Genomic DNA, 72,089 nt, shown 5'->3' with positions numbered 1-72,089 from the left:
TTTTTTTTATTTCTATCATCTATCTTTCTAATACTCCATCATAAATCTAAATTTTACGATACACTTATTTTTAAAACTTTTATTTATACGACACTTTTTTTTATAATTTTGCTTTCGTTTAATTAGGCCGATTCTTTCCCAATTTCATCTCAATCATGTTCTATATATTTTCAAATACATCATCGTATCAAATAGTGTTCTGAGGGGACGATTATATTTCTGCGTGCCGTATGAAAATCTTCTTGCAATATATTTCTTATTCAACATTCTCGTATGATTCCTATTATATAACCAAACGTCGTAAATAAGTGCAATCATAAAATATTCAATAATACTGTCACTACGAAGAATGAAGATATCCCTTGCCAAAAGTTACACCAATAAGGAAATAAAAAGTAAACTTATATTAAATAACGAACGGAGTTTTAAACAAACGTGGAGAAATTGGGGAAGAAAATAATTTCGCAGATGAAAAGGGTTCATATAATTAAATAAATATATCAAGTAATACTATACTTAATAAGTATTATAGTATATGACTTAACATATAGAGTTTGTTTAATTGAATGTATATCTACAGAACGAAAGCTACTTCGATAAGTTTCTACTAATTCAATATAAAACAAATAAACCTAACAAGTCCTCTTGCAAGCGGAGGTCTGGCTAGTGCTTTATTTCCTGTGTCTTTCCATCCTTCTTGAACTTCTTCAACTCTTTGGTATTGTGATGTTGAGACTAATCCCCTTCTCTTTGTCTTTTATGCAGATGGTGGGATATGGGTTAACTTATAATTATAGTTTCAGTTTCCTTGCTTCCATGTAGTGTTTCTTTGTGTTTTAACTGTAGAAGTCTCTATATGTCCGGTTTACGCCTGCGGCTTATGTGTTTTAGGCTTCCTATTCAGGTATTTTCTTAATATATCAGCGGTTTTCATTATTGCTATTAGTGGAATTTTTCAGCCATCCCTCTAGTCCAATATCTTTAATATTTTTTCAAAGTTTATTGGTAATGTTTCTAGTGTTCCTATTATTACGTGTGTAATCTTGACTTTTTTTCACCTTCTATATAAGATTCACCTCTGTGGCGAGTTTCGTTTATTTGCTCTGTTTTTTTCTGTCTTCTTGATCTTTTTTTTTTTGTGGTATGCTGCAACGGAAAAATCTTGATCTGGCATGAGTTTTCTTCTTGTTAACTCTCATGATATCTGGTGCAATTGCTTCGATGGGCTTATCCGTTTCTATATTCACGCCCCATAGGATTTTGTGACATTCATTTATATAAAAGTGTAAATGGCAAGATCGGGTGAGAATGTTCTTCTGAATATTACATCATGATCTTCACATGTAAGCTTAAATGAGGGACTTTTTTAAACTTAAGTGATCAAAGAAAAAAAAATCAAGTTCTTTAAGAAGCTGGCGTAATTATTAATAGATTTATCCTAATAGCTAGAGATTCGAATATTTCATTTTTTCGGAAATCATTATTGCATGGAGTTACGATTAAAACTGCTCGAGAGATTTGAATCCGACCTCGATGCCTTCTCTGAATCCATTAGCAGAGAAACAAACCGTACGGCCAAATTTAACCGCGATGAATAGAGTTGTAATTAACATTTATAATAATAAATCTCACCTGTCTGTTTAAATGTATGTATGTATGTTTGTATATCTGCCTAAACCTTTCGACGAAGGTGACGGATTTTCACGACATCGGTATCATTTTGAAGCTCGACCCTCTGAATGACAAATATAAAAAATGGCCAAAAACATTAATTCACTTGGCACTTTTCTACAAGGAGGGTCGGTTTTTCGTTCACATTTTTTGCAAGTCATTCAAACCTCGCGAAAACGACGTCGCACAAAAGGCTTTATTTCGACAGTCCGTGACATGACAACGGCGGTAGGCGGATCGATAACAGCGTTTTTTTTGGGGGGGGGTCAACTTTTTTTTCTCTCACATGTTACGGGTTCGAGGCTGCTTATTATGCGCTGTCAATATTTCTTCTTTTTTTACTCAACACGCCTTACATACACCTTTACTTTATTTTCCGCCTTCGAGTCACGGGTTCGGGCCTGTCTGCTTACTACAACATACTGTTTTGGCTAAGCACACACCCCTCCAAATGCTCGAGCAACCCCGGCCACCCAGGCTAATTTATTATAAAGCGTAGATGAGAAAGTCAGGCGAGAGTGATTTTATGATCATTACACCAAAGTCTGAACACGTAAGCTTAAGTGACCGACTTATTTAAATTTATATATACATGACCAACTACGATTAATCGTAGCCGAAAATAAGCATGCATATCTGCACATCCAAAGACACACACACACACACAAACATATATATATATATATATATATATATATATATATATATATATATATATATATAGTGTATCAAAAAAGTGAGAACACCCTTCGTATTTCCTCAAATATTTAAGCATGGGACAACACTGAAAACATAATTTTTTGACACAATAAAAAGTAGTCTGTCTGCGTATATAACTAAGTTAATTCATTTTCCCCTCAAAATAACACAAAATATAGCCATTAAAAGCTAAATCTTTGGCAACAAAAGTGAGCACACCCCTTACGAAAAATTGTCAATATTAACATACAACATGTAAACTATCAATATTTTGTTACAATTTGAAAGTTGTCTACTTCCATGTCAATGGCACTTTTTAATTAGGTAATCAAACAACTAGCCGATGAATTACAAAAATATAACTCAATAATTAGAAAATAACAACTTTATTATCAGCGAAAAAATACTAAAACATTACATAAAAGAAAAAATGATAAGTCGATTTAGCGTTTCAAAATTTGAACAACTAAATCGATCATGCTTGACGGGAATTCGCGAGAATCCGGGTCAAATTATGCAAGAGTTCCTTAAAATGTTTTACTGAGTGGCAGGATATCATATGTGCACTCTAGTCTTTTGAAAGCGATAGTGAATGTAACAGTGACACCGGGAAGGCTATTATTATATTGAAGGTTTCGCTACACATGATACGCCGAGGTTTGCAGAAGTATGTTTTTAGAAGACTGGCATGTTTACGTTAACTAACATCTGAGTTTATAATTATCAAAGGGTACCGTAGTCGGGAGAACAATTTAGAGCAGTAAAACTAATGAAACGATGAAATGAAACGGATAAATGTGTGAAAGAATAGTGCCACAAATAGTAATAGTAAGAGTAAGAGATTTAGTTGGTTCAACCGCGACTCCGATTCGAAGCACATTGGGTTTTGCCTTGGTTTCGGATCCAGTTCTCATTAGAATCTGCTTAAATGAATCAAACCGAATAATTTAGTTGACACATCGATCAGGCCGATATTTTCGGTAGGTGTTGCCGTATCAATTGCCATCTTTCTATTATAATGCTAACAATTTTCTTTTTGTATTACAAACTTAATGATACATTTGATAATTCGATGGATCGCTGGTCTATTATATTTGATCAGTGTTTAAGATTTCAGCGGAGTAACTGTTGTTCTCCTACAATTTATTGTTTTATACTTTTTATTTCATCAGCTACATCTTCAAGCGGTGGCAGGATTGTTTGACTGTCATAGGCAATTTGATCAGCGATATTTATAGGGGCAATTCTTGGACAATTTTGATTGTGGTTTTTCAGATTTGCTGCTGAAATTTCTCATGAGGATGGGGCGTTCAGTTAGGATTAGTAATTAGTCCGCTATTCACAAACAAAAAGTGAAAAAAATCTCTTCTCTAAAAACACTTCAACGAAACAAACAAATCCCAACACCCATGTTTTTCTCAGCTGTAAAATAATTTAAGTTTATCCTTTTATCACCTTCAACTGCCCACATATGATACTTCGTTGCGACTACAAAAGTGCACATCTGCAAAGAGAAGTCTTCTCTCAGTATAGTAGATAGACAGTTTTATTATGCAAAGCATCGCATTTTTTTCTCTCAACGTGTATGTTGAATGCTGGATGTTTTGTGTGACATCGAGGTGTGTACAGCGAGTGTATATAAAACAGGTATGTATAAATGAGGAAACAAAACCGTGTATAGGTTATATAATCGTATATGTTATTCCCTTTGTGTGTGTGTGTGTGAGAGAGTGTGTACATTTTTCACACCAAAAATATACAGGTATATATACCATCAAAATTAGCTCAACATAGCCGAATAAATAGTACCATTATCTTCTTGCCCAAACAGGAGGACGACGTACCTTTGCGGTCGGAATTATCGCTGGATTGTTCCAGGCGCACCTCTAAAATATAAATCATTTTCTACTCCGACAACTCAGAAAACCAAATTGTTTATGAACGTTCTTTTCCAACTTTAATATAATGATGAACACATTAATTATTTAAACGATTCCCTTGTGTGTTTTAAATATAGTTTAAAACTTGAAAAAAAAAGCTTCAACAATATATTTTTAAATCTAAAATATTTATACTTACAGTAAAAGTTAAACATAAATAGATACAGTAATCATTCAAAAAGTAAGGCTTCTTATTTTTCAAGTCGAAAACTTAAACATTTAAAAGCTACGAAGACGTTACAATTCGCACCGTTACATGAAACCTCGTGATTGTGCTTTTCCCTATTACTCTTTTTTTATCTTTATTGACGAGATCATGCTGTTTATAATAACTAAGCTAGAACAATAATTTTTGTTCATACTATTTGCCTAATATTTTATTTCTGCTACAACTTGTCTGGTGAATTACGCAGGCGACGATATTTACGACTTGACAGATTTTTCTTCTTAATTATGCATGTAGATAGTCACATTGGTTAGGTATGTTTGTGCCCTTACATATTCACATCACAGTGGCCTGCCAATGTTCCTTATGTACTAATGTCTCCTGAATGTGTCTGTACATTTTTCTGTATGTTCGTAGTGCAAACGTAACCCCCATACTATATAATTATTTTTTGCTTGCCTAATGTAAATGTTGTCTTTAACTATATTTGTATGTGGTTATTTTGTTTTGTGCAGCTATAATGATGATTCTGTTTTCTTTAACAGCGTCATACGAATTCCATTATGTATATTTTTTACTCGCCAAGTTTTGTCAAAGAATCCATCAGTAAGGGCGAATTGGCAATGACCAGTTGTGTTCTGAGTCTGAGTAACACCAACTCTTCTATGAATTCAGACCGCTAGCCTTCTTTCTATAATCCTTGAGCGCCCTTTATTTGATATTGCAGTAACCGATGTTTAAACCCGCTCTTCTTAGAATAATAGGTAAAGTTCCCCTATAAAACCGTAGCATTGATTTAGTGTTTGTAGTATTCTTTCTAATATAATCTTTTTTTATTATCTCTCTCTTCATATATATATATATATATATATATATATATATATATATATATATATATATATATTTATTATTATTATTATTATTATTATTATTATTATTTGTCTACGGGTTTCGTCTTTAGAATGTAAAACAATGAGACGAAAAACTTTTAGATTTACCACTTTTTATTAGTATATATATATATATATATATATATATATATATATATATGCATATATATATATTCTATCTAATTTAGGAATATTATTGGTTATATATTGCATACATGTTTCAGTAGAATCTCAATTTTAAGAGACCCCCTATCGGAAAAAAAATGTGAACGTTAGTAAGAGGTTTCATTAACGTCCTCTTTTTGATCTGATGAAGGGCACTCTTTGAATAAAAATTCCACTGAAACTTGTTCGCACATGTGTAGCCAATAGTGTGTTTTATAATAAACAGAATATATACGAGCTCTTCCCATCCATTGAGCACTCTTGAATTATCACTCTGATTTTATTGGATTTCCATCTAGGAAACCATTTTATACAACTATTATACAAAAAAAACACACGCACACACGCACACACATGTATGTATATATATATATATATATATATATATATATATATATATATATATATATATATAAAGATATATTGAAATCACAACTTTCTAAATAGGAATTGACTCGATAATAATATATACGACATCTGCATAAATTAAAATATCATATTTAAGGGTATTTTACGACCGGGCTTCGTCGGCTTCCCTGCTTACTTAGAAAAATACTTTTGCAGTTTTAATAAAATAACTACGATAATATCAGGGTGTTTCCATTTACGTGTTACTATACATAATTGGCATTTCGTGGCTAATATCCATGAAATGCCAACATCAATATATTACATATGAAACACGTTTCTGTGGAACTTCCATAGGTTCTGCTAGTATATTATTATTGCAATTCATTTTATAAATAATAATTTCCATACAAGTATTTATAAGTAATCGTTCATGTGATATGTCATTTTATTATAATTAAGACGTATTTTTTTATTGACAATAATATATTATTGTACAGCGGAAGAATTTTTTAGTTGTAGCTCCTCGATCGATTCAAAACACTACTTAAAATACTAAAATATTTTTTTTTAAATATGTACGCAACAAGAACGAAAGGAATCAAAAAAATAATCAAAATATAAAACGCAGAACTATGTAAGAGACTTAAAAAATAGAACGAACGAAAATTCGATACAAATAAAAAGGGGGGCATTAACGAGAGAAAAAGGAAGTACCAACACAGAAAATGGAATAAACGTAACCAGAAAGAATGCGAGGGAGTAAGAACATGATAACAAGTAGCACAAAAAGAGAGAACATAGAAGTAAAGTTAAAAATTCATGAACACGGGAGATACTATAACAAGGAAAAGCCAAAACATAAATGAAAAAGTTTAAAAGAAGAAAAAATACCATAAATGGAAAGGAAAACAGTACAAATAGAAAAGAAAAGGCAAAAAGGACAAAAAAATAAAAAAAACAAACAAAATGAACGTAAGGGGGGATGGAACTAATCTATATGACAAAAACAAACCAAGAGAAATAGAAAACTAATATAAGAAATAGAATAATGCTGCATGACAATACAAATAAATAAAAAGAATCATAAAAGAGAATAAATATAGAATAGACTTCAAATCGAAATCTGTGTATTTTTATTCCACTTTGTGTCGTAAAGCCGGTAATGGCAGTGCTTGTTGCAGTTTTATGCGTCAAGTACATTGAATTGAACGATGAGCGTTGAAGAGGACTCCTAACGGATTGATAATGCATCAACAAAGCGAATCAAATGAAAGTGGACATCTAAGGACAACGCGTCGGCTATAATCTGCGCCATTATAGCGAGAGAAAGCTGTTAAAGATATGGGCTCCCAGGTGAAATAACACGTACGCGTCTTGGTAAAGTTCTCGGACATAGCATGTTGTGCAGTGTTAGTGAGTACACATTGCTGTTAACATTTATTTTCTCATGGATTTATTTTTTACTGACAAAGTATTATTATCATTATAATTATTAGTATGCTTAATACATTTTTAACTAAAAGCTCTCTCAAAATTGAACAATGTCGAGAAGATAAGGACATTCAATTAACAGTAGGAGAATCAGACTAATTATATGCACGAAGAAATACATTTTAAAATTTATCCTATATATATATATATATATATATATATATATATATATACTTTTTAATTTTAGTGCGCTTTATTAGGAAGAGACACTCAATTTATGCATCTCCAAAAGAGTCAGTTCATTTACTATAAAAGTGTTCAATTATATCGTTGCTTACTGATATTTTCATATACATAGCACTTTATATATATTAATATACTCCTGGAGGCATCCTAGGATCGAGTCGGCAAGCAGGGAGAAGGAGACACCTGGGACCATCAAACTCGGTGATGAAGTATGGGTGAAGTCCCCAGGGGTGCGATGTACCACACAGTAGAGCAGTCGACGCATAAACAAGAATAGTACTAGCAACTACATTGCGGTGGACGGAGTACCGAGATATTCTTGATATCAGGCCAGTGGAAAATGAAACGGTGGAAAGCGATGTGCATCGGGAGGATAGCGACACACCTTAGAGACCAAGTTGGGAAAGTCGACCGCCACAGTGGATGCGGGATTACTAAATGTTTTCTAGAGATCAAAGAGGCATGTTGTATAAATTAGCTGGAGAAAAGGAGAAAAGGGGGGGGTCAAATGAACGGAAGTCCTACCACGTGTGTGTCGGGCGAGGTTGGGCGAAAGAGAGAGAGAGAAAAATCAAGATGGCGCCCATAGTTTTAAAAGGTGTTTTCCGGTGGAAGTCACGCGAAATCACACGGGAGACATGTATGAAAGGAGTTGACAGGTTAGATCGGAGTAAGGCAGACAGACGAAGATTGATGACAGTCGTGATCTCGAACCAGGCGGTTGTTGGCTTGCAAAGACGAACTCCTTTGTTTTATTTCTTTAATTGTGTTGTCCTAAACCAGGAACACTTCATTCCTGTTGCGTACTCTTAGTCTCCTTTGACAGCCGTTTTATGATTTAATAAAAATATATGTTATGAAAAGACTGAGAGTCCCAGTTTATGTATCCCATCATTGGCATATCATCCATTATAATGACATGCTCCTAGAATGATCCGTTGATATAAACACCTTAAAACAACGTTTTTTCCTCATTAGATGCAATGTTTTCTTGGTAATGTAAATATTTAGTCAGGTGTTCTTTGTTTGTGAATCCATTTGTCCAATACGGATCTTATTATTCAAGCAAATATTAGTTCTGTTTGAGAGAATAAGCATAGGGTTATCTTGTTTTATTTTATAGTAATGGTGCTATTTTAGGGTGTCGATAAAACGCCTTGTCTGGCTACTTTTAATGATACGAGGGGTGCTATCTTTTTTATTAAAAAGTCTCACTTGACTCTTTAATATCAGCGGACGTAGATAAAGTTGTGTATTTACTGGCCAAACAATCGACCACTCAAAAACCAGCAAAATAATCATCAATTAAGTTTATCGTTACATTAGATTTACGCGTCAGATAAACTCGAACTATTTTGTAAAACTATATAATAATAGTAGATATTAGAACATGTATACCAAGCCTGCAAAAGCCGTATGTATCCATCTGAAATATCTGTTTTATGGGTTTTTAGTAAGCCATACAGCCTGGGGCTGCTAAAGCCTGAGGGTCTGATCTCATTAGCTATGTCGGAAGGGAGTATACAACTTTTCACCCACTTTACTCATTTCTTCTGAAATTCAGATTCTAAGGAAGCAGTGGAATCATGAGTATTAACAGAGCCTAATTTTATAAATTTTTCATCAAGAATCTCTGTCATTTTATCAACATAATCTTGATGATTTAGTACTACCACCCCCGAGACGTTACCCGATCTAGTTCTTTATTAAACTCGGATTGTATCGGGTTTTCAGATATTTCATTATTTTTTTGGGGGGAAGGGGTACAAAACTTTATTATAGCTATGAAAAAATGAAGACTGAGGTGTTTGTATTCAGAATAAAAAAATAGATGATGGGGTAGAGTAGGCGGACCAGGTTTTGCACTTTCTTTTCAAAAACCAAATCGGGGGGTTTCTTTTTTATTATTTTATTACTAATAGCGAATTTGAACGTTGAGAGCGACTTAAATAAAATAAAATTATCGGGGGGAAGAGAAAAAAAATTAGAGGAATAACTAAAATAATCTATCGTAATGATATGGGGAGAAAAATCCTTAGAGGCAAATAACGTCCAAACCTAAAAGACAATCATTCTACTTACAGAGAGAAGGTCTCCTTAACCGGACGTGAATAGTCTCCAAGACCTTCAAATAAAATCTAAGATGGAGACTAAATTTCCAATTTACATTCGTTTTCCTTGGTTAGGGATAGCAAGTTAACAATTCGCCAAATAGATTAGCTCAGCTGTAGAACATTGCTAATTTGCTTTCAATGTACATGTGGTGTTCCCGACAAAACCATTATCGCCATCCTCTCGAAAGGATGTTCTGCACCTCCATCATATAATAATGTTATTTATCAATACAAATGTAGTTGTTGTGCCAACTATGTGGACAGAATAACCCTCAGATTAGATAGTTGCGTCCAACAACATGTACCTTGTAAAATCCGGAAGGAACCTACCAACCAACGGATATTTTGAAGAATACTTATGGTTCCGCTATAACGGACAAAAAAAAAACGCGACGTGCAGTAAATTACGGCAGTGACTCATTTTCTATCATAAGTCACGCTCACTCGTTATTCCATTTGAAGGTCTTTGAGACTATTCACGTCCGGTTAAGGAGACCTTCTCTCAGCAAGCAGAACGATTGTCTTTTAGGTTTGAACGTGATTTGTCCCTAAGGGGGTTTCTCCTCATATCATAATGATATATTTATTTTAGTCGTTCCTCTCATTTGTTTTCTCTTCCTTCCCAATAACTTGATTTTATTTTAGTCGCTTCCCACGTTTAAATTCGCTTTCCTATAGTAATAAAAAAAGTAGACTCTCGATTTGACCTTTGAACAGAGAGGGCGAAACGTGGTCAGCCGACTCTACCTTCTTGCTGTTTTTAACTTTTAAATTAAGATGATCATATTCTGGCTCAAGCTTAAACGTAGCGGCCGAAATAAGCAGTATTAGACTCAACACACACGCAACTCAACGCAAAGCAAGTGTATTTAGGTCAGTAACATAAGAATTTTGTGATCTGGTAGCGATGAAATAGTTGAAGGTGTTTGTGATATCACTTAGGATTTTTAACCATTTCTCACATAGAAAGTTGTCGAGATGTTTTTAAAAGGGATAGTCAGTAAATGGGTGTTTGGAGAGTATTCCGAGTTAGGCACAGTTTCGTAGCCTTATTCATTTAACTTCTGCAGTTTCCGTTTAGTAAAGTGCGGTTGGGCATTATTGTGGAGAAGAAGTTGCCTTTTCTGTTCACTAATGCTGGCTATTGAAGTTTCTTATACATTTCATCTATTTGTTGACAGTACTTCGCCGCAGCAATCGTTTTGCCTGCAGCCAAAAAGGTGTAATATAGGAGACTTCTAGTAGATCACCAAATTGTCAGCATGAAGTTATTTTGATGTAACTGTTGCCTCGGAAAATATTGTGGGGCTTAGGCAGTTCTCATAAATAACCCACTTTTTTCACATGACACCACCCGGTCTAGAAATGGGCCCTTCTTGTTCCATAAAAGAAGGGAAGATAACACTTTATAACGGCATTTCTTTTGCTTTTCGTTCAATTCCTGATGCACCCATTTATCAGTGTTTTTATCATTCAAATCTCTCAAGTTGTTGGAAGTCACCGTACAGGTAACTGCCAAGTTATACGCAAGTTTCCAAACAGTTGTGTGTAGATTGGAGTCGATTAAATGGCTAATGGGTCGTGGTAAACATCGATGGTCGACAACTACGCTCATCATTTTCAAGATACTTACCTTTACCACGAAATTTCTTAAACGACCAATTTGTGGTGTGTTCAGAAGTGACGCATGGGCTTAGGGCTTTGGTGATATGGCTAGCTGTTTCGGCAGCTTTTCGGCCTAGGCCAAATGTAAATAAGAAAATTGTGCTAATTTATTTTCAATCTTGTATTCAACGTTCTGAAAAATGGACATGATTTTTGTTAAGACGATTGGAATTGAAACGGTTACATTGAGAGAAAAATTATATTAAAAATTATATATAAAGTAAAAGAATTATAACAAAAACTTATACATTTTTAAAATGAAACTTAAAAAATTTCGCAAGAACATTCATGTCAAAGTAATCAGTATATATGCCGTCTAGAAGATTTTTAGTACTAGCAGAAAAGTCACAAGGTATATGATCTCGATCGCAATTTAGATGTGTAATGCAATGGGTTACAGAAAAAAAAATGTTTTTCAAATACTGATGAACTAAGTATCAGATGTTTTGGTGATGGTTTCGAGAGTCAAAAATAGTGGGGGCAATGCTTTTCAACTACTTTAAGGATTAGGCCTATAGCTCTGACGAGTTTTATATAATCATTTAGCAGAAATTACTCACAGTTGTAAAGGCGGATATATTATTATAGCATCTATTTTGTTGGAAGCAATTAAAATATTTGATTATTTGTGCAATGGCAATAAAATATTATGTGATGTCCCACGGCTGGCTTTTTGGGTTCAGTTTTTAAAAGTTTTTTTTTAGAGTATGAACAATTCTATAGTAATCAATAACTTAAGTCTAATATGATAACGGTATATTATTTTAAAACCTTGAATGCTATTTTATTTATTATATAAAGAAGCTGAGCTCTAAGTATTTGTATGTGTGTGTTTGGAATTCTGAACTTTCATCTTGACCATGATATATTACTTAACTACACTGATTCGCATTTAAACTTGGAAACACACCAATAGTTTTTATCTAATATACTGTTGTCACGGTCCAAAGGCCATGGGAAGAAAACTGAGACTACGGTCCGGAGGCCGGGGTCAAGTCATTTTTGGGAATAAATGTGAGCTCATACAGAGACCATAGGGAACACAAGCAGCAGCAGCCGAGACGTGGGAGGAAGATGAAAAAGAAAAAAAAAGAATGAGTCAGGATTTGTGCATCGGCGGGCGAAGACGAGGTTTCTGTTTTCCGTGGAGTGAGAAATGAAAAAGCGTATGATACATTAATAAGGGGGAAAAACGTTATATGGTTGAATCTGAGTTAGCCATGAAAAGCGATGACTGTTTCTCGCTGTTTTTTTTTTTTTTACTGGGCCCTGAAAAGAAAAAGAACGGAGAAGGTAATGAAGCTTTCAGAAAAAAATGTATGCGGTAACATATTACCCCGAAATTAAAAGAAGCTTTGATTTGGGCTCGCTTGAGAAACAGGTTTGTGAATGTCTCGTTCTCTGTTCCCCTACCAAAAAGACTTTTGTGTGATTGCAATCCGGCAGACACTAGGCCAGAGTTTACCGGGAGGATGAGCCGTTAAACAAACTACTGAGGTGATTTTCGGATTAACCCGTCCTCCCTTTTTTCTTCCTCTGGAATTAATGGCGACCGCTCTTTCTTTCCCGTCATCAATGAACATTTTTCTTTTACCATTTTTAATCTTAGGTTATTTTGTTTTTTGTTTGTTTGTGTGTTTTTATAAAGAACAAAGATAAATAAAACCCATACGAAAAAAGGGGTACATACAATATATTTTTGCTTCCACCCTCCTAATTCATGGCATATTGAATTAAAAAAAATATATTTTATTGAATTGTTTTATTTTTTATTTTTTGCTTGCTTCCTTCTCACTCGATAGACGATTTAATTTGCTTACACTCGACTGGGTTGGGAACAAGCCGTGTAGTCATCCCTGGTTACAAATTCCCTTACGCTTAATAAAGCCGAGTGCACACATTAACCCTATGTTGCTGTGCATTCAAATCCGAATCAAGGATGTAACACCGTACATATATTTTGTTTAAAATATTTCGAGATTGCAAATTAAAGTAATTCTTAAATTTTTATTGTTGAAATATATGTTATTTTTTACATGGAGGTCGCCATTTATCAAGCCTAGAAGCCACTCGGGGATAAGGGTCATTGCGTGGACAGTAATCTATGGGATAGTGTTGTAGCATTCGTTAGTATTGGAGATTTGATAAAGTGGCATTACTTAAGGAGGCGGTTTATTAGGAATTTGTTTATGTTTGACTTAGAGACATCCAAGTTGAAGTCAGGGGGGAAACAGGCAAGCGGAAGAGAGTTCCACAGGCGTGCATTTCTAGGAAATAAGCTTTGTTCATTGAATCTACGTTTTGATTTAGGCACAGATAAAGAGTGGGGAAAATTATTGACAGTGGTTTCAGCTCGACGGATTTCTATAATGAAGGATGGGCAGGGGAACTTTGAGCTCAGACGAGCACTTGCCATGGAAATAACAATAAAACAAAGATATGCTCGCAACGTCTCTTCTGTGGGAGAGAGGTTGTAGGGAAAAGAAAAGGCATCCCCCACTAAGCCACGAAGTCTACTTTGTAGTCTGTCAAAGCAGGGTAAGCTGTTTTTAGCAGCTCCCGCCCAGATGTGGCAGCAGTATTCCATCCTTGGACGTATTTGGCTTTTATATAGATAGATAATTGCATGAGTAGTGAGATATCTTCTGGAGTGGTAGAAAGATCCCACCGTTATCCCAGCGATCTTGGAAACAGACTTGATGTATGTGGTCCATTTCAGATCAGGAGTAAAGGTCAATCCCAGAAGCTTATCAAAACATGGGGTCTCCCCTAGACGGGAGTCATCCATTTCAATTGAGGTCAGATGGGGGTCAGACCGCTGATGATGTAAAGATAGGAGCTTGGTTTTAGATGCATTAAAGGTAATCAGCCACATCTTCCCCCAGTGTACCACGCGCTCAAGATCAGAGGAGAGAGAATCAGGGAGAACGTTGTCATTTACGGCCTTTGATGTGTTGCCATAGATGATCGTGTTATCAGCATAGGTGTCAACGAATGATTTAAGTATGTGTTTTGAGAGATCATTGATGTAGATCGGGAAGATAGTTGGGCCTAGAATGGACCCCTGAGGGACTCAGGCATTAATACTGCGGGCCTCTGGTTTTTGCCCATCAACCACTTCACCTATGAGCCTAAAATTACGTATATTTCAACAATATATATATATATATATATATATATATATATATATATATATATATATATATATCTCATTGCGTGCATTTGAGTACTGGTAATTCAGCATTTTATCTATGCAGAATAGAAAATATATTAATTATATCTTTTTTTTTGATTTTATGATGATATTTTATGTATCCAAGTGATAGTCAATAGAATTTAAAGTAATCAAATAAACTTTCAGAAATACATATTCCAACCCCTTATCCCTGTGTATGCACGTTCACCGGAAATCCACCCTTGTTTCGTATATCAATGAATATGTTTGAATTTGAATAATTATTCGGTTAATCTAAATATTATGCTAATAATCTGAAATATAAATTACTCACTTATTTTTATAAAGCACCAAAGATTCGCGGAAGTATTAAAAAGAATCATTAACGAATATGTTTTATTCTTTCTGTCAATAAATAAAAGCGTTTGGATTTGACAACATATCGATAATGGTATTACGAGCCTTACAAACAATATAATCAGATCTTTCATAGCTAAAAGGAAAACTCCTTGTCGTGGTAAACAGCAGCACATCAATACGGAGGGTTCCTCAGTGTTCGGGTTTAGACTTTTATTATTAATGAGTTTTATAAATTATTTCATTTATACAATCACATCTGGGGTTTGGTATATAATTGTCTATTCTTGATATGTGGATAAATAGTACGCAAAAATAATCAAGATAATGGGTTAACATTTAGAACATAACGTCTAGTCTGTTTTGAAAGTGGGTTGTGAATGGATGCTTACATTACCTGTTACAATATAAAAAAATCACCGTTATTTTAAAAAGTATAACAAATCCTAGCAGTCGCCGATTGCTATGACTGATAACTCTATTCCTGAGAGTCCAACATTAAATTGCAATGCTTAACATCGACATATAATATCAATTGAAAAAATAAATAGAAGAAACAGAAAAACAGAAGTGCTTCACCAAATGCTTACACCTGCCATATATGTTAGCAAAACAACTCTTGACCAATGCAAGTTGCAAGCACATCTGAGTTGGTGCATCCAAACTAGACTTTCCATCTTATATAAGGTAAAAAAAAACCTTACTACATAATAGGTTCAACATCACCTACTTTGCTTCATCTTCCTTACCGCAGTGTTGCATGCATGGCTCATTACATGCATGTGGATCATCAACGGAAACATTCCGATCAATAGCAAAGTGATATCTATTCTTTCTAGATTTCGCAAGGTGCTAGAAAGCTTTCTACTTTAATGATTTCTTCAAGTGGCTTGCAGTAAGAATTCTTGTACTCTTTTGCCGACTGTATCAACATGCAGATACATATATTTATATATATATATATATATATATATATATATATATATGTAATGTAAATAAACATTTGTCAGCAGAAATCACAATTTTGACTTTCCCTATATTTTTTTTTACAATATCCACTTAACTCTCATTGGCAGTCTGCCTTGTTTTACGGGGATAAAATTAAAAACGAAAATAAATTTTCCCGATATGTGACACAGTGATGGAATCGAATGCGCCAGGTACCTTATACTTTAACTGACAGTGTCACCTAGTTCTGGAAGCAAGGCATGTAAAAAATGTAACCTTGTATTTCGGAAGACATCGAACGTGTAGAAATGGAGAAACGTGAATTCGGGCACCAGTCGTCATTCATCTATATTAAAAGATGAAGTGATATGAGAGCATTTGAATGAAAAAATGGTAAAAAGAGGAGAACAATAATATTTCCAATTCTCACTTATTCGATGCCAGGGGCATCCATATAAGTTAGTTTCAAAGGAAATCATACAGATCGATAACGTTTTAAAAGTGTGTGTGAATAGGGATGGTAGAATAAGTTTTATTTAATTATTATATATATTTTTAGGTAGAGATAGTAAATTCAGGCTCCTCAATCTGAAAGCATTTCCGTATCAATTTAAGTTTCAATCAATCTATGTATAAATGGCGTTTTCCCTTTGCGAAAAATAAAAAGGCCTTTTTTTTCAAATTTGTTATCTAATATTTTTCCTGCTCGTGTAAAATCGATATCTCACCTCTCTCTTCATTTCTTACAATCTCTTTAAAATTCTATTCGTTTTTGTTGCCTCTGTTTACTCTCTCTCTCTCTCTCTTTCACTCATTACTCAACTCTCTTCTTTTTCTCAGTTTCTTTCTATTTCCGTCTTTTTATGTCTCTCTTCATATCTATACTTCGAAGTCGCTGGCATTTAATAATTACCAATTATCTGCGTCCACAATTATTTTTCAGGTGCCCCTCTGTGTTTATATACATTTTTATGTATCTATATCGATTATTTATATAATAGAGCTTTTCAGAACCCTTAACAGCTCAGTTTGTGTCTTGCGTCGTCTCTTTTCTCAAGTTTTTGTCGCATATTCTGTTATTTCCAATATAGACACTCGTTTTCTTTATATTTGGCTTTGTACTATATTTCTCTCTGGGTATCGTTCTCAGGGTGTCTTATTTCAATCATCGTTTGTTTTCTTTCATTTCTCTTTCAATCTCACAAAATCTCTATTTCTTTGGCTGGGTTTCCTCTCTTCATCGCTTCATTTCTATCTCGCTGCATTTCAATATGTAGCACCTCACGTTACTTCTCGTTTTTCTTTTAGATTCTATTATCTGATTCATGTCTCTCTTACTCTGCTTATATTATTTCCATATGTGTACTTTTTCTCATCTCCACTTTTATATATTTACATATTTTCCTATTCTATCTAACATCTGTATCTCGATACCCTCGCTGTATATCTTCCTCTTACTATCACCAAAATAGTTTAAATTCCTATTTTACATTTTAATTTTCAATCAGGACCTCTCGCATTGTTTTCCTTTTTCGTTCTATCGTATGATGAATGTTTTTAACTAAAAATGTAAGAGCATGTTCCGACTGTGACATACGAGGAGCGTGCAATAAGTAATGCCCCTGACCCACTTCCAGTTGTCTAATATAGTTGAAAATTTTGCATGTGCAGGGATTTATATCTCTACGCGTTATGTGGCAAATTACAGCTCTGAACTAATTGAGGTTTCTGTTTTACAGATGTTTGAACTGAGTCAGGTGTGAAATGGAGCCTGTTGATCCGGTGAAATGGGTCAGTGATCCGGTTTTTGTATTTGAAAGGACGCACACCATAGGAGACTTCTGATGAAATGAAAGAAACTTATGGTGATAATGCCCTATCATATGACCTTGTAAAACGCTAGCATCGTGAATTCAAACATGGCCGGATGTCTGTGGAAACAGCTCCCAGACATGGTCGGCACCCTTCTGCCATTGATAAAGCATCTGCCCGTCAAGTTGAGACTGCCATTTTGGAATATCGGTGCATTACTATTCGCCAAATAACCCAAGATGTCAAGATTAGTACAGGGTCTGTGGAAACTATGATTCATGACCATTTGCATATGCATAAGGTGTCTGCCAGATGGATTCCCAGGTTGATCACACCATACCAGAAGCAAGAACGCGTCGAGTGCTCGACGATGAATTTGGAGATGTGCCAAGAAGATGAGTCAATGTTTTTCAATGAAACCTGGGTCCATCACTATGATCTAGAGACCAAAGCCCAGTCAATGCAGTGGAAGCACTTGGACTCACCACCTCCAAAGAAGGCAAGGGTGCAGATTTCCTAGCAAACGGTAGCACAATTACAGGAGCCTATTATGCTTCACTTTTGAGGAAATGAATGGGAGCTATCAAACTCAAGAGGCGGGGCAAGATAAGCAAAGATACCCTTCTGCTGCAGGACAAAGTCCACAACTCGTATATTGCCAGATCAGAAGCACGGGCGTGTGGTTATAAAATTTACCCCATCCTCCCTACTCTCCTGACCTTGAATCCTCTGACTTTCCCCTCTTCCCAGCCATGAAGTTGTTTTTGAAAGGAAAGCGTTTCCTAGATGAGGCAGCCTTGATTTCTGAAGTCACGTCGTGGTTGGAGGACCAACCTGAGGTTTTCTACAAAAACAATCTCCAGAGCTGCATCAAACGATGGGAGAAATGCATAACTCTGGGTGGTTCCTATGTAGAGAAAGACTAATAACTGTGCAACGTTTCGTTGTTCTACTGCTATCGGAAGTGAGTCAGGGGCATTACTTATTGCACGCCCCTCGTTGTTGGCTCCATATTCTAGCCAAGCAATCTACTTTGATATGTGATATTCTAACCTAGCCTTAGTTTGTTCTGTTTATTCCTCTATTAAGTGTAATTTGTGGAGCTATAGAAACTCATTCTATGTAGTTTGCCTATAGATTATTCAATATACGTACAAAAATCTAAGTATATATATACATAATAAATTGTTTCATTATATACCGTGCCGGCAAAAAGAAAGTCCGCACTTGTAATTTTTTCAATAACTGAAAATTTAAGCTAAATTTAATGTAACTGCTTAAACAAACTATATTTCATTTGATTCGCCTTTTATTTTTCTATAATTTTTCTTGTTCATATTTGACTTTTAACTGAAATATTCTAGTGTTCAAGTAAATTTACAAAAATAACTTCAAATTAAGCTAAAAGATCGTCCGCAGATAAAAAAAATCGCTTGAAACCAGCTTAAATTTATCGCCCCTATATCAGTTTAAAATATCCACCAACAGGCACAAAGCATCTCCAATTGTAATTGTTGTTATTCAAGATTATACAACGTAATATTTAGACAATATGCCACGACTCGTCAGGAGCTCATTAATCTCCACCTTTCTAGTTTATCCAATCAAAAAATTGGTCGCAGATTGACATGTGTGAGAAAACGGTACGAAAGACTGTTCGAAATCACCAAAATACATGCAGTGTTCGTGATGCCCCTAAATCTGGTCGTACTAGAGTTACTTCTAACAGGGAAGACAATGCTATCAAGATCCGCAGCCTAAGAAACAGCTTTGAAACGACTCCTCAAATCCAACAACAGTGCAATCTTGTTAAAGTGTTCTCTTTCTACTTTCAAGAACAGATGAAAGGAATTTAATTTGCGAGGATATTTTGCAAGACACAAGCAATGATATCTGTAAAGAACACAAGGCGCCGTCTAAACTTTGTCAGATGCAATGAAGATCATGACTCTTCATATCGGTCAAAAGTGTTTTTTAGCATGGAAGAAAGTTCAATAGGCTAGGCAGTTATGGTAGGCAGTACGTCCGTCGGAGGAAAGACGAAGAATTTAATCCTAGATGTTCAGTTTCAACGCTGCAAGATGGTAAAGATTCAGGTTTGGTGTGCGGCATTGTTAGTACCAATATTAAAGGGGTTATAGTTCGCTTGCAAGGTCCAATTAATTCAACCAAGTACATCAATAGGTTGACTGAGCATTTTCTACCCTACTTTAGTAGGAATTTTGATGATAATCCAATCTTCATGCAGGATAATGCTTCCTTTAACACAGATGGACATGCCAAGAGGTTCCTGGAAGAACTTGGTATTCTGTGTTTGGATTGGTCTGCACAATCACTGGAACTCAATCTTATAGAAAACGCATAGCATTACATCAAGTAACAGCTACGCAATGATAAAATTAAAATTTGGAAGAACCTTGGACAAAAATCTAGGAAAAGTGGGATGAATTATCCCCGGAGTATTACTGCATTCTAATTCAAGGAATTCTCAGAAGATTGCAAGCTGTCAAATTACAGAAGGGTTATGCTACTAAATATTCACTAGTTAATTGTGTGTGTGTTGTATTTGTGTTGCATTAATGTTCTAAAGTTACATTTAAATAACAATTTCCCATCGTGCGGAATTTCTTTTTGCCTCCTCAATTTGTAGTTATTTTTTTAAATGACATGAACACTAGAATATTTCAATTAAACGTAAAATACGAACAAGTAAAATTATAGAAGAATAAAATGGCAATCAAATGAGAAACTGTAACATAAATTTAGATTTAATTTGTAGTTTTTGAAAAAATTACAAACGCGGACTTTCTTTTTGCCGCATGTGTAAGTACACAGTAAAGTATAGAAAAATCGTAATACACACACACACACACACACAAACACGCATACCCACACATATATGTATATATACATATATAATTAGGGGGAAGGACAGATAGTGTTAAAAATACTTTTATAATTATTTTCTATTCATACCTGAAATCATATTTAATGTTGAAGCCCAATTATCTTTATCCAGATGAATAAAACAAATCATGTACGTGTGTATAAATATCTAACAGTTAAACTCTCAAACTACTGGCCACATAATACTGAAATTTTCAGGAAATAATATTCATGCTCCAAGGATGGTTTATAGCGAGTTATATCGTTGTATACATACATGTATACTGCGTACAGACATGTAATATAGTATGACTTGATATGATAAATGTCGAAACTCCAAAATCGGTCTAAAATGTAGTTTGGAGTTGATTATTTGAATTTATAGAGGGTACACTGTAATTTTCCGCATTTTTACAAAAACCAAGAATGCCTTTATGCAACATTATATTTGTATATATAAGTGTTAAGAAAGATGTTTAAATTAACGAATAATAAATACTTGTATGTTCAATTAATAATTTTTCAAAATCTATAAAAATAAATGTAAATGTAAAAATCCGATAGCAAAAGAAAACAGTACTTTAGTTAACTATTATAGCGTCAATGCCCATCATAGAAATTGACACAGAAAATAGTAAACACACGAAATGATCACGTTGATTTAATCGTGTAAAACGCTGACGTGGAGGTATCTACAATTCTTTTGCACATTCTATTTACAACGACACATCGCTTACAGCAGAGTTGTTAATTTCCCTGAATATGATTTAAAAAAAAAAATCAAATATATCATATACAACCGGCAAAGTTAAAACAATCCAAGATTTCACTGTGCCCACCTCTTTGCGTCACCTACGTCGTTACATTTGACGGTCCATTCACAACGGTCTACACCACCTGTCCAAGCACACTGATGCATTCCGTACGGGAAAGAAGACATGTTCTCTCTTAAAGAAAACCCTGACATCTTTCCACGCATCTAACACAGCTTTCTTGAACTTCACAAAAATATTCTATATAAATATCGACCCAACAAGTAAGCTCTTCCTGTCGACAGTTGTTTCTGGAGTATCTGTTAGTTGTGTACTCAAAGAGATCGTAAACGGTCAAACACGACAACTGTCTTTCTTTTCTGCCAAGCTGTGCACTCATGAGAGTAAATACAGCGTTTTCGGTCGAGAACTACTCGTCATGTATTAAGCAGTGAAACATTTTCGCTTTATGTTGGAAGGGAGACAATTTAATATCTTCGCTGACAACTAGCCTCTGATTGCTTTCTTGGTATCTTCCATCTCTGGTAAACATACAACCAGGGAAATTCGGCAGTTAGATTTTGTGGCTTAATATTTTACCGGCATCCAATATTTACCAGGAGAACGAATATTGTATTTAGCATCATTTTCTGCTTTTGTGATCTCAACAGTCTTCAGAAGCTTCTAGACTTTGATTAAATCTTAGCTAAACAGGAACGAGAAAGCTCTTTGATAGAATTTATTTCGACTATTCCGTTGAAATGAAATCTGATCCTATCTCGGACAAGCCAGTCTTGTGTGATACGTCGATTACACATCCAAGACCATACTTGCCTCCTTCTTATCGAAAGGGAATTTTCATTACTTCCATGAATTAATGTACTCTATCAAACGCGCAAGGATCAAGCTAATCACAGGTCGTTATGTTTGCCTAATATCAACGTCGAAAATTGGACTCAGGCGTGTATTTCCTGCCTAATTACGAAAGTGCATCGCAATATTAAATTCAGTCTAGTCAGTCTGAACCTGAAGCTCGTTTCTAACATGTTCATTTGGACATCGTTGGCTCCCTGCAACCTTCCGGTGGCCCTCGATACATCTTTACCATGATAAACAGCTAAACTCGTTGACCAGAACTCGACCTCTAACTTTTCTGTACCCATCACTGTTACCACTGACACGGGTTTCTAGTTTACATAACACACTCTCCAACCCGTTTTACAATCATTTAGAATTCCCACATTCTGAGAACTGCTTATCACCTTTCTACTAATGGAATAGTAGAACGTTTTAATCATCGACTCAAAGCTGCCAGAGCTGGGCAGCCCAAACACATGCCGCTCGTTCTTCTATAAGTTCGGTCGGTTCTTAAAAAATCTGAACTCTACACAAGCAAAGATGGTATTTGGAACCACCCATCCTTTTCTCATTGATTTTTTCGGTCGGCAATGAATAACGCAACCACCTGCTGCTATGCAAACTATATTAGCTAGCAATATCAAGAGTGATGTTCACTCTACTGCATTTTGCCACTTCCAAACCGTACTATCCACTTGGTCCTCATTCATTTAAGTATGTTTTCATCTGTATTGACTCGATACGAATATAACTACACCTGTTCTGTTTTGGACCTTATCTAGTCTTGAAACTCTCTGAAAAATACTTCGTCTATTAACTGCAACGGTAATCGTGATTCAATCGCCAAAGATCGCATTTCTTATATAGCTCGTACGATTTCCCTTTTCGTGCAACGAGTTTTTTTCTGACTCAGAACATATTATTGCACCGTCATTCGTCAAGAATGTTCCTAATTCCTTCATTATACTTGTTTCTGGCACACAACGTAATGACGCTGACCTGAACCTACAAGCTCCTTCTATCAAACCTACTAGCCGCAAAACTCGCATTAGCCGTCGCAAGTCCGCAAATCCTGACACTACTTTATCTTTCTTGCGATTACTCATGCTACATCACGACTACATTTGCATGCTAATTAATTTACTTCACTCCTCTCTGAAGAGGAGAGTATTATAGCAAATATCATGACCAATATAACAGTGTTTCACTTGTGGTCCGAACACACGGACACAAAATAAGCCGTGTGAGTATAGCAAACACAAATTCAATGTCGATCTGGCATATGACATGATTACATGACATCTAGGTCATTTCCTTTTCACATTTTTTCTATTTTACTAAACTTCTGTTGCCTCCCTTTCTCTTTCTCTTATTCACCTCGATGTGAACTTAGTCGCATGCAAGATCACATCCAACAAAATGCACACAAAGAACACATTTCAGACTATAAGCAAGTATGCATATTCGAGATAAGATGAATTAATTTCGTCTAAAAATTTAATGGTCTCTCATGAAAAATCCGATTCCCATTTCTAACACATTGATGAACCTATCGAAACTTCTATGTTTACACATATTTACCCCACAACGAACATTTCAGGAGTATACGTACATACGTTTACACCCACGCAATGCACTGATATTTTTTTCCTTATTTCTTAGGAAATGCATTGCATGGATTGTAACCCGGAATCTTTTGTCTCACTTTAATGGCAGAGTCGAAGAACACGATAATATTCTCTTACCCAGCACACCCCCTTTTGGTTGAATTACCCAGCGAGAGAAAGAGGGAATCAGATAAACATAATGAGAAAGAGAGAGAGAGAGAGAGAGAGAGAGAGAGAGAAACTGTGAGGGGGACGATTGTTATGTTATAGGTATATATCATTTATTTTATGTAGTAAATGTTTTTTCGAGATACGGAATCCAGAAAAGTTAGCCTGGCCAGACAACATAAGCATATATTAGAAAGACAAATACGCTGTAAGAAAAACGAAGATTAAACTGTATTCACTGAATTACAAAGTCGATTATGTTCTTTCACAAGGAAGTAAGAGTGACTTTGCAACAATTCCACATATTGACAAATATTAATTAAAGGTAAGTAAGAAAAACTCTTCCGAAGGGTAGTTTCTTTGTGCACATTTACAATATTCCTAGGTTATATATATATATATATATATATATATATATATATATATATATATATATAATTCTTTATAAATTAGTTAATTTCTCTATTTTATAACTAGAGAACAAAAATAAAAAATAACATTTCATAGAGTTTATTAATATGTGTTCCATTTAACAATTTCATGATAAAATACCAGGATAGTAAAATACGTTATAAAACTTTCTTTTATAAATTGTGACTCTTCTATATAAAGGGCAACATATTTCAGATAAATGCAAAACAAAAATAAAATACAATGATGCTGGATAGCGCCGGGAAATTATAGCTAATAAATACTTATATTGAAAACAGCAGTCGACCTTGTGTTATGTACTGTTCTCATATGGCATTGTCTGCAAAAAGATTGATTTCACAAGGCAAACTTACACTTTAAATAAAAAAAAAACTGATTATTGTTAGATTATTATATATTTTCATGTACTGTTTTTTTTACTTTCACTAAATTATATTTTTCTCAATTATGATATTTTCTTTCCTTCGACAATTTTTGTCCTAGCTATAATACTTTTCTTATTTAAGGTGTATTTTTTGTCCTAGCAATAATACTTTACTTATTAAAGGTGTATTATTTTTCTCCTAACTATAATACTTTACTTATTAAAAGTGTATTATTTTAGTCCTAGCTATAATACTTTACGTATTAAAGGTGTATTGTTTTTGTCCTAGCTATAATACTTTACTTATTAAAAGTGTATTATTTTTGTCCTAGCTATAATACTTTACTTATTAAAGTGTATTATTTTGTCCTAGCTATAATACTTTACGTATTAAAGGTTTATTATTTTTGTCCTAGCTATAATGTTTTACGTATTAAAGGTGTATTATTTTTGTCCTAGCTATAATACTTTACTTATTAAAGTGTATTATTTTGTCCTAGCTATAATACTTTACTTATTAAAGGTGTATTATTTTTTCCTAGCTATAATACTTTACATATTAAAGGTGTATTATTTTTGTCCTAGCTATAATACTTTACTTATTAAAGGTGTATTATTTTGGTCCTAGCTATAATACTTTACTTATTAAAGGTGTATTATTTTTGTCCTAGCTATAATACTTTACTTATTAAAGGTGTATTATTTTAGTCCTAGCTATAATACTTTACGTATTTAAGGTGTATTATTTTTGTCCTAGCTATAATACTTTACTTATTAAAGTGTATTATTTTTCTCCTAGCTTTAATACTTTACTTATTAAAGGTGTATTATTTTTGTCCTAGCTATAATACTTTACTTATTAAAGGTGTATTAATTTTGTCCTAGCTATAATACTTTACTTATTAAAGGTGTATTATTTTCTCCTAGCTATAATACGTTACTTATTAAAAGTGTATTATTTTTATCCTAGCTGTAATACTTTACGTATTAAAGGTGTATTATTTGTGTACTAGCTATAATACTTTACTTATTAAAAGTGTATTATTTTGGTCCTAGCTATAATAATTTACTTATTAAAGGTGTATTATTTTTGTCCTAGCTATAATAAATTACTAATTAAATGTGTATTATTTAGTCCTAGCTATAATACTTTACTTATTAAAAGTGTATTATTTTTGTCCTAGCTATAATACTTTACGTATTAAAGGTGTATTATTTTTGTCCTAGCTATAATACTTTACTTATTAAAGGTGTATTATTTTTGTCCTAGCTATAATACTTTACTTATTAAAAGTGTATTATTTTTGTCCTAGCTATAATACTTTACTTATTAAAAGTGTATTATTTTGGTCCTAGCTATAATAATTTACTTATTAAAGGTGTATTATTTTTGTCCTAGCTATAATACTTTACTTATTAAAGGTGTATTATTTTTGTCCTAGCTATAATACTTTACTTATTAAAAGTGTATTATTTTTGTCCTAGCTATAATACTTTACTTATTAAAGGTGTATTTTTTGTCCTAGCTATAATACTTTACTTATTAAAGGTGTATTATGACAAACAGTCAAAAGTTATAGCGTATCGGTATAGAATAAAAGGTTTATGCGCAGTTAATGGTAAAATACGATTGAAATAGTTATCATTGTCGCATTAAATACTAAGCCCTATTTTGTGCACCAGACATACTTAGTCGCTACACCTTAATGTATCAAGAGATTTTTTTTTAAATCCGCCAAATTCATCGATTAGTTTTCATAAAAAGTAGAAACTTTATAATTAAGTCGTTATAATTCTTTTAATACTCCTTACTGTGCATCCCACAATACGCAATACATAATTCGCTGCATACTATTATAACTAAACTCTGTATACAAATCTAGCAAAATCGACTGTGTAGTTTATTTGAAAATGTAAAAAAGAGAAACAGACAAATAGAAAAGCGGACCAGGAAAAATATAAAAATGTTTCTTGTGAGACTTAATAAGGTGAGTCGAAGTGGCTTAAGTATGACGCATGAATACCGTATATATTACAACGTGTTGTAGAAAGTTAGAGAGGAGTAAAACTTGTGTAGAGGTATATTTGTTTATAGGTGAAATTCTATTATTTATTTATTAAAATGATATGAAAATAAAACTCACTTTACAGTGTATTTTCTCCTGATAAAAGTCTATAAAGAATGGGATTTTAAGAAATAGTTTTAATTATAAAAATGTAATATATATATATATATATATATGTATATATATATATATATATATATATATATATATATATATTCAATTTAATGTGTTTTAATTCTCTAGACTATTAAGTTCCGCAAAATTTAGCAAATAATATAGCTTGTTGACTTACAATGACTGCATTTATTTACATTGATAGTGCATATGTTTGAATGTATGCCACTTCTTTTATCGAATCCTATTTCTTATAAATCTGTATAAACACTTAACTCAGTATTAAAGGGAAACTATAATATTTATTTCGCTGTAAATACCATGACTCACCCATACAGATCTCCCCAGTAGTATCCGATATAACTTCTAGAGTAAACATGTTATTGTGGTGAGTAATCTCTATTAATTGTTATTCATCCGTAATTTTACATAGAACAGATATCATTATACGGCACTCGATTATATAACAAAATCCTATACAAAATTTCAGCAAAAAAGAGTCAGTAGTTTCGAATAAAATATGTAACGGGCAAACCGAGAGAAAGACATACAAATAGTAACACCCCCCACACACGCACACACGCACACATGCGCGCACACACACACACACACACACACACACATATATATATATATATATATAGATAGATAGATATGCATATATATATGTGTGTGTGTGTGTATGTGTGTATACACGTTTATCAGTGTGCGTATCCTACTTCCAATATCGACCAAGAATATAAAACATCGAGACAGAAAACTACATGCATGTGCTGAATATATATTTTGATGCGTATATCTTTACGAGGCACTGATATTAAAAATGATGCCTTGAGAATGAAGTACATTGGTGCGCAATGTATTATTTCCGCCATTAATTTAACACATCGCAGTTGAAGTTGCGAAATCTCATGCGCAATTCACACTTGAGTTATATTTTACACCGCATTTGAAATTATAGTTTATCAGTGAATTTGATTCAAATCAAGCCGAACATTGTCGCTAACTAGGAGTAGGCTTGTTTGAATAAATTGCGTTCGAATTTTCAAATGAATCAAATATTCCATACTGAAGTCTTGAATCAGTTCTACAACATTAATAACTTGAATCAAAAAAGACATTGGACACAAGCGAGAACTTATTAATCAACAATATTATATTCATATTAAACAATATTTTCATTAGATAATGTGCTGCACTCATTATCTAATGAAAGTACTGTTTAATTTGGGGGGGCAAGAAACGTCGATAAATTTTGTCAAATAAAGTAAATAACACTTATTCATTGGAAATAATCATAAAATATTTACAAAGAAAAGGTTGTTGTCAGCGCCTATTAAATAGAACGGAAACTTAGTATATGCATCATTGTGTCCACGAATGCAGTTATAGTTAAGTTTCTTTTATCAAATAGTAAATTCTTAAAAATTCGTAAAACTCCTATGGCATCAAGCGCTCCCGTCTATATAAGAGTACAATACAACTGGGAAGAAGGTGCTTTAGGCTATCTTTTCTATATCTTACAAATCAAGAAGACAATGTACTTTTCTCTTTCTGATTATCGTATCCTCACAGGAGATTCGTTGTGACCCTATTCCTGCTCTATTTTTATATTGTAAGCAGGTGCTCGACTGAGCTTCTATTCGATAAATCTTCAGAACAAACGTTTGCATATAAATAGCCACTGTCAAAAACGCATTTACAGTATATTTATCCCCAAACGAGGATTTTATGAGCTAAGTTTTCTTTTCTATAACAACACGTTCGTGCGGCACAATACCGAAGTGCTGCTTTCCGGCTGCCTAAATTAGGTGACTTTGTGATGCAGAAATGTACTTAAAATAATTATTTTTTCCAGAGGTTACCGCTACCAATCAATATATGTGTCTCAATAATGCTTGAAATACATTAACATTTATACACGATTGACTTTTGGGCTTTGACCAGAGGCGACTTCCCTTGTGAAATTCGCTGGTCATAATTTAATTTACATTAAAAAGTTTTTTTTTATATTAATACTTTGAAGCAAATAAATAATTTTAACTATTTCGAATTTATGAAGGAATTTCAGTGATATTTCCTCGAAAAGTTTATTCGGTAACGATATGTTTCCTTCAAAAAATAATGTAAGGCCAAAATAATAGTTCAACTTTAATACGATGTTCATACTTATAATTTACTGATCACTAAGGATAGAATTTGAAATATTAAACAGATATAAAAAATAATCATATTTATCTATTATAACTATGTACCTAAATATGTAAACTCTAATAGCAGTCGATCGAATTTAAATATTCCATTTTAGATTTAGCAAATGGTGTACGTAATTTTATATTTTTCAAGAAAAAATATATCATGGAAAATTAACAGTAAATACTATTAACTATCAAAACAAAGTTCTATGTACACTTTCAAGATTTCAAAATTTCCAAATGAATAGAGAGATAGAGTAAGTAAATATGATATAAACCATAATAAATAATATATATTATCATATTAATAAAATATAAAAATCATTATAATCCGATTATATTTCTTTTAGTTTATTTTTATACTCAACTGATTTACTTGCTTGAATTTGTAGCATACTTTGTTCCTGTACTCTCTTGAGATGATGGGATGTCTCCTAGCGGCTTCGGCTGCATGGAGACTGGGTAGTGCAAGTCAAGGATTCGTCACTTGACACTCAGCCCAACAGGTGAGGGGCCGGGAACCGGCTCAGCACCTGTTGGACTGAGGCACACCGCCTGGGTAATACCTAGGAGGTCCACCCTCCCAGGCCTTGCCACCGGGCTTTTCGGTGGGGCAAGTTTATTGCTTGCTGCCTGAGGCGCCCCGACCGGGGAATGCCGACGGGGTTACTCGGGCAATTTTTAAAATTGCAGGAGTGCCCCTCCTTTAGGGGAGCCTGCGGATATCCCACTTTCCTGGCCTTGTGCCAAATAATGCTGATGTGAGCAGCATTTAAATAAATAAATAAATACTTTGTTCCTGTATGTGTTTATTGATGTGCATCACCCGTACTACAATGTTTTTATGAGTGCATTATTTTAACGAGTACTTAATTTTATCCGTTGTTATTTTTTCTATATTCTAATTATCTATTATGCATTTGAACCACTGGTTATTTAATAGTATTATTAAAATCATTTACATGGTATGATTTATATATATAAAAAAGCGGTCAATTTTTTTTAAAATTTGACCACTATTATGACCCGTTAACATTTATTGTTTTGGGCTCAAATCAAGTTATTAAGTACGATCCATGTCCAACAGATCTATATCTAAACTTTCAAGTGTTTAGACCCAAATTTGGCGAGGAGTTTGGTAGAGCTCTCCAAGATACTAATCGTTTAACTTTGACTCCTTAACAGCCAAATTTCTAGCCGAAAACGGGGAACAAAAGTTTTTCCAAATCTCAGTACCCTGTGTATCAAATTCCGAGTCTGTAGACTGAAAATTGACAGAGTTATTGCGTAGGAAGTTGTACACAGACACACACAGAGACACAGACACAGACACAGACACAGACCCGCTCACTTTTATATATATAATATTCATATATATATATATATATATATATATATATAGAGAGAGAGAGAGAGAGAGAGATATTATATATTATTATATATTATTTATTATATATAAAATATAGGGGAATATAGAACATATTTTGAATCACGTACAATACGATATTACGAAAAGGTATTGTAAAATATTAGAGAATGTAGCGTTTGCCAAGTATATGTTGAGTTTGATTTATTAGTACTAACTTTAATAATGTGGTTACGGTCTACGTATATATATATATATATATATATATATATATATATATATATATATGTTTGTGTGTGTGTGAGTGTGGGTTGTGCGTGTGTGTGTATGTGTGTGTGTGTGTATACGGGATATCCCAAAAGAAGCTGACGGATTTTAAATTGGGGAAAGTTCCTCAATATTTAAGTTATGCTAACCTATTTTCATATGTTGGTAGATGAGCCAGGTCGTAGTTTTGCGGGATATAGCAAAATAATATAGTTGTCTTATTCTAATTTTATTTACACAATTTAATCTAGAGTATGTTTTGCACAAGGTCTAATTTTTGTTATGAAAAATGATATTAATAAAATATCCACCATTTTCATTTTCACACTCCTGTGCTCTCTGCGGGACATTGTTTAGCACATCACTTAATGTTTCAGGGCTTATGGCCCTAATTTCCTACTCCACATTGTTTTTAAGGGTATTTACTGTGGCTGGTTTGTTTACGTATACCCGCTTTTTGAGGTAAGCCCAAAGGAAGAAATATGCACATGTGAGGTCTGGAAGAGGGGTGGCCAATTTATCTCACATCCACGAGAAATTGTTCGGTTGCCGAATATGCTCTGGAGCAGATTTCATATTTCTCGTGCCATATGCCCCGTTGCACCGTCCTGCTGGAGCCCCATTGATCGAGGGACCCCAATTTGACTTGATATCCTTTTTATCCTCGGCCATACCCTCTGCTAATCTCTAACGATTATCATCACTTCTTTCCGTACGGCGTCTTCCAGAGTAAGGGAGCACACATACAGACCTTTGCTCATGAAATCGAGCCACCATAGCGTTTATTAGATTGGGAGTAGGAGATTTTCTTGTGTTAAAGTATTGTCGAAATTCTCTTTGAGTTTCTGATATTAATTTATTCAACCAAAATACGACTCTACGATAAATATCCGCTCCTCGGTTTATGTAACGATTTCTGATAAGCTTGGAAGGGTTACCCTAGATGATCTGGAAACATAAAAGAAATATATAACAAAAATTACGAAAGTTATGATGTTTTTAAAACCCTCAGCTTTTTGGGGGACACCCGGTATATATATATATATATATATATATATATATATATATATATATATATATATATATAGAGAGAGAGAGAGAGAGAGAGAGAGAGAAAGAGAGAGAGAGACAGACAGACAGACAGACAGACAAACAGACAGACAGAGAGAGACAGAGACAGAGAGAGGGAGAGAGAGAGTCAGCCAAAAATGTCACCATTTTTTACATTCTGACAATTTTTAAAATTACGATTTTTTTTTTCATTTTCAGAAATATCAACAACTAACCACTTAATTCTGACCCCAATGAATCGAAAGCAATATATTATGGAGGAGAGTCAAGATCATAGAATCATAGTTTTAATCAAAATCGATAACCTACAATTAACGATGATTCACGACTGACTTTTCCTTTTACAATCAGATCTCCAGTGGTTCAGGGAAACAGGATGTGTGACAAATGCGAATAAAGGACATAGTGGTAGGCCTTGGTCTGCAAGGACAGTCAGCATCACTGAGACTGTGAGGCAGCATCTGGAGGAATCACCAAGAAAATCGATCAGATATTTGTCATAGGAGAATTGCCTTCTCAAAGACCACTGTTAGACGCATACTGAACACAGATCTTCATCTCTTTCCCTAAAAATTCAGAATTTTCAAGCTCAGAAGGCAGCAAATACAGAGTAGAGACTAACCTTTTGTAGAAATATCAGTCAACACATTGAAAATTACTCCTTTTATTGGACTTGATTTTTTTTTAGTCATGAAGCACATTTCAACCTCAACGAGCATGTTAATAAGCAGAATATGATATTTGTGACCCAAGCCCAGACTCATCAACATGTCATTTGCCGTTTGATTGTTTAAAAGATTACTGAGTGGTGTGCCATTGGCCGCAAAGGAATCATTGGGCCATTCTTTTTCGAAGACAAACGTTGTCGTTTATTGATTGTCAACACTGATAGTTATGTGGAAATTTTAAGAAGGAAATTTATCTTTGCTCTTAGGAGAAACAGGGAGTAGCATCATTTACAAGTACATTGCTCAAATTTGTCACTGGATTTCCTCAACGAGTACTTTCCTGGGGATAGGCACATCTCATGGAGCACGAACAACCCATGACCTGCCTACTCTGCTGATCTTGCTCCCGCATGCTATCCTATGGGGATACCTGAAGGAGAGATGCTACTATACCAACCAACATTGAAGCGTTGAAGACCAACATCCGTCAGAAAATTCGAATTCCTTTTGAGATGTGCGGCAATGTCATCACAAACTTCAATGTGCGTGTTGCAGTTGTTATCTACTGAAGAAGAGCGTGGATCGAACATGTCATAAATTATTGAACTGTGTAGGAAACAAGAGACAAAATGAGAAGATATCGTTATAAAATTCCCATTGGATGTTTTTGACAAAAATCTATAAATAAGATTTCGAATAACTGTTCATTTTGAAAATTGTGTATGATTAAAAGTGGTAACATTATTTCACCCACGCTACACACAAACCCACACACAAACATATATATATATATATATATATATATATATATATATATATAATTTATATATATATATATATATAATTTATTTATAAAAACATTGATGATAAATAAATTTAATATACCTGTTCTGTTTACTCATTGAACATTTTTTGGTAGACACATGATGTTTCATTGGATGTACTCCTACGAAACTAAACTACTGCCATAACACACACATACACGCACACACATATATATATACACACAAATATATGTGTGTGTGTTTGTGTGTGTGTTCAACAGGAAAATGCTATTTTAGTCTAAATTCGCAAGTGAAACATTTTTAAAAGTGTGATATCCCTTTCCTGGGGGGCATGGTTTATCGCTAATGACTACAAGTATTTAGATTACGTTTGTGCAAGAATAGAGTGGTGTTTAGAAGCATATGTAGTTATCTACAAACGAACGCGTGCTACACAACTAAACAAAGACAACGCAGATACATTTGTACATATACATACATATACAGATATAATATATGTGTGTGTCTTTGTGTGTCAATTTGACGGAACATTTCAGAGATAAAGCTGTTAACATATTTTATAAATAAAAACGAATCAGCTTCGTAATTTGCTTATTGGAGTAATTGGCAGTTGTTTATTTTATTACTTTGGCTTTATATAAAGGGTTTAATTTGGTGCTAAGAGTTACGACGAAAACAGAACATGGGAATAGAGTAACAAAATATATTACAGGAATAGTGTTACATTGGCAAAAAATTCCTCTTAAAAATTAATTTGTGCGCCGCTAAAGTTTTTTGCTGTTTTCTGATTTCTCAACATTGTTCGTTTATTTATATTTTTTCAATATGTTCAAATGTTATATGTAACAATATGTTCAAATGTTATATGTAACAATATGTTCAAATGTTATATGTAACAATATGTTCAAATGTTATATGTAACAATATGTTCAAATGTTATATGTAACAATCTGAACCGGAGTGTAATAGTAATATTTTTGTTTTATTGTACACGATTTGTTCCGTCGTATATTTGCGTAACCCTTCTTCAAGGTGTTCGCTTTCTGTCAAACGCACTCGAGTTTTATTTTAATTTAGTTTCTGCAGTGTGATCTTTTGTGTACTTTTTTTTATTTTACATCCCAAACATTTTTGACATGTGAAGTATTTCTCTCAAATAAGATTTCCACATAGATTATACGCAGAAGTAATTTTATTCTGAAAATCCTTTTCTAGACGTGTGCAGATATATAAGCCGATTTTTCTTAGGCTGTGTTTTATTTTCATGTGTGTTTCAGATTGCTCGACTACTTTTTAATTTGCGCGATCCCGCATTCAATATCTTTTAAGTTTTTTAATGCTTTTTATTTTCTTACAGTCTTCTGCCAATCTTTGTAGAATTAAACTCGGTTATTTTTCTAGTTTATTATAAACACGTGTCCTGATTTCCACGTTGAGGCATTAAGAAAGTGTTTGCGTTATAAATTAGCTAATTGAATTTGTCAGCACTGAGATCTGGTACTTTAATTCATCACAGTGCATGTAAAGCATTTCTATCGTTTACAGAAAGGAAATACTTTCGGCTTTAAAAGTTATGTAAGGATCTCCTCTGTATAGGCGCAAAGAGCTGTGAAGCTTATCGGGGCAAAATAAAACACAAATTTATTATGTACATATGTCTCAAGTTGGCGTAATAGCAAACGGCTTTTTTCTGATTGAACCACTGTTGACAGTCTACTAAAGTACTTATTATGCTTGATATAATACACTGCGAATTAGTCGTATTCTTCAGCTAAATAGCAGAAGTTATTAAGCCATATTAATTTTTGAAAATGCAGGATTATTATCAGTGTATGCATTGTTGTTAACGACTTCAGAAAGTAACTTCCATTTATCGTTGATTTTCATGTTGTTGTACCTGTGGATTTAATAATTGTTCAAGTTTCTGCTGTTTATTTTCATGTTTTTAGAGCCTGTTGTTTTCATAGTTGTTCTTGTGGTTTTCCAAGTTGTTCTTCTGTGTGTGTCTGGTATTATACTTATTTTCCTTGGTCTTAGCTTTGTAATCCCGCCAATTGTTCTATTGCTGCTACTATCCGTCTCCATTTTCGAGTTAGAAAAAATAAAGAAATTAAAGGGGTTCCAAGTGTTATGTTTGATAAAGTTTTAATATTTTCGAACAACCTAAGGGTCAAACCCGGTATTTTGTTCCCCACTGTTACACTAAACAAAAATCGTTATACGAAGTTTCACTTACAGTTTGAATTTCGCGTTTTAATTCCTAATGCCCTGGAAAAATACTTTTCTCCTAAAACAATCATCTTTTTTGGATGTCGAGTAAAACAGACCAAAATAATTCAGCAATACAAAAAAAATAAAAAATAATCCATCACTTTTTTTAGTCGCATCTCGCTGAGAATTAAATATTTCGTTTATAGTAGACAAAAAGAAACACTAAAAATGAGAAAACATTAAGTGGCAAACTTGCACGAAGATGTTTTGTTTACGTTTTTTTTTTTTTACTTTAGTGTTTTAGAGATTTTATATTTTTTTAATTGTGAAAGTGTCGTCAGTTTTCAAACACGCTGTTGTTTTTATCATCAATTTTATATTTTGGAATGAAAATTAATGACTATTTGACTTTCAAGTTGAGTCCGTCGGTATTATTACGGATGTTACCTGGAAAGAAAAATACGGCCTTGCTTGACTTTCAAGTTGAGCTCCTCGATGTTATTACGAATTTTCCTGAGCACATAATTCGAATCGTCATTGCCAGAGTTATAACCTGGTTTTAAATAAGTATTACGTTACGTCAAATTCTGCTCCGTAAAATCCCAACCATTAAATTTATCTGTATGAATAATAAACGGTGTCTAGTGCGGTGGGAGAATTCTTTTTACTTTCCGATTGTAGGAAAGGAGAAAGAAAGAGAGAGAGAGAAAATAGTTCACGACGAGAAGAAATAGGACTGTCACGTTTTAATCAGACTGAAGTACAACGCCTGTACTGTGCGATGAATTATGCTAGTAAATAACTCATCTGTCTTTGTCTTTTGTCCATATACTACACAACACATACCTATATTCGCCCTATTATAAACACTGTGCACCTTTCATCATATAACAACATAAAACTATTACTCGATGTGTATAAGTATGTTAATATGTTCGTTCGAATGTATATAAATTTAGAGATTGTCGGAATGTGTGTGTATTGTTTCAGATTTGGTTACATTTTCCGCTCTATACTTTCCTTTAAGTATAGGATTTTCTAATACACATATAGAAGTATTTAAATGATTTGCAGTCGATTCATCCCTGCAACCCATTTTAATTGTAGTGACGGCCATTTTCGCATTTAAAAATCCCACCATTATTTTTTTTTTCCGTTTTCACAAAACAATGAAAAGGAAAGTATGTTGAACATTTCGTTGCTATTTCCTGTCACGTGTTAATTACTGACGCAGAATAGAAAACACCCCGAAAATGTTTATATATCTCAGTCTGTAAGTCATTTATTCACTTATATATGTCATTCGAAAATAGTAATCACAGTTTCATGGAGGATATTAAACACAAATTAAATATACATAAGTATTGCATAAATTTTAAAAAATAATAGCTTACACAGAAAAATGTGTTATCTTAATTCTCTGGGAACGGCATGAATTTTGAACAACATTTACGCACGAGTTGAAATCTCTAAGAGTAACAAACTTGAAAATGCCTAGTATATATTTATAAGGCATATGGTCAACTATTCGCATATCTTATATCTGGTGTTTATTATACTGATATATTGCTTTACTATAGCATCGATATTTTGTCAAAATTTCTCATTTATGCATTGCTCGGGATACATTAATGATTGATTCGTCTCGATCTAACTTAATAGTGACTTAAATGAACGTGCATCCTATGTGCAACATTTATGTTAAATTTCTAAAGTATTAAAACATCGGTTTTAAAGCAATCAAAATGAGATCTACTAAAATATAATTGTTTTAGTTAACTAAATTCATTAAAACAAATCTTCCAAATTAACCAATGCGATTTCGAGGTCAAGATTTGCTTTCGTATGTCAAGCCGACTAACTTTGAACATACCACATGACACAACAGCATCTTCTCCGCTTCGGCCTGATTAATTCTGGGAGTTGGATGTATCTATAACGCGAATCATTTGAACGACTAATCCCATTTCATGATTTCCTAGCGGTATTCCTTAATATACCTACAGGGAAGAGCATCCCACAAATACATATCTACAAATATGACAATAAAAGTTTAATTTGATCGTCTTTTTTAACATTTTTATATTACAAATTTGTGCTGTTTGGAATGTGAATAACTACGTTCGGTATTAATTACTTTGGGCGTTGCCAAAACTACATATGATTCCTATAAATTTATTTTTATCAGTGTCGGTCAGCAGTTATCAGGACTCAATATCACTCTGGAACACATATTAATGAGATTGATTGATTTCCAAATGAATGGAAATGTACTAGGAGGTGATACAAATTTTCATATACATCCCAATAAAAACCGTTGAACCTAAGCGAGAACAAATGAGTAACTCTTTGTCAACACAGTCATCAGCAAAAGCAAACACTATACGATTAAATAATTAAAAAAACAGTGCTACCAGTTTGGCGAAGGTAAAGCAGAAGTTCAGGTTTACTTTCGACAGTGTTGAGAGCCGTTGGATTCCACTGAGCCGTTTCACAGATTCTGTTTTAGCATCTTTGCATATCAAAACACCAGTTCCATCGGACAGCAGGAAAGGCTCCAGCGTATTCGTCTACGCCGAACAATAGGAAGGTTAGTACTAGCTTACATAGTTCTAGTTGCATGCAGATGAGTTAACGACATGTATCTCTTAGTAAATTCTTGCCTTGTAAATGTTAGTCAGACTGTTTGAATAACATTAATTTGACTCATATAATGCATTCAGTCCCACGATAAAAAAACAGCAACTACTAACATATATACTTGAAATGATAACGTTTACAATTTACAAGTTTACATTTTAAAAAAAAGACACTTAAACTGATTTGCTGCTTCATCATTGAACATTACTTAAATGCGATTGTCTTTATGCATACTTAAGGTTTCGAAAACCGTTTGACACTCATGCCCCATCGCACTGTAATAAAAATGCTTGAAATCCGGCGTTTTTTTTAATAAGAATTTTGTCTACATGCCCGCCTATGTTTAATGTTTTTAACATATCTGCTACATACCCAACTACTTGTAAATAAAAGGCACATAATAACAAAAAAAAATTATTCAGATAGTTATGTATTTCATAAAAGTATAAGAAATTAGTCTCTGTATTTAATCGCAGTATCGTAGTATAAAAAATATCCAATGATATGTAATATATATATATATATATATATATATATATATATATATATATATATATATATATATATATATATATATATATATATATTATATGAATGCATTTATATAATTATATGTATAGAAAAAAAGTGGAAAGCATAGTGCAATCTTTTTGGATAGTCCTACCATCAGAAAGAAAAAGTAATTTTATCGAAATAAATTTACAAATATTTAATATAATGACGTCAATTAGAAATATGTCTCTATTACCGTAATATATTTCAAAGTCATCAGTACAAATAAGCGGATAAAATCTTAAAATTCAGTTAGTATTTATACTGAAACATTTCGACTATGTTAATGAGTCGTGCAGATGATGTCCGTTTTTAAGCGCATATGCATTACAATTTACCTGCAGCACGATTTTAAACTGTCCATGCAATACAATTGGAAATACTCAGAGTACATAAATATATTTACTCACTAAATGTTCCCACACGTCATTATCAGAAGATTCTTACTGACCAAACCCGGTGATGTTCCCTAGCGTCTGTGTGAAAACATTCCTCCCCTAGTTGGCAGTAGTCTCCACCTCTTTGCATGTTCTCTGTAAATGTATATACACTACCGCAATATCCGTTTGCTATCGATTTCTTGCTGGCAATGATCATTAGTGTCAAATAAAATTTATAATCATAGCTGGCAACGATCATTAGTGTCAAGGAAAAATAATACGGCACAATCACGTGGACACACCGGTTTTCGCCAGATCTCCGAATGTAAGCAACGCTGAACCTGGCCAGCACCAGATGGCTGACTATGACATGAAGTCTCTCCAATGTCTAAAATTTCTCCAACTCATCATGTTAAAGTCTGTCTAGTATTTCTATTTTTCTTAAACCTATTTCGAATAAATTGGTATGGTGATAGACGATGCTGACACTACAATTTTGGAGCGGGTAGTTTACTTACAAGTTTGTTGTTGAAGTTAACGTGTTTACATGGTGGGTTTCTCTGTCAGTGTGTTATTTTGTATCTCATGCAATTTCTATAATGCCGGTTCGCGTTTTCTTCATTCATATTGATGAGCCGCCGCAGTCGATGAGTTTCCCTTGTGTTTCTCTTGTTTCATGTATTTCTATTTGTTGATATTTTCCCAACCTATCACTTGGCTCCGATTTCTCCCATTCTTTTTTCGGACATTGTTATGATTGCTAATAATGCTCTGACGATTTTTTGTGCGATATTTACATCTTCATGTTTCGCCATTATTCGTCTAATTATTACTCACTAGGAGTTATGCCACCATCAAGAATTTCTCTTTGAGAAAAACCTGTAGTGTTACCTGCAGTTTGAATGACAACGAGTCTCCGGATATTCTTAGTACTCACCCTCTTTTTCGATAAAATTTGCAACTTAATTTGCGTTATCGCAAAAGTCATTTACCATAGACTTCTTGTTAATACCGATGTTTGGTCTTCACCGGAGCTTGAGTAGGAATAAGGTTCTAATTCTTTTCACTGATCTAATAGTGGCCCAGGTAGTGTTTTTACCTCTGTTTGTCTATCCTTTTAGATCATCCTCGATTATTTTGTGTGGCATCTGTTTGTGGAAGGGCTACAATTAGAGAGGAGCTTGCGCATGGTGGGGGACAACCTTTACAATTTTTCAGTTGCCATTTTCATGATACCATGTGGTGTTTCGTTGGATTTTTAATCAGCATAATGTTATCTTTTTAAACTTTGTAGCTCATATTTATTACTCTCCGCATTCTAGATTATTCATTAATATTTGAGCCGTTTTTAATATTTTTATCAGTTCTATCTCCTCAACCGTCTATCAATCTTTCCCAGCTTTTTTAAAAATTATTTCGGTGTTCTGAATTATGTATTTTTGTAGTAATTTTGTATGTCATTTACACAGTCTTCTATGCAAACCAGTCGTATTGCTCCCGTCTTATCTTTCATCATAGAGTGCATCAGCATCATAATTCGGACGTGGTGCATTTTATATAGTCATGAGTTTTTTGGTGTTCTAGTCAAATGTATCAATTTTCCTTTAGTCCAGCCTATAAACAATTCAAAGTATCTTACTAATGATGATGTCGTATGTTTTATTATGTTTTGATATTTAGTTTAGTTTCTATGCGTTTTCTCGTTCTTCTAAGGATTCCTTTCCTGTTTTCTTTTTCGTTTTTATTGCCTGGATTGTGTCTGCTTCCAGGTATCCAAAAGAGTATAGCTGCCATGTTAAGTTAGTGCCATCATCTCCCTTTTTTGCGCAGTCATCTGCCTTTCGTTGCCTCCCCTGGTCCCTGATACAAACGTGCCCGTATAGAATTTCATTCGTATCTTTTGACTGAAAATTCTAGTTATGTTTATTAGCGTTTCTCGTTCCTTTTTGATTTTTTCAAACAATTTCATGTCGCCCACGACTATTACATGGCACATTCTTTCATCTGTATTAGTGAATTATATCTGAATTAACATTTTCTTTATATATTTGAAGGCCATCAATTTAAATTTAATCAATAAAGTTTACGAGTGGTTATTTACATTTGCACCAATAGATTTTAAACTAGCTTAAATGAGTGTTTTATTGGCGTAGGATATAAACACGTAAGTAGCTTTAAATAGGATTAAAAAAACATTAGAGATTCTAGCGTCACGTGCGTAAGATTACAGCAGAAATAGCCAAAATAATATTCTCTAGAGAAAGGACATGATGCTCTTCTACACACAGAAAAGACAATTCACTAAACCCGAAGTAAGTCGTCAGAAAACACATGCTACTGATCCAGTACAAAGCATTGGGGAAAATACGTTCAATATTGCACAAAAAAATAATGTAACAGAATTGAACATAAACTCACCAATTGTATAGCAAAATCAAAATGAAACGTCAAATACTATAAAAACAAAACGACGATAAAACAAAAAAAAAGTAAAAAAACGAAAAAACGCAAATAACGAAAATATGTGCTGATGAAAATAAAAACGTAAATTTCTAGTTAGCTTATGGATATCATTTATCAATTATAAATTTGCAAATATTTTAAGATAAAAAAAGATCCAACACGCAAAATTCTTGCAAAGGAACCAGAAGGGTAACTCTCGAAGATTTTTTCAATTTTACAAATAATTCTTCGACAAAAATAAAGAAAATTTCTCGTTCAAAAAACGCAGGAATATATTTGTGATTCAAGAATATAAATTTAAAAATTGGTCTATGAATACGTTTTGTAAAAAATTGTAAAACTAACAAGTGAGAAAAAAATCTAATGCCAAAATTAAAAGAAAGTTTACTGAGGTTTTATCAGCTGGTTTGTAAAATAATGCATAAAAATGTGTGCCAGATTCAAATGCAAAGATAATACGCGAGCAGAATTAAAGAAACAAACGGAATGTGCGGTTCGCTACATTGGATAAAATTAATGAAAAGCATGGAATACTTTTTATATTCAGATTACACCAATAGATGATTTCACTCAATCGGCAGCCCCTAACCTTTATGTCAAGTATAATTCTAAAAGAATCCGCGTATGTGCTAATTTCAGCCAGAGTTCAATTTAATACTAAATAACTAACATAAAACATTAAGTTGTTTTCACTAACCTAAATAGAAGAAAGATAGTTTTTAAATACGATCTACCTACATATTCGAGTCAACGAACATTGCTAGAAGTTTCTTTGTATTAAAAGCAATAACAGGTTATTTAAATTCGAAAGTTTTAGTCAAGGTAATGTCCGCCATTTCCAAAAAAGTTATGCATACTATATTGGTTCGTCCTGATTTCGCGTATATACCTTAACACAAAAAAGGAAAGGAAAGGATTTAAATACTGCAAGAAATCAAAGAGACCCAGTAACACGCAACAACACTCTTCAAGGATTCTCGTACAACCGTCTTCAAATATTCTCGAAACTATCTGCCCGCGTTCCTCCCGCAACCCCCATTTTATTCAGTTAAGCAGCGAGATTTTGCGTTACTTTGCGGGATTACTTAGTTAAAAAAGTTGCGGATATCGCCATCTTGATTCTTTCTCTCCTCCTCCGGGTAGCTTTAGTAAACAGGACGCACACACCGCGGTCGCTTAAACAGTAATCTATTTTTTTGGTTTTCACAATTTTCCTTACACTCCTCTCTGATCGCATGATTACCGACGAGGCAGGGAGGTGGCAATCGTCTTCATCGGCCACTCTTCCGTAGAGGAACGCCACAAATTTCGTCCTCACGTTTCCTTTCGTTTACAGCCTGAGGGTCGGGAATCACCCCGGCTGACAAGAGGTTGCTAATATCCGAATGACTGTCTGATGAAGTTTACGTAAACTAGAGCAATGACAATGGTCTCGAATACGATTCGCTTTCGTCATCCAATGGTGATTGCGATTGCGTCGTCGGCCGTGATGGGGAACACCATAAACCCGCAGTGATTGCGAACTAGGTACGTCAGCGACGTGCCAGGTACCATATCCTGTGGTACACCTGACACGCGGGTTTTTGACCGAAACGACATCTTACTTGTTAAACTTATCTGCGACCCTTTCCAGTTCGGGCAGTGTGTTGGTTTCTATGTAGCAAAATTAAAAGAAAAGGTCTGACGAGGCGCAAAGCAAATCTCAATACACAGGTTACATAAAACGTCTGACGAGACGCAGATCACTGTTCACTGTACGCTAACTCCTCCCAGCGACCTTTTTTTTATCGCGTCCGGGCATGCCTCATAAGCAGGTGTGTCATGTGGTCATGCGTGAACTGTACGAGATCGAGGACTTTGAAAGATCACGGACGCCATCTTTGATCTTTTTGATGTTTCTTTTTTCTGAGCCCGCAGACAGGCATAAGAACGTTTCCGAGATGAGTGTCGATTATTTATCGTTTGTACAGTCACACAAGGCAGAAACGCGAGGTCGCTTGCTTCTTTGATGAAAATCACATTCAAAGCCTTTCACTCTGATATGGTAGCTATGCAATGAGTCGTTCGGTGCTGTTGACGGGAAAACGTAATCTTTAGGAAGGACGTTGTACCAGAAGAGCACCTCAGACACTGTACAGTCCTTCCTGATTTCGACAATCTTGAATGTTCTGTGGATTCGTTCGATGATCCCATTCCCACTCTACAAGTAGGCAAATCGAAACCGAAGATGTACGTTCCAACTATCCACACATTTCTTGAGCTCTTCACTAGTAAACGCAGCACTATTGTTGGTTAGTATCTCCATTGTGAGGCCTCGCTACAAAGAAGACACTCTCTAACTGTGGGATGACAGTGGACGCATTTTGCCGACACAACGGCCGTCATATTGCAAACTAGTTTGGCCGCGATCGATAAACGTAAAAAAATATCACCTTGTCCAGCGAAAAGGGTACCGAATCGATCTGCTGGTAGGTTTCGTAGGGTTTTACAACATATTTCACATTCCCTTTGGATACCTGCGAATATATTAATCACACCCGGATCTCCGCTTTAACAATAGGCACCTTGCTACCTCGTCTTCATCTGCTCGTATTTCTACTGCTGCGCAGCATTCAAGCGCTGTCTCTTTTTTCTTTTAGCAAAGCCAGCCACCTACCAGATATTCTGGTGAGGCGATCTGCGTACTTTTTACAGGACTGCACAGGCGTCTATTTCATGGTCAATTGATACTGTTCTACCAGTGATTGCATGGTTCCCAACCGTCGCCTAACCAGCATCTCGCCAGCAACCTTTGTATTCATCCGTGCCTTTCCAGCCAGAGTGTCGAAAATCCACCGGTTCACGCCCGCCGAGTTCGTTACCTTGTGTAATGTCGTGTCCTCCCATAAATGACCAAGTTCACCGCCCTGAGGGCTACTTTCAACTCGACTAAAATCATATGGCTGGCATTGGTGGACGGACGCAGGCAATACGCACATTCGATGACATTTCCACTTGCCTACAATGCCACTCCTGTTGGTACGGAAGTTGCAACTATCCAGAGTCTAATTACGCTGCTGCCCAAGCGCCAGTCTCCTTTGACAGGGCCCTACTCTCGTATCGTGCTCAGCAACTCCAGTAATATGCGACAGAAAGAATGCACTTCGATCTCGTCGTCCGATCCTTTGTTTGCGACTGCCACCCTGAGCGATCTACACACGGAAAAATCACTAACAAGTTTCTTATACAGAGAAAACAGGCGTCGTAAAGTCGGAAGATCATGTATTTCAGGAATTCGATTTCATCGTTTCCAACGGAGGATGAGCACTTTCTTGCCGAACCTGCAAGCCCAAAACTCCGGCTCTAACCGAAATCCTAAAAATTTTGACGCACACGCAATATAGGGACGATACTTTCATTCATTGAAATGTCATCAACATACACTGCCACAGTACGCTCGATTTTGTGGTCTTCGGATATGATAGCGTCTATAACAGATTTTATAATGAGAATCGCCACGTTGATACAAATCCTCATCGCGTGAGACAAAAGTGCAGTCTCTTGGAAAGGACAGTTTTAAGTTGCCAAAATGCCTCGTCGACGTGAATCTAAAAAATATGGTTTTCGTAAATCTAAGTGATACATTAATTTCTTGTCGCCGTCATTGTCTTAACCTTTTTGCATATACTCCTGCGTTGACAGTGAAAACATTCAGGAAGCCATTTGATTCACGTAGTCCAACACTGGACGTACCTTCTGTGGTTGCTGTCTCACGACTGCCAAATATGGGGGCTGTAATATCTCCTGGGAATATGAAATCAGCAAGCTGTTTACGATGCAAAGTTCCAGTTTCTCCTCGTTCATTTCTCTGAGGTTATTACCGCGTTATACGCTAGAGCCTTGTTATAGAGATGAACTGACCATTTTTAGGGGCCATTTCCATCTGACAGTCCACTCTTACTCGTCAGAATTGAAAGAGACGTTGAAATCGGGTTTAAGTTATAAACACCCTCTTTCTCCAATCCATTTTCACTCTCTGGCCAGAATTACTGTAATGCCCCCCAACGCTCAATTTGCGCGATTCTAAGCAGCAGGTCGAAAACGATAGGCTTTAGACAAACCATCAGAAATTGACTTTAGCTTGAACGCGCCCTTCTGTGAAGATCGACACACTACCCACTCCACAGCAAGCCTAGGACACTTAATTAATCGTTCAAATTCTTATTAGTTAATCGCTCCCCGCCCGACATAGATTCACACTAAGACCCGGTTTCGACGAGCGCTGAGCACTGTGCGCCATCAACTGTCACGTAAATTACAAGCTACGCTGCATCTACTGACTGACCCGAGAAAAAGGTAATGACAATATTTTTCCCCACACTAGTTTCCTGAACAATTCTTAGCTATGTGGTTTAGCTTATTCTAACGATAATAGCGTATTCGTCATCGTACTCTTTGGTCATATGTATTCCCATTATTGCTACGGCTTCGGCCGTTATTTGAGAAATTAGTCCCTCTGTTAATAGTTTGATTGCTTTTGTAGCTGCCGCAACAGGTCTCGAGTTCTTTTTCAAAATATCAATGGAAAATTAGACTAAAAGAGAACAAAAATATAAATGATATGCCGGCTCCAATAAATTTTACAAAACTACACGCCTTTTAGGGTTTCGCAAACTATTAGACGACATGCCTTCTGAGTATGCACGACCTACGTTCTCACTGACTGAGTCAAAAGAAAAGAGCGGCATTGCAATGTAATATAAAATTACCGTCAGATCTATTCCAAATTTACTTTCAACCAAACTAGATATAATAGTCTCTAGCGATGCGAGCACATGCGGAAGAAGATCATGTATCTTACATAAAATGCCGAACGAAAAGGGAAAACGATTGCACAACGAGTCAAAACTTTGGCTCCATGCAAAGAAGTACTATTCACAATTGAGAAAAAAGTTATTGCTATTCTTTGCAGTTACAAAATTTCATAGATTACACTGATGATTGTTTTTATATAACAAAATTACCATAAACATCTATCGACTACCTTTGGGTCGAAAAAAAGGTTTCCTTTCTACACAGTAAACAGACTGCTGAAGTTGGGCACTACTCTACTGAAATACAATTTCAAGTTAGAGTTAATCTACCCCAAGCTAATCGCAAATTCAAACGAACTTTCAAGGTTGGTCCCGAGCAATAACATTAACCTCTTGAAGACTCAGTTATTGCTTTCTTAGCGTGAAAATTAAATTAAGAACACGACGTTGCAATATTATCAGTAGCGTTCCGGTCACATAACATGAGATTAAACGCATAGCACAATAAATAAATAGTGCAACAAAACAGAAAATCACAAATAAAGACCGGCAAATATAGGACAGTTTTACTATGTGTGATAGCGTCTTACTAAACAGCAAGACGTGTGTCATACCAAATGCATTAAAAAAAGAATTATGAATCGTTTTCATATGGGAACACAGAAATAAACAGAATGAGGAGCCTTTTGCATAGTTACGTAATTTGGCTAATGGAAAATAAACTTATCAAAAACATAGTCGACTCATTCATGTTACTTGATTGCAAGGGCATATCGAAGCACTGTAACACCATCAGCCTAAACAAACCAAATCTGGTCTAGAATTTGTGTAAATTTTGCAGAGTTACTGGAGGATTATTAGTACTTACTTGTGCTGGACAACTACAAAACTTTGCTGGAAATACCTAGATATAAAAGCCCCAATACAGCAGTAGTTATTAATTTCCCTCGTGAATTTTGGCCTGGTTTGAGGTTGTCGATTGTTTAATACACGACAACAGAAACGCAATTTACGTCCAGGGATTTGAAGGAGATCTGTGAGGCCATCTAATTGATCATGTCACGAGTCGCCTCTACCACCGCTATTTACGGGACAAGTTGAATGCGTCGGCGCTACATTGTAACAAGTACTCTAGAAACCATGCAACACAGCTACAGGAACGGCATTGCAAAACATTCTACAAGGCTCACACCTTATCATGACACACAATAAGCAGTATCCTCAGCGGGTCCTATGTCTCAGCGGCATATACTACTCGTATTTGGAGAACTTTTACCAAAACAAACACAATTATGAGCGTCTATTGTAGCTAAGCAATGCTATGACCCAGAGGAGAAATTTGGTTTCACAAAACAAACAAAAACAAGACGATTTTGGTTGAACATAGTAAAAGAGACAAAATAATCAGAGACATGTGGTACATTAGCCAAGGCCCGACATTCACGCATAAAACACACGTTAATCAGATAAAAATCGTCTGCAGAACGATCAAACTACGCAACACATGAAAAAAGGCATTGAGATGATATACGACACTTCTACATCTAACAAACCCAAGAAACTTGTGAAGGAAAATAAAATTCACAGATCCTTTAAAAGTCGATCTTAGAAATAGGATAATTATACACCTTGCGAAGTAAAGGCTTCGGAGAGGGATGGAATAGCGACTTACCCATTCATATTGCATTGTGAAGTTAAAATTGAGATTGACATGGAGGTTTTATATTCCTAAAGTAACGTATCGGATTTCTATGACGCAAATCTCGTAATTCACTTGATGAACTTAATATACTTCTGGCCCGAATCTAAATTACACCAATTTCAATTATCCTGCATTTGCCAATAAGAAACCGGATAAGACGACGTTGAATTCTTTGGCATTCTCTGTGCGTTTCAACTAGCGTCTAATCATATAAAATACCATACAAGGTAGCTATCTACAAATGGTTCTTGCCGAGAGAGTTGTTGGGCGGTTGGCCAAATTGAAATGGGACGGAGATATATTTGACCAAAGCAAGGAAGCTGTCATCTCTGGCAAAAGAAACAAGCTAGCAATATATGTCAACTTTGATGTTAAAGCCAATGTCAGATAGTGGAATGACCGAACACACATTTAAGTATGATTTTCAGGCGGCAGGCCAAATCGAATTATATTCAAGAGCACCAAAACAAAAAGAATAAGGAAAAGAAGAGAACGGATGAACGGTGAAATGTGTCTACGAAAAAGTGATAAAAGAAAGACATGAAAAGAAAGAACAAGAAAATCAATTGAGAATCAAGAATATCATTAAGGTAGAAAAGCTGACAAAAATGACCGAATGAAAACAAAAATAGATAAATGTATGTCAAAAATAATAAAGTAAAAACGAACTAAATTAATGAATCAAGTTGAAAAATACAAGTGCATGAGGGAAAGGAATAAGATATAAAGAGAATGAAAACAGTAGCGAATAATCGTACAGGGACGAAACAAAAATAAAAAGAGAAAACAAAATAAAATAATGAATAAATTAATGAAAAAGGGTGAAAGCCAGGGAATTCCAATTACGAAAGGAGGAAATATAAAAGAATAAACATATTACTAAATGAAAGAAAACACCTACCATTGAAAAAAGGAAATAAATAATGTTATGTATGAAAGATGAGAGGAATCATGGAAATAAAAAGAAAAAATATTATTACATACGGGCCGGGGCAATAAAATGCATTAGAATACAACAACAGGCGTATGCATGGGCATTTATGGATAGCAAATGTTTATCATAGGCAGATAAATCTTCTGCATTAGGGGTATGTTCATAGGCCCCAGATTGGGTCGATTTTTCCTTTTTTATACAAAATAGGTTTGAAACAAATATAACAACAATTATTTTCTGTGAGACAGGCGGATACAAAATAAACACAAAAATCGAACATTTGCAAGAGATAACGAAACAACCACTTTCAAATCATATAAAACTAAATTTATCAATGACAAAGGGAAAGAAATATTTAACAAAAACAAATATATTCAGAGCTAATGGGATTGGGGAATATTTTTCACATACAAACTGTAAGAGAATCCTATAACAGAAAGACAAAAGGTATACGGCAGCAACCTGTCCACACGAGGAAAAGTCCAATTTCCAGCTCGACAGTGAAAGAAAGTAATTCTTTTCTTTTGACAATTTGTGATTACTACAGTTAATCCAAATAAAATCTCTTGTGAGGAAAGAAAGTTTCAATCACCAAATTCAGTCTTTCAACGTCATGCGACACATTTCAGTTCCACGTGGGTGACATAAGTTCCAAACGATGACTTTGCAGATTTATCGATTTGTTTTTTTTTTAAACATGCCTGTCGGCATCCGTTTTGGGTTATACAAAATAGCTTTATCGAGGGATTAATTTAGGTATCTTATTTTTCGTCTTTGCCAACTTCAGAAATGTGACATATCGCTTTGGTTGTCTACGAACACGTTTTAAGCGGTCGAACTTTTGGTCAAAACGCCACGTACGAGAGAATTATTATTTCTTATATATTTATATGTTTCGCCCCTTGATTCTAAAAATAGAATTGACGAAATCCTGTTCTTTCCTTATTCTGCTTCTTGGGAGAACGGGGGTCACCACGTCCGCTATCGAGGGACGACATGTCACGTGCCTTCATATTGGAGGAGGTGGGAGAGGTTTGGTGCTAACGTCAATCGAGCGTTTTTAAACTCCCTCGTTCTCTATTTTTCTCTCTCTCTCCCTTTCTCTTTCTCTCTCCGTGGGTGATGAAATCCCTAGTGTTTTTTCTCTTCTGGAGAGATCGGATCGTAGTGTAGTAACTGTTCGGCCAAGGAAAGGGAATCTCTCCAGACCGATTTTAATACTGGGGTTCGGTGGATTCTCGTTCAATCAGAACACGCCAATCAAATAACTACTCAATACTAATAACAGAATAATAAAACAGTATTTGATATCGAGGTGGCTGTTTGTAACAATATCATTTTAAGTAAATTTGAGACCAATGCACAAAGAAAGAAGAAACGGAAAGAATTATGAGAGGTTAAAATAAGTCCCATAGATGAACAGACTTAAAGGAGTAAATTAGGCAAAGAAGACAGGAGACATCAAAATAAGAAAAAAAGATGAATTACAAAAAGTAACGAAGTGTGAGTAGCAGGAAATAATATGAGAAAGAATTGATCGACGATAAGAAATAGAATCTAATAAAACAAAATGACAATACAAATAAAAATATAGGCAGGAAAGCGATAGATAAAATACAGTACAAAGAAATGTAAGGATGAAAGAAATCAAACAAGTCAGACGACTTAGAATTACAGGAAAAATCTATACGAATGACTGTAAGACTGTAAAAAATATTATGTAATAGGAACATGATCTCTACAGCCGCAACGCAAAAGTTTGCAAAGACAGTCATTGTCGAAGTGCTCTAGTTTTGCCGCTCTCATAGCCCGCGTCTTGCAGTCATAGAGTAGGATGGTTTTCATCATCGCCTGATACATGCATCCATTTACGTTAACATGTGTTTCCTATTCAAATTACAGAGACCAGTTTAAACCGAAGAAAGCGGACAATGCCGATATTATTCGGTGTCTAATCTCAGTCACAGTCTGCAACGAAATAATAGCATTACGGAGTCCACATTTGTTTAATCAGTTCCGTTCGATTTATCGATTTTTTGGAATAACACCTGGCAGCGTATTTTAAATTCTTCCGTTCAGATGTGAAAGCATAACAAAAATATTTGTTTAATTTCGGTCATTTCAATACATGTTCACATTTTCTCATCGTTAATTTTTGCATTTTAAATTTGAACGTTCACATGCCCCTTATAAAACTGCAATCGTGAAATTAATACGAAACTTGTGGTCAATAAACCAAATGACGTGTAAAATAGGATTTTGCCAATACAATTTAAAACTTATTTCATTGAATGTAAAAACATGAATTCCTATTGAATACCATGCTATACATAAGATTACTCAATTCATTGAAATATCTCTTAAATAAGGATTTCGTAAGTTTTGCTTACTTTATTCTCAGATTTTTGCCAACGAATAAATACGGCGTATAATAATCATTTTCTCCGTTACACACACACACACACACACACACACACACACACATATATATATATATATATATATATATATATATATATATATATATATATATATATAAAGCTGAATGTCTGAACGTAGTCACTAATACAGATTGAATTTGTAAGCTAGTATTAAACTTTAAGGCTATTGAAATTTAACACAAGAAGTGAGGAAAATAATGTATCTATAAATTGCAAATCGGCAGACATCAACAGTAAACAGCCAGAAGTATTCAAATGTAAGAAAATTGTATTGTGATAATATTGGATACCTTTTCTAATGCATTCAAAATATTTATAATTTTCCTAAACTGATAACTATATTTTAAATATATATAATTACTTTAAGACCTAGAGATTCACTTACGTTAACATCTACTGAAGTTAATGTAACTGTGTCTCTAGGTCTTTGGAAAATAATTACTATTTAAAATATAATTATTCATGTTTTAGAATGCAGTGTATATTCGTCGTTTATTTGTATATATATATATATATATATATATATATATATATATGTGTGTGTGTGTGTGTGTGTGTATATATATATATATGATAGCTAAATGTAATAGATTTTAAAAATAAAATATGAAATGCCCATCTGACCAGTTTTTAATATCGGTCAACAGAACGACATCAATGTAGAATTATGATTGAAAAATAATATGCAATGGAAATATGGCGGAGGACATAAAACAAAAGGAGAGAAAATAAAAAAAATACGCGAGATAACAATGTTGTTTAATTTAAATAACGCAATGAGCACTTTCGCAGTGGTAAAATACTTAGACATAATAAATTCCTAGTTATAACAAAACCAGGCAAAGGCGTGGTCATACTTGATAAACAATATTTTGTGAAAATATGAAGACCGTTTTAGGTGACGCCTCTAAACAAGTTCAGTTCGGCCCGATGTTTACGCACGATTCTACTTCATCTATTGAGACTAAGTCTCAAATGTCTTGTTAAATGAATGTAAAGCTGATTTAATACGTTCTCGTTCTTATTGCTTATCTAACACCTATAAGAATGAGGTACTATTGAGACCTATATTATCCATGATAGTGTTCTCCCAAGACAAGTTAACTAAATATCTCACAACTATTTTCGAACATGTATTGGAGCGTCAGAGTTCATTTTGCAATAATAAAATTCTATTATATTTTCTGGGGTTATGAAGAACTGTAATTACTCCAATAAATGTGTGTGTTCTTTCTATATTTCTAGTCGTTTGACTTGTGTCACACTTTTGGAAACTATTAATGTATGTGTTAATGCGCTATAAAATATATAACAAAGCCAACTTCAGACGACACCATTCCCGAAAATATTTTCGGTGGTTTATGAAAATCTATCACTTTGTAGGTCTAAATCTTTTTCCAATATCATGTATAAACAAATAGATAGTTTATCTGATAGGTTTCTCCTTGAAAGCAGCTTTGGAAAACATTTCTATGGGTTTTCAATACGAGGATCTAATATCTGGTTTAAAAAAAAACTGAATTTATATTTCGTTACGTTTATTACATCTTTACTTTGTTGTACGACGAAACTAAATCGGACGCTTTTTTTGTGTCCTTTAATAACCTTCACCACCTCTTACGTTTACAGTTGACAAACAAGTTAATTATAATAATCCTTGAGAACTTTACAAGCAAAAAGAAAATCTTGTTAGACTTTATGTGGTTTCTATTTCCTTGTTTAATTTCTTTATTTTCTCTAGATTTTAGTGTCTATACCCATAGTTCAATTTTATATATTTTTTAATAGTAATGATATCTCAATATGGCTCTGTTAAGTGAGGTGCCAACCGGTCAGCTGGTTGGTTCATTTTAATTTTCACAATATATTATGTTCAAATCTAACATATATTTAACTATTATAAAGTTCGGTTTCTTCTAAAAGATATTCAAATACATACATCTTTATATGCATACATACTGTCATATACTTAAAGATATTTCGTTAGCGTAAATGAAAAATATATGAAAACCTACATTTTTTTCTGAATCATTCGTTCTAATAAATCTTTTGCAAACGATCTTCTACGTCATTTTTTAAAAATATTTTCCCCTTTTTTACTAGTGGTATTAAGCATAAATCAGTTCGTCGTTGAGAGAGAAAAAGAATTAACTCAGATTTTTTAAGTGTTCTCAGCGTGAATGTGCGGTGTTTTGCGTGAATTATAAACAGTTGTTATAACATCTTTGAAAAAACAACAACATGGAAATAAGTATCGCACACAATCGCCCCCTAAGCAATAGCTACACCTTTCGCATTTGGTGAATTGTTGAATGTATAAACCTGCCCTAAGCCGCGATCGCCCCTGTTAGGCCGCCAGTAGTCGAACTCATACAGTTACAATTTTCTTGGCAACTCTCATGGACATCAAGTCCCAATAAAACTGAATGTACACAAGTAAAATCTATTCGACATTTATCATCTCCCAGCACATCTTTGCTATACAGAAGAGTGGATGGACCTTTGCTTGATTTGGCGACGCATCTGCTGTACAAAAGAGTTGATTAACCTTCGCTTGGTTTGAAGACGCCTCGACAGTACAGAGGAGTTGATTAATTTTTGCTTGGTTTATCAGTTTTGCTTGACGCTATTGAATAAACTGTGTTTTTAAAAAAAAGCATCACATCGACACGACAATTGTTTAGTGTATGCAAACCAAACATATTTGGGGACATTGAAGAAATGTTCATGCAATTTTCAAACCTAAAAATATTTGGTTATATGATCATAATCGTACACAAGACTCCCTACATTATTTGTTTGTTTCTTTCTTTTCTCTTTTTCATGGTGCCAGCTTCGTAGCAGCTGTCGCTTTCACTATTAAGTAGGATGTAGGAAGGAAAACGATGGAATAAGATTCTAAAATTCGCATGCAGTAATGTTCGCGTCTTTGCATATAAGTTGCAACTTGGGTTGTCGGTTCCCTGCGATAAACTATTCAATTTTAAAACAAAAACCTCTTAGCAAGAGTAAAGTTCTCTCTGTCATACAATCGAGATTCTATTTCAACAGAAGTTTGTAATTCGGCCAGAATATTATGATGTGTTGGGCATGTCGTGGGGAGGGGACCCCAATTACACGCTACCAGTCTTGGGCGTCTTCTTTTTCTTCATCTTTTCAATTCTATTCTCGTTTTTGCTTGCATTTGGTGATTTCTGTCGGCGTTACGCCTTTCATACCAATGGGAGTGTGGTAGTCTGAGCGAAATTCTTCTTATTACAACTAACCAGAAAATTGTATCTCACCTCCGGTCTTTAAACATTGGTCAATCCACATCAAACAGGGGCATTTACGTCAGCTGTGACATTCCCAGATTCCAACGGAAACAGAGCATAGTACATCTTGGGGGTCAGAATTGGCACAACCCTTTGAAATGAATTTTTGTTTTTTTTAATATTTTTTTATATAAGGCTTCATAATGTGTGCAACCATTCATTTTGCAAACAGTTATCCTTATTTTCATAGTTGTTGTTTCGCATAACTTATCTTCTGGCTTTTTACAGGTGATTAACCGCGATGGGATAGAGAGTAAGTTTACCACAGTAATTACTGTCTTCCATAATTGTTGGATGGACCATGTTATGGTCATGTTTTGGTCACGTAGTGGCCACGGGGCTCGTAGCACAGTTGGCATAAGGGTTTAATATTTTAGGTTCCAGATGAGCATTTTCTGAAGATAGCAGCCAGTCGTTACAACTAGTTTTAACAATAATAATTTTTCTGCATCTAGATATAGGGCTTGGCAAAGCAATAAAACAGCTGTAGGTTGTCATTAGGATACCTATAAACTTCAACCAAAGTAGAATGTATATAAAAAAGTGGTCGACAGTTATAATTGGTTGGATTGAGAATAGCCCCCCTCCCAGGTTCCATCTCCGGTCAAATAAGTTGATTTGTAGTCAATTTTCACTTCAGCCTGTGAATTCTTGGACTATTTTGCATATCGCTATGCGATAATATCGCAAATGTTTAAAAAAGTGTTTATTAAATAAAGGTAGTATACATAATATATGTATACACAAGAGGGTAATACCTTTTTGTATAGAATGTGTGTCTAAATTCTAGAGGATCTGTATGTATGAAATCTTATTGTGTTGTATAATGAAAGGTGATCAAAAGTATGCACCCTTACCTATATATATATATATATATATATATATGTATATATATATATATATATATATATATATATATCCTTTCATAAAACTTGTTGCTAAATCAGTTGTTGTAATATCGGTGTTTTTCTTGTAGATAAATGATCCTCGTTTAACTAAATATCTTATGAAACAAATGCCAAGTTTATTCTACTATACATCACAGAATGATAAAAATCAATCTCCCAAAAGAACGTCTACTCTCGGAATACGACGCATTATAATATTAATAATTCGTATACGAGTAGAAAACACCCGGGATAATATTGGCAACTCAGTATACTTACATATTTAACGAATATCCTATCATGGGACTTAAATCTACTTAACATCTTCTGGTTAATACATTTAATTGTCAAGAATTTACCAATATATATATATATATATATATATATATATATATATATATATATGTACACACACCGACACCCACACACATACGCACGTATATATATATATATATATATATATATATATATATATATATATATATATATATATATATATAAACGTGCTGGTCCAAAAAAAGAACATGTTTTTTGACGCTAAATTAACTTCTTATTGAGGACAGACTGCGAGATATAAGTGGTGCTAAAATATGCCTATCATGCTAAACTAATTGAAGTAGTTGTTTTATGACAGAATGTTTTTTTTCGTATCAATTGCAATGTCAGTTCTTGAATATTTCGTGTTCCAAAATAATAGAACAAGGCAGGTAAATAAACAAAATAGCTTTTTTTTATTAATGTAAATACAAATAAAATTAATCAACATTTAGAAGCAGCACCTTTTACCTTGATAACAGTATAAATTCATTGGGGCATGGAATCAACAAGCTTCTCGCAATCCTGTGTAGACACTGAATCCCATGTGTTCTGGATTGCAATCTTCATGGCTGCAAAGGTAGTGGGTTTTCTTTGCAAAGATTCCTCTTTATCTGGTCCCACAAGGCTTCAATAACCTTCAAATCTGGTGAGTTCGCCTGCCATTCAAGAACAAGGATTGATCGTTCTTAGAGCCAGGAAAACCTGGTGTTGACAGAGTGTGCCGGTGCCAAGTCATGTTGAAAAATGATGTCTGTAGCCTCCCTGTCAAATTGCTTATCCAACACTGGCAGTAAATTAGCTTCCAGGATATCTTGGTACATTTTGGCATTTACAGTTCCTTTGATGAAGCATAAATTACCAACACCTTTAGGACTCATACAGCCCCAAATCATGCAAGATTGTGGGAACGTCACAGACTTCTTAATGCATTCTTTGTTATACTGTTCTGTGGTTCTTCGCCAAACACGTGGCCCTTGGTCGCTGAAGGAGATAGAAAAGCAAGACTCATCTGAAAAGCAACTGCTCATCAAACCTGGACTGCAGACAAATGGTACCGTGTGATCATTGAATCACTATAATTTGATATATATATATATATATATATATATATATATATATATATATATATATATATATATATGAATAAAAAAGAATACGAAAAGTATAAAAGCTTATAACTTTTCTTTATTCGTTTTCAATTGGTGACGTGCAGGAATACAAAATAATATTATGAAAAAAATTAAAAAACTTTTTTATAAGTACATGATTTTCGACCGATCCTTCAGTCTTCATCGGTGTAGTAAAAGTATCTTATATATATATATATATATATATATATATATATATATATATATATATGAAACTGATTTTTTTTATCGTGTAAGACAGTGATGAGTTTATTCATGTTCTTAAGATATTCAGCAAAACACGTGAAAAACATTTCCGTTCATAACAAACGAACTGTAACTTATAAGAAATATGTACATTTCGTTTGCAGCAAAATGGAATGCATTAAAATGTGTTTTTCTTTTAAAGAAGAGATAAATAATTTGCTTGTTTTATTTGTTATGATTTACACAGTATACGATACCCGATAAAAACAGCCAAAAATATATAAACACTCTCGAATATGTGTTTTATTTTTTGATATTGCTTTTCAAAGTATCCAAATTACATATTTGGATGTTTGCATGTATTAACGAATTTTTGTATAAGCGATATTGGCACTGGTTGTATCATTTTATCGAAAACCATATCATTCCTGGTTATCATATTTAAACCTGCTATCATTAACTAAAACAACACCCATATGATCTGGGAAATGATTTTTCTTATCTATGAAATTTAGCATAGATGTTGCGTTTTCTCTGTTACTAATAAGATGTTATGATTCACGAAACTATTGATGATACAGTATAAGCTTATTAGCTATCGTCGCGAAAAATGATCTGAATATGTCTTTTTCTATGAAAATTTAACAAAATGCGCTGCCATATATAGGAGTAGAATTAGAATATTACTAAGGGATTAGATGAAAAATGTATGGTGTCACCACTTGATGGTGTTGAGTCTGCTTAGGTACTCTGGAAACAGAAAGCAATAAGAAAGTAATTCCTCCAGGTCTAAGAAAAGTGAATAACCAGATCTACAAAGTTGTTCAATTGAATAGTTGCACTACACTTACGTTAAAAAAGAAAAGAAAACTTATATTGTAACCTTACCTGATGTGAGGAATCATGATTATAGAAAATGGGAAAACGTAAGAAGATGTGTGCTTCCACTGCAACTAGATGGTATTATGTATTTATATATATATATATATATATATATATATATATATATATACATATATATACAACCTTCCATATTCCAAAAATCTCGAGACAAACATAGACAGAGAATTCTTTTAAATATTAGAAAAACCTTTAAAGCCCCTCATAGATACAGTAAAATATTTAATAAGAACACGATCAAAGTGTATTACTCAACTATGCCAAACCTTCATCAAAAAAGAATTAGTTCTAACAATAAAAAATTAATAAGATACAAAATACAAATACAGAAAATATAGCAGGCTGTAACTGTAGAAGAAAAAATAGATGCCCTCTACAAGGTGCATGCAAAAAAATGTAGTTTATAGCTGGAGATATCTAATCATTATATGATGATCTATGCATATATATATATATATATATATATATATATATATATACATATATATATATATATATATATATATAAAAATTGTGGAAAACGAACAGGAAAACTGGGAAATTGACTCTTTTAAATAATAGCTGCAGATAAACTCCCAAGTTAAAAGTACGTGTGACACACTGATCCAAATATCTCATCGATATGCCTGCCATTTTAAAACGTTACCGACTTTATAATATATTATACTAAGCTTAACTTTAAACATTGCCATTTAAAAATTAGTCATGATCAACACCAAATGTATTTCTTATTTTGCATTGAGATAGCAACGTTTATATTCTAATATACGCATAATATATAGATAAAATAATGTGTAAAACCTATGCATTGTATAAAAGAGAACAATCCCCAGTTTGAACAGCAAAGCATTCAAAACTATAATTAACAAAACAAAATATTCGGAAAAATCGTGTTTCAAAAGTAGACGATGATTATTAGTAAATAATTAAATATAAAGCTGGAAGTTTATATGTGTAGCTTATTAATAAAATATTAAAGAGGCGATAAAATTTTATTCGTGAAATAAAATGCTCTTATAAAAGTAAGTCTGGAAGAGTTAATCAGAGTATATTAACTTTAAATTTTTACGGATCGAATGACATTACATTTTAGAAATAAGTGACTCAAAAGAATATAACACAAGAATATATTAAAATCACGAATTCTATTCTAAAGTAGACTTCAATATTACAAAAAGTGCTATTCAAAACATACATGAGCTAGAAGACAGATACTTTTATTTTTAATTATGTGTGAAAGATTCTGGCTTTTAAAATAGTATAATGTTCTATAGCATAATTTATCTATTAAGTAGATGCACATTTAACTAGAAATGCTTGTAAACTATTTTTCCTAGTGAACCTGCTTTTATGTAGTTGGAATTTTTAATATTAAAAAAAAAATCCATCTGTTCTTTTACCTCAGACCAATGAATAAACAAGTAAATACCGACTAATACAAATCGTACTGTTAAGCATAAGACTGATAGTTAATTTAAAATTACATTTCAAATTCAAGCCTTGTAGACCAAAGGACATAATATATTGAAAGCCACTACTAACATCGATTTAAGCCTGACCGACAAATATAGCCGTTCGTAAATATGAGGCACAATGTACAATTCATTGCCTACTAAAGATTTTGACACGATAAAATATAGACCCGCAAATACTTGAATAATGCATACTAGAAGTTCCATTGACAAGAATCTTTATATTATTATTTTAACAAATATCAAACTCTTATGAGAATAAATTTATTTCTGTCTTTGAAATGTAAAAATATTTTGCCAACATTATTGTTTTTATTCAATAGATAAACTTTGTAACTGAAACGTGTGTTGAATGATAATGCAGAATTTCATTACCCAGCACACGTAAACTTTATAAATGTTTTGTATTTCGTTGGTAAATTCAACAGAATAATTATATGAAGCACAGACAAACCGCACGAATCTAAACAGTAAATTTACTTATTAACTCTACATTTAATCATGTGGACAGGGGTATATTGATTTTTTTAGGTGTTAAGATTTAGAATAAATGGCAATTAGCCAAACTGTGTATTCATAAAATGATAAAACGAAACGACCTTTGTATTTATAGTATCAGAGGCATTCTGTCATTTACAAAATAATGTGTATAGATATAATTTGGTTAGATAAATAAAATAACAGCTAGTTGTAACTGCAATATTTTCTAGATAATAAAAATGCTTTAAGGAAGCTATAGCACTACTGTAACGTCGTAAAACCATGACCTGTAACTCTGTATGAACTAACTATATACGAAAATTGCGGAAATCTCCAAATCAAAATAGATAATAAACAAGAACAAATACAATTGGCCAAAGAAGATAGGAATCGTATAAGATGCAATATCAAAATATAATATACTAGCATTTCAGCCCGGCGTTGCCCGGGTGTTGGGAGGTGTATGCTGAGCAAAAAAAAAAAAGAGTAATTTTTTTTTTAATTTGACCCCTATTATGACCCCTTGAAATTTATAGTTTCGGGCTGAAATCACTTTATTAAGTTAGATCCAGGTTCAAGGAACCTATATCTAAAATTTCAAGTGTCTAGACCCAAAATTGTCGGAGGAGTTTGGTAGAGTTCTTAAAAGTCAAATCGTTGAAATTTGACCCCTTAACAGCCAAATTTCTGGCTGACACCCGTCACATCGATTTTTCCAAATCTCAGTACCCGGTATTTCAAATTTCGAGTCTATATACTAAAAATTGACAGAGTTATTGCGTAGGGAAATGTACACAGACAGACACACAGACACACAGACAGGCACGTTCACTTTTATAGATATATAGATTGAGTAATTTTTGATGATGAAAGAATATTTGAGATACAATAACGCAAATTGTGTAAAATTCGAAAAATTAAATCGAAAAATTGTTATTTTATGATTAGATATTTTACAATACGGTGCATTTTGCACCATTACTATAACGTTTTATTTAATTAATTTTTAAAGCTTAAGTAATTGTTAATTGTAAATGTATCAAGATAATATGGAGACATTTTCAAATTCTTAGAGTCTCAAATGTACAAACAACGCATGTAATGCATATTATATATATTTTATATTTACATTGTCTAGTTGCAATATGATTAAAACATGCTGTCAAATCGACTGAAATATAGTACCTATTAGTTGTGCTTCCATGTACGTGTATCAGAATCCTTGTGCTAACCATGGCTGTATTTTATTACAGTTCTTTCTGTTATTTATATTACTCTGAATTTATATTTTCTATTGTCGTCTATTTTTATGTCGTGTCTAGTGACTGCGAAGTGAATTTTAAACACTATCTGAATGTATAACATTTCGCTAACAGACAATTCTGAAATGTAATTATCAGACGGTAAATCACAACAAAAAATAAACCACAAATAACCTATATAAAACGCATTTAATATCAGGTTACTATTGATTTTAATGTGTCGAAATCTATTGTAATATTGATTATCTACAAATATTTAATCTTTACTAAAATTATCTTGACGAGGCAATCAAAATGGCGGTCGATTTATTTCAAGATTATCACTAGTTATCTGCCTAACAGACAATATATTGGTGTTATCACTAACCATATTTCGCACTTAGTTTAAATGGTAAGGGATGTCACATTTTAAATTTACTTTGAGGAATGAAAAGAAAAACAAGAATAAAACATATTGTCGGAACACATTATATTCTCACTGTTCAAGACAGTTATAAATATGCAACTCAGTATGTAATTGAAGTTTATTTGGTTAGATAAAAGTTAATTGTTGTATGTTTTGATTCTTTCCGAGTTTGTAATTGTTAACAATAGCGTCAGATGGACGGCTACAATATTGCGGTTTTCAACCAACGTTTACATTATTTTTCAGAAATTTATTTGATCATCTTATAGCAAGTGTTAATTTTGTCAGCTTACTCAGGAAATGCTATGCCTAACAAAATCTGAAAATATCTATCTGAGAAATCCGCTACTTTAATTTTTCGATTAACTCCTAATATTGTGCGGGCTATGTAGTCTTCTTTAAAAAAATATAACTTCATGAACAGCAAAGACTTAAAAATGTTACCAAATACCGTAGTGAAAGTAGTGCTATGAAACAGAAAGGATTCGAATGTGTCAGGGCCGGTGTTCAGTCAACATCAATATAACATTTACCACAGCTTCTTCTACTTTTCTACAGTTTCTACAGATCTAACAGAGTGCGCTTACAACAAATAGCGTTAGATAATTATCCGTACATGCTGTAACATATTAATAAAATAATAGTCACATTCATTATTGTTAGTTACTGTATTGAACATACATATAATGTTCTCCAGTGACTTGACATGGAGTAAATGTACATTTAGTTTTATAAGAGGCTTAATTGATGCTTTGCATTTAATAATTCATAATGACATTGTTAGTCTACACTTTACTTAAACAATGTAAAAGAAATATTTGTTCATTATCATATTTAGTTTTTAATATAACCGATGCTATATACGCTATACATAAAGTAGATAAATTATACGGATAAGGTGGATGATCTTGTGCAGAATTATCCCCTTTTTTCATAGATATTCCAATATCAAATTTCCATTTAAAATTTGTCAAATCCGATAAATTAATTTTAAAGAATAAAATTTATATAAGATAGGTGCCTTTAGAAGAATTAAAAGAAATGATCCCTTTACCCATATTAAGTAAGGCGGGTAAAAGAATATAAGCATATTATATAGTACAAAGAGGAAGAAGAAGAAATTAAATAATAATAATAATAATAATAATAATAATAATAATAATAATAATAATAATAATAATAATATATAAAAATTACATATACCAGAAAAAAGGTAATTATTTACAATCTCTATGTTTCTTTTTCTTTGCCCTTTTTATGTTTTCTCTAGCCCCATGACATTAAACGGGAATTAAAAAAATATTATTTGAATGTTAAATTCTTTTAAAAAAACGAGATTTGTATGAGATCGTGAAATGTATGTGTATGTTTCCAAAAAGAAGGCTTTATATAGATATCGAAAAGGTCCTCTGATGATATTTCTCATCTGAACTTTTTGTGAATAAAAACATGAATTATACACTTTTATTTCTGGATTTTTTTCATTAAAATAAAGATGTATGCTGGAATCCTTTATTCTGAAAAATACACCTACGTATATATATATATATATATATATATATATATATATATATATATATATATATATATATATATATATATATATATATGTGTGTGTGTGTGTGTGTGTGTGTGTGTGATCTGGCAAGTGTATGTTACTGCGACTGTCTGTACATGTGACTACCAAAGTAATATATCAATTCATGTTCTTTTAACTATATATTTATATATATATATATATATATATATATATATACATATATATACTTAAATTGAATAAAATCACAACCTACATGAATAGAAATTCACTTATTTTGGCGTTAAGCCCTTACAACTGTTTCGTGAAAGGATGGATAATTACCTCTCGTCCATAGAAATGTAAATCTTCCATTCAGTCACTCCTCAGAGACGCTTACAATTATTCCCAACAAGTTCTTCAATCCGTTGTGAACAAGTTTATTTTTTCCTCCATGTTAAATGGAGCTCATATTTATACTTAGTTTTTAGTTTCGTACAACCCTTACAGTCAAGAACATCTTCCTATAACTTAATTTTTAGCCTATTTTGGGGGCACTATTTTAAATGAGTCTCGCTTTTTAAGGATATTCTAATTTAATTTTAGCTTTTATTTAGATTTCACGGGTTAGAGGAACGAATGAGAAATCAATCAAATCCTGTATTCAGGATCCAGGATAGAATATATACAATTAAACCTGGATTAGTTTTCTTTTTTAAATGGGGGATTCTGTGAAAGTTAGTAAAACAATAAACACTTCGTTATTTACGTCTAGTTAAAACTTGATAATATTTACATGTAAAAAATAAAATGTGATAAATGAGTAATTTGGAGAAGTATGAAGCTAACGCTTATAATAATGAGTTAAGGAACTAACAAAAACAACATCGATTTTCGGTTTAAAAAAAACGGGAGATTATATTACACTTAGTAAAACAATATAAACATAATAAAATAATAATATAATGTATATAATATATATATATATATATATATATATATATATATATATATATATATATATAGGAATTTACACTTCTGGAAATTTTCAATTTCATTTTTAGTCGTAAAAAGTTGCAAAAGGCTCCAAAGTTAAAAGTGTTACTATGCAGGTATCAGTCGAATTAATCTGACGCAGATATATATGTATTCGTTTAAGTTGGTTAATTTGTATCCTTTTGAATGCATATGGAGTTAACTCAAATGATAACAAATAATGCTGGAAAAATATATGTTTTGATTTTGATTCTTGTTTATGGCGCTTATGTCATACATTCAAGTTTTTAAATCACTATTATATATTAGCTACAGTATAATAATCAATAAAGAACAGGCTCTAAACTTATGAATACGAAATCTGCATGAACTCAAAATAACATAATAAAGCGGGCAACGTGAAGCGGGCTCTTAGTTTTAACATAAAATCACATCAGAGCATTTTCATCAAGAATGTACTACCTTGCAAATGAGACAAGATTATTTAAATTAGAATTTTCCTAAAATATGATTTTTTTTAAAACGAAAATTCAGTGTTTTGCCAACATAATCCAAAGATTTGCCAAAAGTTCCTCAAGGCTAATTGTGATTTATGCAAATTCCTGCACGCTTCAGTGTGTATTATGTACACTTAAATTATTCGCAGTTTCGCTTGTCTACACAATTTCGACAACTTTGCATTTATTCATAAACAGTGCTTACATGTAATCTACTTATTTATTCCTGTATGGATTTTAGCTTAGACTTTGAACTACTGGCTATGTATGAAGAAAAAAGTATAGTGATTGCACATAAAAATAAAAATGTGCTCGGTACAACCCAAGCTGTAACTCAGTGACTGCACCTTAATTAGAGAATTCTATTAATATATGACCAGCTCTCATATATATATATATATATATATATATATATATATATATATATATATATATATATATATACAGTGATGATCATATTTATTGGCACGGTAAAATAAAAGTTAAATTTTGTCTAATAAATTCTAAAAAGGGATTAAATTAAAGAAAATAACAAAGTATATTATGTATATAATATAAATAATAATTTTGAACAAGGGTTTTTTGCAATTATGTTTGTTGTTCCTTTGTTATTTATTTTTTCTAAAATCCGATTGCTGCATCGGAAAGGCCAGTTAAAAATACATAATATACTTTGTTATTTTCTTTAATTTAATCCCTTTTTTAGAATTTATTAGACAAAATTTAACTTTTTTTTTACCGTGCCAATAAATATGATCATCACTGTATATGCATATATATATATATATATATATATATATATATATATATATATATATATATATATATATATATATATATATATGGGGGGTGCGCGCGTTAGTGCGTGTGTGTGTTGTGAAGTGCAATATCTTATAGATTGATAACTGCATTATACATTTATTCATAGGTCATTATACAAATATAAGAACATCTTTGGCGTTTTTTAAGCAGAGTTTCATAAACATAACGTTCATTTTGATCAAGAATAGTAGTAAACATAATTTTTCCATTTATTATTAAAATATAATTCATCATACACATCTTATAAAGCGCATCAAAATATGCATCTACATTTCGAGAAGTTAAAACGAGTTAACATTAAATCATATATTAAATAATTGATTTCTTTAAAGTTATTGTTTTTCATCAAGCTGTATGTATTCAGCATTATATAACGATAAATTAAATACAAATATGGACGCTATATAGTATGTAAATTTTACCACAGCGTTTTCGTCGTTACCGCTATTACAGATTTTATCATTACTTTTAGCAACGTATAAAAATATTGAATAAATTCCGGTTAACTTTACAAGAAAATACTAATTGTGCTTGCTTCATTATCATATGTGATTCATTCGGCACTTAAAGGACGTTTCCGGCAAAACATAATTCCCCTATACTTTACTGCCTGTTGGAATACCTATTTTGAGTTTATTCCACCCAAGTTTAAGTCGCGAGAGTAGGAATTTATTTCTGTGGGAACAGCTTTGTATGGCATCTAGTTTTTTTGTTACATCCTTAGAATGCACTATGTAAGCTTCAAGTAAGTATAAGTTGCATGTTTTGGGCTTGCTAGGTTGGTATCTTCTACGCTTGTTCACTATTAACCATTTTGCTTCAAATTCTTTATTATTTCTCCGTAATTCTCTGATCCAATCACCGAATGCAGTTTTGTTCTTTTTGTTTTTAATAATTATTCTTGTTTTACATTGTTGTGTCTATCACCATTAAATTCATTCACCAGTCCGGTTTTAAATGACGCTATGTGGCTTCTGTATCTATCCTTGAAGGCAAAATTTGTACCGTCCAAGTACACTTTCTAACTGTTATCTACCTTAACCTCGCATTTGTATACAACTTCAGAAATCAAACAATTACCCTAATTGGGCATTCAATTGCATTTTCTCCCGAAATCCATTGTGCCTGCTTCATTCAATCCTTATTTAGTATTGTATTGATTTTCCGTTACTTATCTTTACAGAATCTTCATCGATAGAAATAATATTTATTACAATAAAACGTTACTTACAGTTATGACGGTTTATTACTTATATACAAAACTATTATTCCATGTAAGGTGAATATATAAAAATGTACGCATATTTTTCTCTATCTCATTCCTCTCCGTATCTATATATATATATATATATATATATATATATATATATATATATATATATATATATATATGTGTGTGTATATATACTAGCAGAATATCCGTCCTTGACTGGGTTCAAAAACAGCCTACAGAAAATGGAAAGTGATTGATGAAAGTATGATAGGTTATGCAAAGGAGGGGGTTGTAAAGAGATCGGTTTTTATACTCAAAAATTTTACCCTAAGCAAAATATGATGAAAGTAAAGATAATTTTCGCGAAAATATATACTTTTACATCAACTTTGTTCCTATTCGTAGCCAAGAGTGACCAACAAAATGATGCTTCCTTACAAAGAGAATATACTTTATATATATATATATATATATATATATATATATATATATATACTTTATATATATATATATATATATATATATATATATATACAAGAAATAAATGTTACCATAGTCAATAAAAGTTAGTTTTGTGGTAGAAAAGTTCATTGGTTTGTATTTTTAAGTAGTTTGTAAAAAAATATTTTTTTTAAATTCACGAACCGGTTTAAAAAATGTCAAAATGGCAGCGACTTTGAAATGGAGAGGCCCGTTTTCAATTTGATGGAGGGGCACCTGAGCATTCTGTATTAACAATTTAAGAAAGTTCCGTCAACTGAAGGAATGTTTATAAACCTATTTTTATGTTTTTCGTTATTTTGTGCTTGAGGAATATTCGATTATTGCATGTGCAGTTTATATAAAAATTCATTTAAGTAGTTATCGCCTCAAATTTCGTTTTAATTTCGCTGAAATTATTTCAAGTAAAGAACATTAAAACTATTAAAACACATGAACTGAACTTTTATTGACTATGGTAACATTTATTTCTTGTATATTTATTTTAGGGTAGTCGTTTGGTGGCTTTTCTGCTAAACACTCTTACTAAATATTTTCGACGAAATATCGAAAAACAAAGAAACAAAAACAGTTTTGAAAAATAATGAAGCTTTTCTTACTTTAGTAAAAAAATCCGAAACAACAAAATGGGATATTAAAAAAGTAAACACGTAATTACTTTAGTTCTTTTCAAGCAAAGAATCGATATAAATATGAATAAGAAGAAAATTGCGCCCTTTTCAAGCAGAACAGCTTCGTTTCAGTTTTACAGTATTGACCGGTGCCGTATTGCGCCGTCGGATTCATGCCTGTACTATTGTAATGTAAAGAACACGGAGAAAGGGTTGTAATCAACTGAATTCCTGTAAGCTGACGAAAAAAAAAGCTTTAACAGATATATAAATTAACAAAAAAGCTTAAACAGTTATATAAATAACAATAAAAAGCTTATGTAAATGTTTTTAAAAAGAAACGTAATCACGTGAGCAGGATGTTTTCCTTCTTTTGAAACGATAACAAGTAACGTTCTTATTTTTTATCTATTTATCTATTTTCGAAAGAGTGCCACGTGCAAGTGGAGAAGGAAAAAACAGAGTTAAGCAAAATTTGTGTCGAGAATTGTCTAAAGTTCCGACTTATTTTTTTGGCTTTCACTTTAATAAGAACGTGCATTTATGAGGTGAATTTATTTGACACAATATTATTCAACTAAAAAAAATGAATAAAAGCTAACGTAAATAAAGATTAATCTTGAGTTGTTATTGTGGACCCTCAACTCTTTAAAAAAAAACTTGTTAAACTTTGTGAAAAATTTACATTCTGTGGAGGTCAGGCGCGAACGAACACCCAATAATTTTATTATACCATATTTCTTCAAACTGAAACATAATTATCAAAGTATACTTACGCAAATAGATATGAAATGTCTTTATTAAAGTATGTGCCATATTTCCATGGAGTACAGGCACGAACGCAAACCCCACTATTTAAGTTGAAACATACTTATCAAAGTATTATTATGTACATCTATATCAAAAACCCTTGTAAACGTTTTTTTTTTCGTTTTTTATTTATACACTTTGTGGGCCAGGCGCGAACGCAGACCTCACAATTGTTATGAACCACAGTTCTGCCAGATCAAACATACCTATTCCTGATCCTCGATACATCTGCCATCATTATATGAGATCAGTTTTTATTTTTTAAATAGTCAACCATATGGGAGCCTATTCGTGACCAGACACACACAAAGACATTCAGCTTTATATATATATATATATATATATATATATATATATATATATATATATATATATATATATATGCAGCTTAATGCGTTAGAGGAAAAGAGTGAGCTCCATTCCACAAGAGGTAGTCCAGTTATTCAGAATGTAAGAATGGATGGACTGCAGTCATTCAGAATGGTCGGAATTAGAATAGGGAGATGTTTTTCTTTGTGAAATGCAAAATGAGAAGAAAATCTCATGTGTAGGTATGTAGTAACCAGTTAATAGCGGTCCACCCACAATACCTGTGAAAAATTAACAATTGTACTCGGTTTCAACTCGTAGCTGTTGTAAGGTTATAGAGAGTGAAATAAAAACTGCATCCTTTGAAGATGTTACGATTGTGATGGTGTCGCTCATAGGATGTAATGTAGTATTTTATCATCACGAATGAACATGTATGCAACGGTGCTCGAAAGTGGCATGAAATATTGACTAATGGACTGGATGTATTAAATTTATATTTGCATCTGTTGTTGCAAACATACGATACTTTGCTGCAGTCAAATTATATATATATATATATATAAAATATTAGACTACTTGTGATCCGTTGGGAAAGACTATGTAATAGCTAGCTACAGAATAGTGAGTATACAGAATTAACGTATAAAGGTGCAAGTCACTATACAGATTTAATATATGAACGCTCAAAAATTGAATGCGCGTGCGAAAATAAACGTGGTGACGAGTGAAAATAATACGCAATTTCACACGCACGTAAAAATTGAATGCATGCGCGCTCAAAAAACATGGTGATCAGTGAAAACAATACAGAATATATCGGATAATAAAGGTCTTAACATTATTGCCCTTAAGTTAAATGAACTATTGTTTATATTAGAGATGTGTAATCCGTAGAAAAATAGAAAGAAAGAAAAAATACAAGAAAATTAGTGTGCATTGTACATGCCCACCCTAGTGTTGTGTGTGTGCGTGTTTGTGTGTGTGTGTGTGTTATCAACTATAAAATATCAGTAAATATTATTTGATTAAATGATATTTAACAGTGAAGTCTTTTTAAAACAAACTCAAAAAATAAAAATCCCCGTACACACGTATTGATGTGTGTCTACATATTTAAAAATATTTTGAACTTATAGCCCCACCCCAATCTCATTTTTTGTACATTAGAAAACCATTTACTTTGTTTTTCGGTTTGAAAACAGTTTCAATTTACAATGAAAAATACAAAGTAATAATCGTAAATGAGTAATTCTGGACAGGAAAAACGTAGTTATTTTAAAAATCAAGTTCTAATTTTAATCACGTAGAGCTTGGGTAAAAATTATTTTTTAAAAAGATGTAGGTACACCTGAACAAGCGGTACCCCTTTCATATTTTTTTCATTTGCGTCTTTTTTCAACTATTTCTGCAGATGATTTGACACTAAGCTTCCAAATTATATTAAGAAACTGAAAAAAAACACCAATATTTAAAGATTAGTAAATTGATTCCCGATTTTCAGAACCGATTTATAACATAACTTGACGTTGGCTTCATCAGTACTTCCCCGCCAGTATTATTATTTTGCATTTTTTATCTTTTAAGTTTCACTTTGAGAAATGTTCGGTCTGTCCCTCTCCCGTCATTATTTTTTGTTTATTTATCTACGATTTTTTTCATTTAACGACACACGTTATTTTTTTTCAATAATAATAGTGTACCCGTTAGCCTTTGAAGAGTGGGATAAATATTGTTCAAAATAAAAAGTGATTTCGGAAGTATAGTGTCCTTTATTGTCTTGGGAAAACATTTTTGATTGATGAGCAAGAAAGAAATAAAATAGAATAAAACCCAGGGCACCTCCAGCGAACTACTGTAAGCGCTAATTAAAATTAAGGCGGTCCTACTTAAAGCAATACTAAATCCAAGTTTCTACCTCACCCCTCTCCTTGAAGACACTGAAAAGTATTAAACGCCATCATCCACAGGTTATAATAAATATGATTATAGTTAGTCATTATATATTTATATTTAAATTAGTAATTTTTGACTAACCGGGGTTTAGTTACATTTATTTGTTAAGGGAAACGCATTCAAATACATTAAAACAAAAAAATAGTGTTGATCTTTAATATATATAGTGAAATAAAGTGGCTTTTAGTTGGTAATTCACACATGACTTCATAACACTTTTCTAGATATATTCCAAGACTGACTCCATATACTCGTATTCTTTTAATTCTCTTATTATTATTATTATTATTATTATTATTATTATTATTATTATTATTATTATTATTATTAATAATAATAATAATAATAATAATATTAATAATAATAATAATAATAATAATAATATATAAAATAATTTTCTAGATCGTAAACTGGTTCAGCAATTTCCTTGACTTGCCTAATATGCCCCTTCTTAAAATCATCTTTGAAATAAAGCGATTATTAGACTGTAAACTGTTTCAAGAATTTATATGACTGACTTCATAATCTGCATCCGTTTAAAAATGTATATGAAAGAAATTGCTTCAGCCATTGCCAGGACTGACTCCCATACTTTCTTATAAAAATACATACAAAGTAAAGTGATTTTCAGATTGTAAACAGCTTCACTCATTACCGAAGTAGACTCCCTATACAGCCATCCTCTTAAAAGTATATATGAAATAAAGTGATTTATAGATCGGAAACTGCTTCAGCCATTTCCTTGGCTGACTCGCTATACCCAACCTACTAAAAATATCTATATGAAAAACAAGTGATTTATAAATTATAAACTGCTTTAGACATTGCCGGAACCTTTTATCCAACCCTCTTACCAAGGCTGACTATATACTTCATGCTTTTTAAAATATGTATAAACAAAGTAATCTTTTATCGTAAATATTTCTAGGACTAACTGTATATACCTACCGTCTTTTAAAATATATATGAAATAAAGTAATTTTCAGATCATAAATTGCCTCAAGTATTATCGGGATAGGTTCCATATATTCCTCCTCTTCCAAAACATATGAAATAAAGTGTTTTCTAATTGTAAACTGCTTTAACCATATCCGGGACTGACTTTATATAATTCCTTCTTAAAAATTCATATGAAAGTAA

Source organism: Euprymna scolopes, chromosome 1 (assembly GCF_053919585.1).
Source record: "Euprymna scolopes isolate OS-2025 chromosome 1, ASM5391958v1, whole genome shotgun sequence".
NCBI lineage: Eukaryota > Metazoa > Mollusca > Cephalopoda > Sepiida > Sepiolidae > Euprymna > Euprymna scolopes.
Note: the sequence above shows the minus strand (reverse complement) of the source record.